The following is a 72,089-nucleotide window of genomic DNA, read 5'->3' as shown; positions in this document are numbered from 1 at the left end:
GAAGGACCTTTAACTATGTAAATTCAAGGATGATCTTGAAAAAGCATCAAAAACACTTGCTAAATTCAACTCAAGCGCATCAAAACTTGACACAATGCTGACTATGGGAAAGGACAGCAGATCTGGTCTTGGTTATGTGGAAAGTATGTATGAACATGGTGAGCCGTCTAACTCCAGTTCAAGGACCACAGTATTTGTGAAGGGTGTTGAAGACTATACTGACCCCTTAACAGAAAATCCACCTATGAAGACTATGCAAAGCTCAAGGCTGGTCTCTGAACAAAAGCTGAAAAACATCCAGTTCATCTTCCCCACCCTCAAGCTCATTCTTCAACAAATGTGTCACAAGTCAAGAAACCTGCTTCAACATCAAACTCCAAGCCAAGAAAGCGTCATTTCATGTGTCACTATTGCCATAACATTGGGCACATCAAACCCTTCTGCTACAAACTCAGAAATGACTACCTCAGGTGGCTTTCAAATCGAGAGTTGCATAAGGTGTTGTCCAACAGCACGTCCAACACCGTAGTCAAAAGATCTTCCACTAAGAGAATTTGGGTACCAAAAACTATTACACAATGCAATGTCATTTATACCTCGCTAAAACCTAACATTGCAGTTGCATGGTACTTTGAAAGTGGGTGTTCTCGTCACATGACTGATTCTGAAGAACACCTCATTGGTTATCTTGAAGTAAAAAGTGGACATGTAACCTATTGAGGTGGTGCCAAAGGGAGAATTATAGGCAAAGGAACCTTGAATGTTGACGAGCTTCCCATACTTCACAATGTCCTACATGTTGAAGGACTTAATCTGAGCTTAATAAGCATAAATCAACTTTGTGATGATGATTTACATGTTAGGTTCAACAAAAATAATTGTGAAGTCTTTAATGATGCAAATGTTTGTGTTATGTCAAGAACTCGGACTGCTGACAATTGCTATCTTGTGGGAGAAGGTGATGATTGGCGAAGTGCCAAGTTAAGCAATTTGGATCTTTGGCATCAAAAACTGGGTCATGTGAGCTTCAAGACCCTGAAGAATCTGTGTAAGTTTGAAGCTGTGAGAGTTATGCCTAATTTGTGTTCAGATAATGCATATGTCTGTGGACATTGTCAGAAAGGAAAACAAACCCTTGTTACGCACCCGGTGTTGCAACACTTTGAGACAACAAGGTGTCTTGAACTCTTGCACATGGATCTAATAGGTCCAATGGAAGTTGAGAGTTTGGGTGGTAAGAAATACTCATTTGTTTGTGTTGATGATTTTTCTCGTTTCACTTGGGTAAGTTTCCTTAGAGAAAAATATGATACTTTTGATGTCTCTAAAAAGTTTCATGCCAGGATAACTAATTTGTGTGATATGAGGGTGGTTAAAATAAGAACTGTACATGGAAAGGAGTTTCAGAATTCATATTTCACGTCCCTATGCGAAAAAAAAAAAGAATCACTCATGAATTTTCAGCCCCTAAAACTCCCCAACAAAATAGAATAACAGAAATGAAGAATCGAACCCTTCGAGAAATGGCTCGGGTCATGCTAAGTTCTAAAAAAGTGACAAGATGTTTTCGGGCCGAAACTTTGAATACTGCATGTCACATTTCCAACCGTGTATTTTTAAGGAGTGGATCTACCATGACATCCTATGAAATCATGATGGAAAGAAAACCAAACCTTAAATACTTTCATATCTTTAGTTGTGTTTGTTATGCCCTAAATGATCGTGATCATCTTGCCAAATTTGACTCCAAAAGTGATAAATGTCTATTTCTCGAATATTTAGTGAATATTAGGGCTTACAACGTTTTTAATTTGAGAACTAGAACAACTATTGAGTCAATTAATGTGGTGTTTGATGATTGTGCATATCTGACAGGGAAATATAAAGAGGATGATACTGAAGGACTACTGGATACAAGTGAGCCATTGACCAATAACGGTGTTGAGACTGGTGTTGAGTCCAATGAGGCAACACCAGGCACAACACCACCTCTGAACAAAACAAAAGCCATGGAAATGAAGATGTCGATGATGATGATGTGATCATTAATAGCGGGAAAGATATTCCCAGCAAAATTCAGAAGAATCACCCATCATCACAAATTATTGGTGAAATACATGAAGATATGCAAACGAGAAAAAAGGAGAATGTTGACTACCGAAAGATTATCGGATTATTATGCATGAGCTCCACATTTTCCCAGGTAAGTCACTCATGCTTTGTGTCTCTAATTGGACCCAAAAATATTGATGATGCACTAAAAAATGAATTTTGGGTCAATGAGATGCATGAAGAAAATAATAGGTTTTCAAAAATAAAACATACGAATCTGGTAACATTATTCGAAATGAAGCTCGGTTGGTAGCTCAAGGTTACACGCAGGTTGAGGGGTGGATTTTGATGAAACCTTTGCTCCTGTAACCTGAATTGAGTCTGCCCGACTATTGCTTGCCATAGCATGTTACATGCACATGAAGTTGTATCAAATGGACGTAAAAAGTGCTTTTCTAAATGGAATTTTAAAGAGGAAGCATATGTGAGTCAACCAAAATGATTTGAAGATCTACATCACATAGACCACGTTTACAAATTGAAGAAGACTCTATATGGACTGAAATATGCTCCACGAGCATAGTATGGTAGGTTGACAGAATACTTGATCAATTTAGGCTTTAAACGAGATGAGGTTGATAAAATCATTTTTATTCAAAAGCTGAAACATGATATTTTGATTTGCCAACTTCATCACAAAAGCTGGTTGATAATTTTGTTAAATACATGTCATCATAATTTGAAATGAGAATGGTAGGAGAGTTGAATTTCTTCCTTGGATTGCAAGTTAAACAATTGCATGATGGTATATTTCTGTGTCAATCCCAGAATGAATCTGATCAAAAAGTTCTCAAATGATAATTCTAAGCATATGAAAACTCTCATAGGGTCAAGTGAAAAACTGTCTAAAGACGATGTTGCCGACGATGCTGACAACACAATGTACCGCAGCATCATTGGTTGTCTTTTGTACTTAACTTGAAACGTATGCTTATTCGTTTTCTTAGAAAGTACTTGAATTTTTTTTAAAAAAAACTCTAAAATTTCGGCCATTACATGTACATATACATAAAAATACTTTTGCACCATTTTAAACATCCAAATAGTATTTGAAAATCTAAAGGAAATAGTAAAAACATGAAAACATCAAATGTTTTGCCAAACCTGAAAAGCAATAAGTATGAAAAGTATCATCCTCTCAAAAATCTCTCAAAAGCACAAGTAAATAGTCGTAAAATCTTTAACATAAAATCATAAACTTAAGTGCGGAAAATAGAAGTGTTGGTCCTCAGGTTATGTGCACCGACAGCCTAGCAAAGTCACCCATTAAGACCTCCAACATCATAATTATTAATATCATCTGCATCATACAGACCTAGTGAGTCTAAAGAATCAACACATCATATTCTTGATAACAGATAATACGTATAAAACCACAAGCAACAGTAAAAAATATTCGTACTTAAAATAAAAATTTTATGATCATGCATAAACTTTAAACATAAACATTTTCTTGAACATTTTCATATCAACATATTCATATTCGTATTCGTATCAACATATTCATATTCATATTCATGGTCATGTTTTGTTGAATTCAGATGGTGATTGTGACTCGTATTCTTGATCGTATTGGGCGATGGATCCATCTACATAAAACCACAGTACTGGGCGGTGGAGACATCAACAACAATCTCACCGGTCAAATGAGTCCATAGCCAACGTATTCGTATTCGTATCACGTATTCGTACTCGTATTCGTATCAATGGAAACACGATCGTCGGGATCCCACTGGACCATAACCCTCACGATATTTCCCACATGTCATCGTATTAGTCATAATCCCTTCACGTCCTTCAACATGTCGTATTCCCATCACTTAATAAAAACAAGCATAATGTCATTTTATTTTGAAACCAACCCTACAACATGTCTTTTAAATGTTCACGTTATATCATAAAATCCATAAATATTTTAGAATGAACATATCCATGAACATTTAAAATAATCATACTAACACATAAAACAGCATTTAAGGCTCTGTCGTGCCGTTTTCTAATTTTAGGTGTAAAAAGACTGTTTTACCTCTCGGCGTAAATTCTCACGTTTTTTACTTTTTCTTGATTTCATTGACTCTAACATGTCCCAAATAATTATTTAAACCTAAATTAAATTTCCCAAAATTGTATTTATCTTGAATACTAGACTTTTTAAACAATTCGTAATTAGACGTTTTGACGGCGTTTTAATCCCGAAAAATCACAAACTTTAATATAAAATTCCTAAATTTAAAACTTAGTCTTTTTATATTATTTTATCCCTTGTGAACCACAACTCGACCCACGCGAACCGTATTTCGATTTATTTTAATTCTAAAAACCCTAACTTGACCCTTGAAAGTTCACACCGAGCCATCTTTCGATTTTCTCGGGCCACCCTCAAACAATGTCAAACCAAACCCTGACCAGCCCCTTAGGACACCCTCTTGAACCCTTGGAACCCACGTACCAAGCCCTAGACTCGAACCGAAGCTCCCCAACCACACACCTAAGCTGGCTGAGAACTCTAAGTGCATGATCCTTACATTTTTGGTGCCTAGGACCCTAGCCGACCGAGCCAACCCTTAACCATAATGTTTTGCACTCACCTAGGACCCTAAGGTCACACCCTAGACCAGCCCAAAGTCCCCGGACCGAGCCACTTAACCCTGCGCAAGATCTGAACCCTATGCACAATACTTCTCATCTCTCGTGTAAGAGTCCTAGAAAGCTAAGACTCCTTCCCCAGCCCATGACTCGAGTCCTAGCACGACTAGGGCTCTACCCCTGACCCTTCAAGAACCCTAGCTAAGCCCTGACCCAAGCCAAGACCCAACCAAGCCCCTATGCCTCAACACCAAAACATATTATCGTTTTTTGCCCAAGGTTGGTTCAAGCTTATGTTCGATTATTTCCAGTGTGTTGTGTGCGGGTTTTAGGACTCCAAACTCACGTGAAAATAAGCTTGATCTATTCCTATATCATGGCAGCCCTTAATCAATTTAAAAAAACATGATTTTGGTAATCAAATCTATGCTTGAAGTTTCATGATATGTGCAAAAACGAAAATACTCAAAAGTGTCACTTGTTTTTCATATTTTTCATGCACAAAAATATACTATGGTGTGATGATGTTTTGAAGGAAATATTATGTGTTCCTTTGTGTATTTAACGCACGAATTCTCGTTGACGACTGCGAAGAACTGCGGCAAGACCTTGGCTTGAACTTTTTTCCCTTGAGCTTGTTCAAATTTCTCCCTCAACTTGGCGTGTGTGTGTGTGTCGTGAATATGGTGTGAATTCTCAGAAAAGTGGGCGTGTGTTATGGTGTAGGGTTTGGGGTAATTTACATATTTTATACTAATTAATTCCTTGATTAAGCTTAAGCCCATTAAGCCCCCAAATTAGGCCCACTAGTGCTTGATTAAGAATTAATTAAAATATTATATTAATTTTTTAAAAAATAAGTTTGTGAATTTATTAGCCGGTTTGAAAAAACGTTTGTATTTTTTGTTGAAAAACCAACACCGATAAAATTTACGTCCCGACGTATAAAATCACCTCAAAATTCCTTATTTTCAAAACTATGAAAAAACCATCAATCATATTTTAATCAATTAAAAATAATTATTTAATAAAAAAATTTGACATTTTTCAGCCATCGGTCTTCGTTCCTCGATCGCAACTTGAATATCCCTTAAAAATACAATTTTTATGCATAATGACGATTAAGTCCTATTTAACATATAATCATGCATGTCACATAATCAATTAAGCATTTAAATCAGTTAATTACTCATTTTTCATATTCCCTAGATTTGCATGTAGTTGGATTATGTCGTCTTAATTTTGGACCTTACAATTCCTCTCCCTTAAATAAAATTTTGTCCTCGAAATTAGAACTTACCGAATAATTCTGGATAGCAATTCTTCAAGTCCCTCTAGGTTTCCCAAGTAGCTTCTTTTTCCAAGTGATTCAACCACTTGACCTTGACCATCGAAATTACTTTGTTTCGCAGTCTCCTTTCTTGTCTTGCTAAGCTTTGGACGGGTCTTTCTTCATATGTCATATTTGGAGTCAATTGTAGAGGTTCATAATTTAGCACATGTGATGGGTTCGACATGTACTTCCGCAGCGTCGAAATATGGAACACATTGTGACTGCATATAGCATTGGTGGCAATGCCACTCTATAAGCTAGTGTCCCAATCATCTCCAAAATTTCAAACAGACCAATAAATCTTGGACTAAGCTTTTCTTTCTTGTCAAAGCGCATAACACCCTTCATAAGTGCTATTTTCACAAATACATGGTTTCCTACTGCAAACTCTAAGTCACTTTGTCTCTTGTCATCGTAACTCTTTTGTCGGCTTTGTGCAGTCTTCATTATATCATGAATTTTGACTACAAGCTCGGCAGTCTCTTCAATCACATCTGGACCAATCTCTCTGCTTTCACCAATCTCGTTCCAATGAATAGGAGATCTACATTTTCTTCCATAAAGTGCCTCAAAAAGAGCCATCCCGATTGATGATTGATAGCTATTATTGTAAGTGAACTCCACTAGAGGTAATTTTGGTTCCCAACTGCCTTGGAAATCAATAACACAAGCTCGCAGTAGATCTTCCAAAATTTGTATACTCTTTCAGACTGACCATCGGTTTGAGGATAGAACGCGGTACTGAACAATAACTTGGTCCCCGTCGCTACATGCAGACTCTTCCAAAAAGATGACGTAAATCTCGGATCTATATCAGAAAAAATAGACATAGAATCCCATGCAGACGAAGTATCTCTCGAATTTATAACTCTGCATACTGAATCATGGTGAAGGTCGTCTTAATAGGTAGAAAATGCGATGATTTCGTAATACGATCAACTAGCGCCCACATAACATTAATGACACGACCTCGATTTTTTTTTATTTATTTATAATCTTAAATCATAAACTCTAAATTACTGAATAAAATAATTTAACATAATCATGAATCATAATAATTTATCAATTTAAATCTCAAGAGCATGAATTAAAATCCTAACTCATCGGCTAACCAAAATTCCTAAATCGACATTCGAATAGATCGGCTAAAAATAAAAATAAAGCATAAAAATATCTCTAATAAAAATCATTATCAAAATCTTTATATCATAAATCTATCTAGCTAGTGCGGAAACATAAAGGCCCTCGGGTGTGTACTGCTGCACTCGATCGACTCAATCATCACCGCCTCCAAAATCATCAAATCCTGTATCATACAAACCTAGTGAGTCTAAAGACTCAACACGTTCTAAACATGGATAACAAATAATACATATACATACACATACCTTTAAAAATCATATTTTTATTTAAAATAATCTTTTAAACATAAATAAACCATTAAAAATAATTTAAGCATATTTAAATCATAAATAGTAAAAATCATTTTAAAATAACTTTAAGCATAAATAAATCACTTTAAAAATAGCTTTAATCATCATCATAAATCATATATCATAAAAATCATTTTTATCATAAGCTTTCAATCATCTATCATTTGGTGAAGTTTGATCTTTGAAAGTGACTAGCTTTTATCCTTTGGTCGACTGCAGTCTTAGCTCCACATGGCCCATGGGGGTGTGCACTAGGCTCCACCATGGAAATACGATCGTTGAGGCTCCCTCGGGGGCCTTCTCCCATAGACGGGCTCCCTCTGGGGCCTTTTCCCATAAATGGGCTCCCTCTGGGGCCTTCTCCCGTAAATGGGCTCCCTCTGGGGCTTTTTCCTCTCACGACATTCCCACAAAATTGTAAGTTCACCGTCCTCAACATAAACGGATCCCCCACAAATCATATATCATATATCATATCTTTTGTCACAGTCAATTCACATCCCTCAAAATATTTTTCTTTTTCTTTAAACAGCATAAAATACGACAGCTTTCCAAAAATAGCATTTTAGACAGTATAAATTGCACAACTTTACCATAAATCGTAAAAATACATATTATCATCAAAATCATCGTAATAAATCATAAAATATCATTTTACATGCATTATAATCCTTCGGGACGCTGCCAAGCGTTTTATTATTTTCCTAAGTGTAAAAAGACTGTTTTGCCCCTAGACGTAAAAATTATCAAATTTATCTTTTTCTCACTTTTAATGACATGGGATTATCCTAAATAATTATTTAAGCTTACATGAATTTTATCATATTTTTATTTGGCTTAAATCGATGACTTTTAATTGAATCTTTAAATAAGACTTATTAACGCGTTTTAATCCCGAATTAAACCAAACCTTAATATAAAATTCTCAAATTGAAAACTTAGGCTTTTAATAATTATTTAAGCTTAAATATAATTTTTCATAATTTTATAAAGCCTTAAACTAGGCGTTTCAAATAATTCGTTAATTAACGTTTCGTGCGGCGATTAAATTCCGAATAAATCCAAAACTCGTTATTTTGATCCCAAATTTTAAACATAGCATTTTTAATATTTATTCTACCCTTCCAAGTCATGAGCCACACCCATGGACCCTTAGATTCAATTTTTGTTCTTTAATTTTCGAAATTGACCCCTTACCGAACCACCCGAGCCATCTCCCAATTTACTCGAGCCACTCCCAAGCCGCCTCGAGCCAAACCCGAGCCAACCCACCTAGGAACCCTACTGACCAAGCCCAGCCCCTAGAACATGACCCTAAGTCGCTTAAACACTGCTGCAAACTGAAGCACAAACATGCGCACATGCTGCCTCTCGCCCAAGGACACCTATTGGCACTAGGGCTCTTCCAGCCGAGCCACAACCGAACCCACACGACCCTCACCATCCCTAGATCATTCCCAGACCCAGCCCATACCCTGGAAACCCAAGCACGAAGCACATGAATCAGAGAACACCAGCTGCGCGTCACCTTGGAGCTTCCCTCGCGTTCTCTCGTTTGGCTCGAGCCACAGCGCACCCAGCCGCTCCAGACCCTTGCCCGACCCCTGCCCATCACCCTATGACCCTGATGAACCACCTAGCTTGCCCCCAGACCGAGCCGAAAGCCTCTCTTCTTCCCTGAACTGCTTTTGGGCGTGAATATGGGAGGAGTCCCACTTCGGGTGGACTCCTTTCCCCAAGCCTTAAACTTGAACCCTAGCCACCCTAGGACCCTACCTAGACTTCGAACCTGACCCTGGACAAGCCTCCAACCAGCCCTGGCCAGCCCCCAAGCCCCATGCAAAATGGACGAGACACTTGAACCACACAAGCACATAAAACACAAAAACTCACGGCCCCTTTATTGGTAAAATCCTACGGTTCTTTTTGTTATTAATTCACGTGGTTCCAACTTGATATTCCCTTCAATTTTATCATGTTTTGATCATGTTCCAATCATATATCATCCTACCTTGGCAGCGCATCGTTGGATTAAAAATCTTTTTTCATAAAAACGTATAAACGTCGTATAAACGTTCTATCGTAAAAATTATCGAATACCTATTTTTTTCATGCATAAACAATTAAATCAAGCATATTATGATTTGTATGATGTTAAAAGAAGTTTAGAGAACGTGCCTTTGCGTTTATAACGCTCGAATATACGATCTTCGGCGAGGGTGCGACGTTAGAAGACCGGACGACAAGAACTCCTAGCCTTTTTCTCCCCAAAAATTCGAAATTCTTGGTGTGTGCTTGTGGGCGATTCACGGCTGATTGTGCAAGGAATTGTGGTGTTTTCAAAACCTAAATCACTTATTTATAATTAATTAACAAGTTAAAGGTTTGGGCTTGTATGATTAAGGGTAATTGGGCCTTCTTTAAATCATTAAATTGAGCCCAATAACACTTAATTAATTAAAACATAAAAGTTTATAAAATTACTTTCTCAAAAATAATATTTTTGATATTTTAAAACTCCTTATTTTCCCAAAACCGGCTTCCCGGGAAAAATCGAGCTCGATTCGTAAAATAATTCGAACTCCAATATTTTTAAGAAAATTAAATCATTTTTAAATCATATTAGGAAGCCTTGCCACTATTTAAATAAAAATACATATTCTTGTCTTGGTCGTCCTCGGTCTCCTTTTCCCTGCCTATTATCGAATATTCGGGTAAAATCCTTAATTTCATGAAAACATGTCACATAATCATTTAATCATGCAATCTCATATTTAATCATATAATAAATACCATCCTAGTATCTAAAACCAATTAAATAAAATAATTAAGCAATTAAAATAATTTTGCATGCATGTGGTTTACGTGGACTGATTTTTCGGGCGTTACAATTAATCCCTTAACAGTCTTTGACAATCCCACCACAAAGTCCATTGTGATATTTTCCCATTTCCACTCGGGAATAGGAAGTGACTTAAGCTTTCTCCCTGGACTTTGATGTTCTGCTTTAACTTGTTGACATGTCAAACACTCGGATACAAATCTCAGAATATCTCTCTTCATGCCTGGCCACCAATATAACAACTACAAGTCTTTGTACATTTTCGTGCTTCCCGGATGAATGGAATAAGGTGTGTCATGAGCTTCCTTAATAATAAGATCTCTCAAATAGTCGTAACTAGGAACCCATAACCAATCTAGATAACGAACTATATCATCCACCTCTGAATATAATTTTCGGCCCTTGGCTTCATCTCTTGGTCTCCACTTTTGTAATTGCTCATCAGTAGACTGCCCATCACGAATCCTATCCCTCAAAGTCGACTGTAATGATAATGTGGCAAAATTAGGGGCCTCACCTCTAGCATAAACTGTAAGCTCAAACCGCTGAATCTCGGACTGCAACGGTCTTTGGAGTGATAGATGAGTGATAAATGCTGCTTTTCTACTCAATGCGTCTGCCACAACATTAGCTTTTCCCGGATGGTAGCTAATATCACAATCATAGTCCGTTACTAATTCAAGCCATCTACGCTGTCTCATTTTCAATTCCTTTTGGGTGAAGAAGTATTTCAGACTTTTATGGTCGGTGAATATTTTGCACTTCTCCCCATAAAGGTAATATCTCCAAAATAATCAATGCAAAAACTATTGCCGCAAGCTCAAGATCATGAGTAGGGTAGTTTTTCTCGTGAATTTTCAACTGTTTAGACGCATAGGCTATGACTCGATCATTTTCATCAGAACTGCGCCCAAACCAAGTTTAGAAGCGTCGGTATATAAAACATACTCCCCTTGCCCCGACGGCATAGATAACACCGGTGCTTAAATCAATGCTTGATTTAGCTTATCAAAACTGTCTTGACACTCGGGTCCCCAAATGAACTTTGCATTCTTCTTAGTCAAGGTACTGCAATAGATGAGAATCCCTTGATGAACTTGCGATAATAGCCAGCTAGTCCCAAGAAACTACGAATCTCGGTAACACTCTTCGGTATTGGCCACTGTTTCACTGCCTCAACCTTACTTGGATTGACTTCCACGCCATTACTGGAAATGATGTGGCCTAAGAAAGTCACTCTATCAAGCCAAATCTCACACTTGTTGATTTTGCATATAGCTTTCTGTCTTGCAGTGCTGTCTTCAAATGACGACTATGCTCCTCTTTATTCTTTAAATAGATCAATATATCATCAATGAAGACTATAATAAACTGATCTAGATACGGCTAAAATACGCGATTCATGAGATCCATGAAGATCGCTGGTGCATTGGTTAACCGAAATGGCATGACCATAAACTCGTAGTGCCCATATATCTTACGAAATGTTGTCTTGTGAACATCCGACTCTTTAACTTTCAACTGATGGTATCCAGAACGAAGATCGATCTTAGAAAATATCGATGCTTCTTGCAACTGATCAAATAAATCTTCAAATCTTTGCAATGGATATTTATTCTTGATAGTGACCCTATTAGGTTCTTCATAATCAATGCAAAGACGCATACTACCATTTTTCTTCTTCATAAATAATACCGATGTGCCCCATGGAGATCTAGTGCGAATAAACCCCTTTTCTAGCAATTCTTGGATTTGATCTTTTAGTTCTTTCATTTTGGTAGGTGCTAGACGATAAGGTGCCTTAGATATAGGAACAGTGCCCGACATAAGATCAATAGAGAATTCCACTTCACGATCGGGTGGAATACCAGAAACGTCCTAGGGAAAGACGCTAGGAAAATCTCTGACAATATCAACATCCTCCAATTTCTGACTGATAGGAGCATGTGCGGTAGTGACACATGATAGAAAAGCTTGGCATCCATGCTTAATAAGTTTCCTCGCACATAAACAAGAGATAATATGCGTCATTTGCTTGTTTCTTACCGCCTCAAAGACAAAGGATTTACCACTAGGCGGTCGAATAGATTCCGATCTCTGGTGAAAATCGATCGAAGCTCCATTTGCTGATAACCAATCCATCTCTGGTGAAAATCGATCGAAGCTCCATTTGCTGATCTCTGGTTCGGGCAAATCTTATTGTGCTTCCTATGCCTGAACCACATCTTTGAATAAACGAAGCTCCAGATTGTTGAAAATTTTAGACGTGAACATTTGATCACTGGAAGGAATAGAAACTTTGAAACCCAAACCCATATCTTCAGGAATAGTATTCAGTCTCTTGATGAAGTTTTTAGATATGAAAGAATATGTTGCTCTTGAATCTAGCAAAGCATAGGTAGCTACTTCTTGAATGATAATCTTCCGTGCGACGAAAATGTCTTTTAATTCTTTTTTTTTTTTGTTGAAGCTTAAGGAATTTATATCTTTAATTTCCCAAAGTTATGTGAATATTGCACGTTGAAGTTAAGCATTTCTTGAAAAATTTCATTTTAGCCATTCAATTTTCTCAAAATTTGCATTTTAGTCCCCATATTTTTCGATATTTGCAATTTTACCCTTAAATTTTCGAAATTTCTTATTTTATTCCCTTGAGTTTCGAAAATTTCATTGGTGGTCATTTAGGAATTCGTTATTGCATTTTGGTCCCTTGATTATTGAAAATTGCACCTTAGTAAATTTCGAAATCCTCAAATTATGATTTTTATTTAATTCTGGCCCCAAAAATTTTTATTTGGAAATAATTCCTCATTTGCATGAAATAAGGCTCAAAATAAATACCATTTCTATGGTTCTAGAATCATATCTTAATTTCCAACTAAGGTAGAGCATGCAACCCAAGTTCCACTAGGTTAATCTTGATCCCAATTCAATTGTAATACCCAATTTAACATTTCATGCAATAATAAGCAATATAAAAATGTTAAATGACTAGGTTACCTGTGATAAGAGTCGTGTCTAGGCTCCCCTTCATCTTCCTCTACATTCATAAGATAGGCTCGCCCAACAGTAGGTGCATCCTTCTTTGTTCAATCAGCAGATTTTTTTTCCTCTTCCTTGCATATAAAGCACTTAGTAGTACCCCACATGCACTGTCCATAATGTATTCGGTTGCACTTCTTGCATGGTGGTGCCTCTGCAGGTTTTGGTGCTGCAGGTGGTGGCGGCTTACGCTGTCCTTGTTTCTTGGCTTGACCTTGGGGCTTTTGAGGCCCTTGAGGTCTAGGAGGACCCGTGTATGGCTTCTTGTTTGGATGACTATTATTCTGATGGTGCTGCCTCTTGCGCTGTATATCAAATCAATGTCCCTCAAGGAAAGCTCAAACTGGAAAGCATAAGTGGTGGCAGTAGCATAATCCAATGGACGCATCATCATGACGTTATTGCGTATGGTAGGCCGTAAACCATCCATCAAATGTCGAAGCTTCACTGCAAGATCCCTTACAATAAGGGGTACAAAATGACAACCCCTATCAAACTTCTCCACAAACCCAGCAACGGTAGAGTCTCTCTGACAGAGGCTCATAAACTCCCTCATCAGTCGCCCTCTAACATCAGCAATAAAGTATTTCTCATAGAATATTTCCTTAAAACGAGTCCAAGTAAGTGTAGCAATGTCAATACCGTGCTCAGCTCCTTCCCACCATAAAGAAGCATCATCTCTAAACATGTATGTGGCACACCTCACACGGTCAGCATCCCCTAAGTTCAGATAACGAAAGTGTACCTCTAGTGAACGAATCCAACTTTCAGCAGCGAAAGGATCGGTGGTGCTAGAAAATTCCTTCAGCCCTAGCCTCCGGAACTGATCATATGCATCATGTGGTGGCCTAGGTGTCTGCTGCAACTGCTGCTGCTGTAACTGCTTCTCAAAGAAATTAGACATCCATTCTAAAGCACGTGTAGCAGCATCCCCTGGAGGAGGTGGTGGTGGGGGCTGCATTTCCTTAATGATTTACATTGTTCTCGGCTTGATTTTCTTTAACGGGGGTACGTCTAGGAGGCATTTTATCTGATTGTTTTCCAAATTTTAACGTAACCAACACGCATTTAAATCTAATTTTTCTAACTATATGACATATCCTTATTCATTTTAGCAATTTAAGCATGCAAAGCATATATACTCAAAATGCTAGTAAACATGTAGTGTAAACATATTATTCATGTCATCATGCAGGTAACATCATATCAATTCATATAAAGCATGTAAAACTTACAGATTGAGGCTTGATGACTAATCTTTCTGGCGCTGATGGTTGCACAACCCTTTACAGGATCTTTGCTCTGATACCAACTGAAACGATTTATTCGTTTTCTTAAAAAGCACTAGAAATTTTTATTTTTTTTAAACTCTCAAATTTCGGCATGTACATATATATAAAATACTTTTGTACCATTTTAAAATAAAATATCCAACTAGTATTTGAAAATCCAAAAGAAATAGTCAAAACATGAAAACGTCAAATGTTTTATAAAACAGTAAAAAGCAATAAGTATGAAAAGTATCATCCTCTCAAAAATCTCTCAAAAGCACAAGTAAATAGTCGTAAAATTTTTAATATAAAACCATAAACTTAAGTGCGGGAAATAGAAGCGCTGGTCCTCGGGTTATGTGCACCGACAGTCTAACAAAGTCACCCATCAAGACCTCCAACAGCATAATTATTAATATCATCTGCATCATACACACCTAGTGAGTGTAAAGAATCGACACATCATATTCTTGATAACAAATAATACGTTTAAAACCACAAGCAACAGTGAAAAATATTTGTACTTAAAATAACATTTTTATGATCATGCAAAAACTTTAAACATAAATATTTTCTTGAACATTTTCATACCAACATATTCATATTCGTATTCGTATCAACATATTCATATTCATGTTCGTGTTTTGTTGAATTCAGATCCTGATTGTGACTCGTATTCTTGATCATATTGGGCGATGGATCCATCTACATAAAACCGCAGTACTGGGCGGCGGAGATATCAGCAACACTCTCACCGGTCAACTGAGTCCATGGCCAACGTATTAACATATCAACGTTTTCGTATTCGTATCACGTATTCATATTGGTATCTGTATTAATGAAAACACGATCGTCGGGCTCCCACTGGGACCATAACCCTCATGATATTTCCCACATGTCATCGTATTAGTCACAATCCCTTCACGTCCTTCAATAGTTGTACTCCCATCACTTAATAAAAACATTCATAATGTCTTTTGTTTTGAAACCAAGTATGCAACATATCTACTAAATGTTCACGTTATATCATAAAAATCCATAAACATTTTCGAATGACATTTTAACATATACATATTCATGAACATTTAAAATAATCATACTAACACATAAAACAACATTTAAGGCTCTGCCATGACGTTTTCTAATTTTTAGGTGTAAAAAGACCTGTTTTACTCCTAGGCGTAAATTCTCACGTTTTTTACTTTTTCTTAATTTCATTGACTCTAATATGTCCCAAATAATTATTTAAGCCTAAATTAAATTTTCCAAAATTGTATTTAGCTTAAATACTAGACTTTTTAATTAATTCGTAATTAGACGTTTTGACGGCGTTTTAATCCCGAAAAATCCCAAACTTTAATATAAAATTTCTAAATTTAAAACTTAGTCTTTTATATTATTTTATCCCTTGTGCACAACAACTCGACCCCCGCGAGCCGTGTTTCGATTTATTTTAATTATAAAAACCCTAACTTGACCCTTGAAAGTTCACCCCGAGCCATCTTTCGATTTTCTAGGGCCACCTTAGAACCATGTCGACCCAAACCTGACCATCCCCTTAGGAAACCCTCTTGAACCCTTGGAATCCACGGACCAGGCCCCTAGACTCGAATTGAAGCTCCCCAACCACACACCTAAGCTGGCCGAGAACTCTAAATGCATGATCCTTACGTTTTTGGTGCCTAGGACCCTAGGAGACTTAGCCACCCCTGAAACATCATGTTGTGCACTCCCATAGGACCCTAAGGTCACACCCTAGCCCAGCCCAAAGTCCCCAGACCGAGCCACTTAACCCTGCGCAAGCTCTGAACCCTGTGCACAATATTTCTCATCTCTCGAGTGGGAGTCCTAGAAAGCCAGGACTCTTTCCACAGCCTATGACTCGAGTCCTAGCATGGCTAGGGCTCTACCCCTGACCCTTCACAGACCATAGCTAAGCCCTGACCCAAGTCAAGACCCAACCGAGCCCCTATGCCTCAACACCAAAACATATAATTGTTTTCTGCCCAAGGTTGGTTCCAGCTTATGTTCGATTATTTGCAGCGTGTTGTGTGCGGGTTTTAGGACTCCAAACTAACGTGAAAACAAGCTTGATCTATTCCTATATCATGGCAGCCCTTAATCAATTCAAAAAAACATGATTTTTGTAATCAAAACTATGCTTGAAGTTTCATGATATGTGCAAAAACGAAAATACTCAAAAGTGTCACTTGTTTTTCATATTTTTCATGCACAAAAATATACTATGGTGTGATGATGTTTTGAAGGAGAGAGTTGTTCCTTTGCGTATTCAACGCACGAATTCTCGTTGACGATTGCGAAGAACGGGGCAAGACCTTGGCTTGAACTTTTTTCCCTTGAGCTTTTTCAAATTTCTCCCTCAACTTGGTGTGTGTGTGCCGTGAATATGGTGTGAATTTTCAGAAAAGTGGGCGTGTGTTATGGTGTAGGGTTTGGGGTGATTTACATTTTTTATAATAATTGATTCATTGATTAAGCTTAAGCCCATTAAGCCCCCAAACTAGACACACTAGTGCTTGATTAGGAATTAATTAAAATATTATAATAGTTTTGTTTAAAAATAAGTTTGTGAATTTATTATCCGGGTTGACAAAACGTTTGTATTTTTGTTGGAAAAACCAACACCGATAAAATTTACGTCTCGGCTTATAAAATCACCTCAAAATTCATTATTTTCAAAAATATGAAAAAACAATCAATCATATTTTAAACAATTAAAACTAATTATTTAATAAAACATTTTACGTTTTTCAAACATTGGTCTCCGTTCCTCGATCGCAACTTGAATATCCCTTAAAAATACAATTTTATGCATAATGACGATTAAGTCCTATTTAACATATAATCATGCATGTCACATAATAAATTAAGCAACTAAATCAATTAATTACTCATATTTCATATTCTCTAGATTTGCATGCAGTTGGATTACGTCGTCTTAATTTTGAACCTTACATAACTTCTACTCGCCTCGATATCATGTTCAGTGTGTGTTTATGTTCTAGGTACTAAGCTAATCCAAAAATATCACACCTGAAAGCTGTGAAACGAATTCTTAGATACATTGCAGGTACACTAGAATTAGGATTGTGGTACACACAAGAGACGAATACAAACTTAGTAGGTTTTTTTGATGCTGACTGGGCCGGAGACCTAGATGATAGAAAAATCACATCGGGTGGGTGTTTTTACCTAGGAAATAACCTTGTGTCCTGGTACAGCAAGAAACAAAATTGTGTGTCCCTTTCCACAGCCGAGTTTGAGTATGTGGCAGTTGCGAGTTGCTAATCACAACTTGTGTGGATGAATCAAATGATAGAGGATCCATAGTGATGTAATGACTGTTTACTGTGACAATTCGAGTGCTATAGACATTTCCAAGAATCCTGTTCAACACTCTCGAACAAAACACATAGATATAAGACATCATTTCATTCGAGATTTGGTTGAAAAAAGAATAATTCGACTGGAATTTGTTAGGACTGAGAATCAACTGGCTGATATATTCACGAAACCTTTGAACTTTGAGAGATTTTCCAATCTTCAGAAGTTTCTCAGCATGTACGTACAATAATCCCACACACATGTCGTCACTGTTGTTGCCAACACCGGTGACAACACCATTTTTGCATGACTATTTTTAGGATGCTAGGCATACTGCATAATCATAAACATCCTATTTATTTGTGTACAGTCTGAACAGTGAAGGCAATTTCTGAAAGGTGCCTCTGAGTGTTCATACTTCCAATCAAAATATTGAAGAGTGAATTATGCTCAATCCAAGGCATCGAGTTTTGAGGATATTCATGGAAATCGTGATCCTATCTAATGTGAAAAGTGACTTGGAGAATGTGAGCATAAGGGGGAAAAACCGAAAGAGGTAAATAAAAAAATTAAAAGAAAATGGAAAAAGCTACTTAGGAATCCATTGAAGATTGTTCTTCTACTGTACGAGCTACCACTTCTAAGTAAAAATAGTAATGGAAAAAGCTGCCTAGGGGAGTCCATTGAAGACTGTTCTTATAGTGTGGGAGCTACCATTTCTGAATCAAAATAAAATTTTATGGAAGTTTGCCCAAAACTCAGTGGTGTTGCCAGGAGGTGTTGCCAACACTAAGTTCAGACACAACACAAATTTTGATAATTCATCATATTAGAGGCATATTTAGGACTTGCATATTGGTTTTTTTTTTTTTTTGTTTCGTGAATTCATCATATACAATGATATCATTGTTGACCTATGACGGTTGATAAAAACCTTAATTACCCAGATTTTGAATTTATGTGACTTCTTGTGTCAGTGGGTTATAATCGACGTGGGTTTTCATTGGATAATCTTCTGAAATGTTCTTAACACTGAATAGAATCAAATTACCGTTTGAGGAAGGGCAGAATAGAAATTATGTAATTTGGTAAATTCAGAAATGATACTGTTGGGCCTAGAGGAGACTGTTACGTTTTTTTTAACATTACTGTGCAATGCTTCCGAATAAAAATCTTACCATTGCTGCAAGGGTTTTTATACTCAATCAAATGCATTTTATGCGAGTTACCTTTCCTTCTTTTCTCTGATTTTCCGAAGTCGATCTTGAACTCTTTTACTGTGAAGTTTTTCGATCTATATTATAACACTCTTCGTCTTGAAAATGGCAGATAACCAATTTGATCTACTGGATATACGGAGTGAAATGGCCGCAAGTCGGGGTGTTTCCCACCCAGAGGCAACACTGCCAACAACATCTTTTCCTGAGACTCTTGTTGAGAATCCTTTACAGATAGTGCTTGTTGCTCCAGAGCCTATTCCACTGGAATAAATTGCTCCAGGAGAACCTGGAAATCCTTGGGATCCTGACAATCCCCCTGATTTCGAAGCTTATCAGCGGGCCTTTTCCCCACGACCTCCAAATTTTCGATGGCGATCAAAACGGCAGGCAGGGTATAGCCCTGATTTTTCTAAACCAAAGAAACCGCGTATGGACACATACTTTACACTCGATCCAAACTTCTCATCGGGATATGACTCTGATGATGACAAATATTATTTGGTTGCTCGAAGGCGGCCTACCCTCTCTAAGAAGACCTCTGTTCCTTCATCTTCCTCTGCTGCTCCACCAGAGGAATCTCCACAACACCCCCAAGAGGTATGCTTCTCCTCTGAGGACGAACAGTCCTTAGCTGATTTTCTTAACAGCCTACGGGAAGCAAAAGCAAAACAGGATTCGGTGCCTGAAAAGGATGAAGCCCAATCAGATTCATCTGAACCGATTTTATCTGAATCTAAATCAGTGTCTGAAAACAAAGAGTCCGAGGAAGCTCCTGACGATGTTGAGGTCGGTGTTGAGCCAAGTGTTGGCAACACTGACTCTGAGGATTACAATCTAGCAAACTCCTTTTCTACTAAATTTTACTCTGAATCTGTCGACGGTCAATGGTTTCTCTATGCACATCGAGAATTCAAAGAGGAACGCAATATTGACTTTGAGGCGTACGGGAAATACAACTTGACCACCTTTATATAGACTCGAAGACTAAGTGCAATTGTAAATTATGTATTGCCTTATGCACGAGCACCGGTCCTTGATTTTTATTGTAATTTGGTCTCTGGAGTTGGTCATGGGAAATCTGCAAAGTTCGGACGTGTGTTCGTTTGGGACACTATCTATGATTTCTCTCCCTACATGATCAATGAGTTCTACAACTCTCCTGCTGCTGATGATGTGGATGACCTCTCGCATATTGACTACATTACTTCTGTTCTAACGGATGGCCTTATCACTCAATTTCCACATCGTCCCCAGCGACTTGCAGCAGCAAATCTGACATCCTTTTACTCTGTTCCCCACAAAACAACAATTCGCAACTGGACTCCATCGTCAAACACGACGGTGGTTACCGACCACAGGCTGTCACCCTCTTTACTATCGGCACGGGCCGCAACTTTAATTTTGGACAGTTAGTGTTTACCATGTGTAATGCCCGAGAATTTAATTACCGTAATCTGGAATGATTTGGATATGATTACTTTAAATGGAGATTAATCTGAAATGATTTATAGAATTAATCGAGATGATTATAGACGGAACGGATCGGACTAGAACACATGAGAAAGGTGTAAATGTGTGTGCCAAGAAAGAGCCTCGCGCACATGCGCTGTATGGATTGGCGCACATGCGCGGAGCTGGCCGAAGCTTGCGCGCACATGCGCGAGATAATGCGCGCACATGCGCAGCAAGGCCAGAACCAGTGGCGCATATGCGCGAAGATGCTGGCGCATATGCGCGGGAGGTCCAGTAGGTTGGGCGCATATGCGCGGAGGTGTGTCGCGCATATGCGCTAGCCAACGAATGCCGAGCAGAAAGTCTCGCGCACATGCGCGACTTCATTGCGCGCACATGCGCGGGACATCCAGGGGCTTTGGCGCATATGCGCGGGCGAGTGGGCGCATATGCGCGAGAGGCAGTAGCAACCGGGCAGAACTGCCGGCGCATATGTGCGGCTTTATGCGCGCATATGCGCGCGGCATGCAATTGGTCGAATTGCCACTTGTCTCTTGGAATGCGTGAGATGTATATATATATATATATATATATATATATATCAGCATGCGTAATCTTCAGAAAAAGGGGGAAAGAAATCGAGGGTTTAGGGAAAAGCTTTGTTCTTTTCTTTAGAAATTGATTTACGAGTAAACCGTCTACCTGAATTGAAATCCGACTTCGGTACTGTGGTACTATCAACGCAGGCTACGCACGGACGTAAGTTTTATTACGTTTAGACAAGATTTGATTTTATGATGTTGTCAGAATTGAATATGATTTGGATATGGTGTTTCTACTAAGGGTGTGCAATCGATCAGAACCGAACCGACCGAACCGAACTTTTCGAAAACCGAACCGACCGATTTTTGTTTTGGAAAACCGAACCGACCGAATTTTGAAAAGAAAACCGAGAAAACCGAACCGATAAAATTTCGGTTATTTCGGTTGTCGACCGAAATAACCGATTTTTTTATTAAATAAACTTTTTAAACATATTTACACAAAACTACAACTGAATTTAATACATGATTCAAATATACAGAGATAATCAATTCACCAATGGCCAAAAAAGAAGCAGAACAAATATTACATCCCTGCATTACAATATTACATACCATGACCCAATTTTACCATTAGATTCAAAATGGTCCATGTACTAGAAACAAGCAACAATCAACAATCTGCTGGTAGGAACCAGCTAGGAAACATTTTGAATCAAAATACAATTCACAAAACAGAAAGAGATAAAATAACCACATCATCTCAAGATCAAATGAGATGAGCTGAAGGAGATTTAGCAGAACCAGAAGCTTTTAGAATCTCCATTGTTACAGCCAACAGATGGAGCAATCCTCGTTCCTCTCCAAAAAAGAACCAACCAATCTGCTAGAATGAAGCTAAACAAGTAAGTAAGTACACTTCCAAGTTAGATAAAACATTCACAACATATCATTGATATTTAATGTAATTTACCATCCCTTTATGTGGTCGCGGACGACGAATCCAATGTAATTTTCAACAATTCTGGAGAAAAAAATGAGATACAAGTTAAATAAGTCACTAAATACACATTTTAGAATGAGAAAGAAAAAAATAATATGTTATTTTAAAAGAAATAACTAACCGATATCAAGTTTTTCTACATCTTCTAAAATTTCTTCAACATTGATTGGGTTTGGACGTAAACGAAGCCAATCTTCAGTACAAATAAGGCTTTCTACTACCTTAGGAGTCAATGAACTCCTAAAACAATCAAGTATCCGACCACCGGTGCTAAAAGCGGATTCTGAAGCAACTGTTGATATTGGGATGGCTAACACATCACGTGCAATTTGAGCAAGTATAGGAAATCTATGATGGTTTTGCTTCCACCATGCCAAAATGTCAAAAGTTTCACAATATTCCTCAACCATTTCATTAAGATACTTGTCTAGTTCCGACATGCTGCCATCACCATGAAGTTGAGCTTTTTGCCTCTTGTATTTTGCAAGGATTGATTGTCTTCTCAAATCCATTTGACTCACATTTTTTGGCTCCATGTCACCTGATTCTTGAGTAGATGACTCTTTCAAGATACCACCTTTAGGCTCCATCTTCTCCTTGTAATTTTTGAACAAAGCAAGTAACATGTCCTTTACCATCTTTGCTACTCTTGCACCCTTTTCATTTCCATACAATTCAGCCAACATAAATTCAACGAAATCCAATTTATGCCTTGGATCAAGCACCACCGCAATATAAAGCAACTTATTCACCTTCTCAGGTTCTCCCCAATACTTGTCAAATTTCTTCCTCATTCTCATCCCCATTGCATATACATCTAAATCATCACTTTCTTGCCACTCCTTCAATATAGTATGAATAGAACTAATCTCGTGTGCAAAAGTATTAGAAGTGACATACAAAGAACCTGAAACTTTTAATGTTAGATCATAAAAAACTTGCAATAAAGATGCAAAAATCCTAACATTGTTCCAATCTACACTTGTTGGCCTTCCATCACAAATTTTAATCTCTTTTTTTGGTTTGCCATCTGGCCCAAGTATCACACCTCCATCATCATCAACAATGTCACTCCACTCTTTATATTGAAGATCTAACTTGAAGCATACATCTTGTTCATCAAGTCTATCAAAAGCTCTTTCAAATTTTTGAGCTACATTCAACATCAAGAAAGTTGAATTCCATCTAGTAGATACATCCAAACACAAAGAATTCTTGCTTTCAATTTTTTCAATCTCTACACATTCTTTGAACTTGATTAATCTGGAGGGGGATTGTCTAACATATTTAACTGCATTCCTGACCCTCGACACAGATTCATTTATCTCTTTTAATCCATCAACAACAATCAAATTGATTATATGAGCTACACACCTCATATGAATGTATTCTCCCTTCAAAATAGTAGAATCCCAATTAGCCATCTTCTTTTTGAAATTATTTACAGCCACATCATTTGAACTTGCATTATCAACTGTAATTGTGAAAACTCTGTCAATTCCCCAACCCCTCAAGCAATTCTCAATTGCTAAACTAATTGCCTCACCTTTATGACTTGTAATTGGACAAAAATTGATAATTCTTTTGTGTAACTTCCAATCTTTATCAATAAAGTGGGCTGTTAGACACATATAGTTGATGTTTTGAATTGAGGTCCATGAATCAGTGGTCAAACAAACTCTCTGTGACAAAGTATTCAACAAACTTTTCAAATTTTCTCTTTCAATTCCATATAATTCAACACAGTCACGTGCAACACTCCATCTTGAAGGAATTCGAAACTTTGGACATGTAGTGGCCATAAATAATTTAAAACCATCTCTCTCTACAAATTTGAAAGGCAATTCATCCATTATAATCATTTTAGTCAAAGCTTTTCTACATGCATCCTGATCAAATTTCCAAGAACTCAAGCTAACCTCACCCTCTATTGCACCTGCCTGTAAACACAGTTGTGCTTGATTCATTTCAATGGCATGAGGATGTTTCTTACATGCATTCAAATGAGATTTCAAGCTTGTAGTTCCATTCTTGTACGGGTCAGAAAAAAATTCCTTCTCACAATAATTGCATTTGGCTTTCTTTTCATCATCTTCATTAGTAAATTTTGTGAAATGATTCCATACCTCACTTCTTGATTGGACAGGTTTTCGCTTGGTTGCCTTTACTTTTGAATCAGCACATGTTTTTGTTCCCACTGAAGGTTGTCGTACTGAACAACTACCATCAACGTCCATATTTGAAATATTTTCTTGCATTGATACCTACTGGCCAAAAATTAATTCAAAACCAAAAATTAATTCAAAACCCAAAATAAACGTCAAGGAAAGCTTATAAATCTGCAGTAATAAAATTCTACAAACGTTATATCATTATTTAAGTGGATTCCCAATATCTCCAAAATAAATGTACACCAAACAAAATAAACTAAGTTACCAAACTAAGTTCTCATCTACACAGCCAGACCCTCTGGCCAAATATATCTTAGTAATAGGCATGATATTTTTCTAGGGGTTTGCATATAATATGGCACTTCCAACTTTTACTTTTCACCTTCACTCGTTTAAATTCACAAATCTCATTTCTAAGATTGAAATGGCCAAATATTTCTCAAGTTTACAAGACTAATACAAGGTAGGAAGTGTCTGAATTCGAAAGTTGGATAAACCCAGCTCGGTTTTCAAGTTCAATTCGCCACATGAATGTTGAGTATGTTAAAGGAAACTCACTGTTGGAAATCATGATTAGTAATTTAGTATTCAGTATAACTACTCTGGTTTTGATAGAAATTTGTTGTCAAAAATAACTTTACAACTACAAGGTAGGAAGCAACAGAAAAAAGAACAAGTTCAAATTATCATCATTATTCAAATTTTCTTTTAATCGATTCATCTCTTCCATGCGTTAAATATTTTTTAAACATCTTATTTTCCTTCTAAAAACTTTAATTTCATCATTTTTTTCCTAATTTCACATTACATACATATATATGTAAAAACTTGGTAAAACTTGGAAAGTATGCACCCGAAAAAACGAATAAAATAGATTAAGGGCAAGAACTAAATCATCACAGCTCCAAAAAATTTCACCCAGAAATCGATCATTACTAAATCTGAGACCAGGGAAAAAAATAAAATTGATTAAATAACTTACTGTCTCTTGAAGGGTAGAGAAGTATAATAGCGGTTGGGAGAGGGTCTGGCTTACAAACAAACAGAATAATCTCCCAGGCAGCGGCTGAACTTATTCGATGGAAGTTTTCATGAGAGGTTGAGCGTTGAGGTCTTGAGGATGATGGCTGAGAGGCTGAGAATGATGAGCTTGTACGTTTGAGTTAGGGCAACCAACAGAAATAAAAAGCCCAATAGAATTTGATTTATTTCAATAGGCCCAACATATATATATATATATATATATATATATATATATATATATATAAATTCGGTTTTATCGGTCTAACCGATATTTCTCCAAAAAAACCGAACCGAACCTTCTAAACCGATGAAACCGAATTAATAAACCGAACAACCCGATTACGCCGATTAAACCGAACCGAATTTCTAAATTTTTTCGGTTTTTTCGGTTTTCTCGGTTTGACCGATATTTTGCTCACCCCTAGTTTCTACTACCGTAGATATTGTAGAATCGAAGTCAGATTTAGAAACAGATTGTTTTTGGAATTGTTATGAATTTTAGAGTTGATTTGATTGAGATTGCTATCAGAATTATGCTGTTATTCATTTTAAAGTGTACAGATACTTAAGTTATAGATTGTACTGAGATTTATTAGGAATTCTGGTAGTGTAATTGTGATGTTAAGACTGACGGGGTTACAAGACTGTAGTGTTATGCCGTCTAAACATCAGTTGGTACAGATTGATCAGATTCAGTATTGGTTTCTGTTACTCGTGATATTGTTGATGTGATCAGATTTTGTACTGAATTGGGTATTGATCAGAACAGATTGTGTTTTGAGCTACACATTGATACAGTGTATTGGTTATTGTCATTTCAGATCAGATATGGACAAGTTCGACTTCGAGACGTCGTCTTCATCAGATCAGGAAGACAAAGGTATAATTCATGTGATATTCGGGAAGAAACAACTCAATCGAGACCATCCTTGAGTTGCCCAATAAATCACATACTATATTCTTGTTTATGTTTTGATTTTAGCATGGTATTCAAATGTATGTGATTATTGTCATATTCAGCTATGAATATGATTATGCTTTGTTACAGATTGTTATTCATTGCATTTAAGATAGGAAAGTCTTGACAGTCATTGTCAGACTTCTAGACGTTCGGTGTATCTCAACTTTGGAGCAAGTATTACTCCTATTGCATCCGTTGATACAGCTCGAACCGAAGTCTAGGAATAAGACGTACGGTTACCACGATCGGTTGAGTAGGTAACAGGCATTGACGTCTTATTCATCACGGGATCCCTAGAGTTCTAGTCGAGTCAAGTCTAGACATGATTTGATTAGGACTGCATGCTTATATGGATGTGGTTCCTAGATCATGGGGCCCATCGTTATTGCTTTCAGGCATGATAGCATGTTTGTATGATTTAGATTGTTTTATGCATGTTTACCTGATTTGAGTTGCATGCTTATTTGATTAGATTTCGTAGATTATGAAATATATGGTTTTCATACATGATGGCATATTTTATGAATTAGTTTGTTTATATACATGCGTACCATGTCTTATACTGGGATTTATTCTCACCGGAGTTATCCGGCTGTTGTCTTGTTTTGTATGTGTGCATGACAACAGGTGGGGAAGGATCGGGGTCAAGAAGATGATAAGAGAAGACGAGTTTAGCGTGGTGATTCCGGACTTACAGTAGACTTGGTTTTATTACTTGACTTTAGTAGTTGAACCTTAGATTAGATTATTGTACATTTAATACTGAAATGTATTTTATACAGATATGTATAGTATTTAGATTCCATTACCTTCCGCAATTGTATATTAAAAAGAAAAATTTTTAGACCCTGTTTTATCTTAATTGATAATTAAATCCCAATGATGATTAAGAAAATGATTAGCGTCCGGGTCCCCACAACAGGTGGTATCAGAGCTAAGATCCTTTAGAGATAGATCTTTAGATTGAGATAGTCAGAACTGATAGATATTTTTTTTAGATTGACTTAGATTGAGATAGAAGAGAATGAGCGGGGTAGATGAATTTTCTTTCCTTGCATGTGTGTGCTAGCATGAGATTAATTTTCATATTGATTGACATTGTGATGCTAGCATGACACTATATGTTACTGCTTTAAGATACAAGCTTACCTGATTATATGATTTGAATTGGTATTATGTATTCTTGAATATGAATCAGATCGGATTCATGATCAGCAGTAAGATGATCATGATCAGAAAAGATTGGCACAGATTTGTATTATTGGGTTACTAATGTTGTGGTAATCAGATGTACCTCCCCGAAGGATTGTGGAAACAGGCAGTACTTCGTATGAGCAGCCATATATACCAGAACCGCAGATAGATGTGTCAGCGACTCCGATGGAAACTAAGTTGGCAGAGATTCAGATGGAAACACAGTTTCAGAGGTTTCAGTCGTTTCAGCCGCCAGTTCTGAAGGGAAATGAGACGCCAGCAGATTGTGAGAAGTGGCTTGAAGAAATAGAAATGTTTTTGAATTCCTAAATTTCACAGATGAGTGTAGAATTAGGCTTATTGAGAACCAATTGCATGAGACTGCCAGAAGATGGTGGTTACTCACCAAAGGAGCTTTAGAGCAGAGTCGTTCAGTGATTACGTGGAAGATTTTCAAGTTTGAGTTTTATCAAAGATTTTTCCCCGTGTCATATAGAGAGGACAGAAGTGCAGAATTTGCAAACCTGAGACAAGGCCAGATGAGTATTGAAGAGTACTTGGCACATTTCTTCACACTTCTACGTTTTGCTCCTCTTGTGGCTAGAAATGATGATGCTATTTCTAGTCAGTTCATTCAGGGATTGAATCCAGAAATACGTACATTGGTGAATGTGAAGCAATCAAGTAGTTTTGCTGATACTTTGAATAGAGCTAAAAAAAGTGGAAACGGTTCTGACAGGACAACATGAAGTTTCGTATGATCTTCCAACTCCGAATCCACAGCAACTGCCTTCTAGAGTCGAGATTGGCAGCAGCAGTGATAAAAAGAAAGAACCATTGAAAGCTCAAAAGAAACCGTTCAAGAAAGTAGGAAATGGTTCCTCTAGTTCCAGTGGTTCCAGCCCGAGCTATACAGGAGTATATTGTAGGACTTGCGGAGGGAGACATTCCTCAGAGCAATGCCAAGGAGTGCTTGGGAAGTACAATATCTGTAAGCAGACGGGACACTTTGCTAAAGTTTGTCCTCAGAAACATTTTCGAAGATCTTAAAGAGCACAGTCATTGGTGGTAATGACAGAAGAACAGACCCAGAATTTACAACAGGTACCATTATTTATGATTATATGGCATACGTATTGACATATACTAATGCATTCTTTATGAGTATCTGTGAATGAGTAGTATGGAGATATGCTGTATCTGTTGGGTCTGGGTATACGGTAGTAGTAATTCCTTGGTTGTTGAGGAATGTGTTGATATCAAAGATCTCTGTGACATGTTATATACTACAATGAGGTGAACCCGGGATTGGGCTAGATTATGAGGTACTTGTGTTATATGATTTCGATTTCATTATTGACATGTAATGCTAAACAAGTACAGAAATATCGTAGGATGTGTTTCAAAAATAGTAAGATTAAGACCAGAGTTAGTTGAGAAATGAGGATTCTAGATCCAGATTCCTTAGATCATTGTACTGTTATGACTCGATTAGCACAGAAAGGAACAGATGGTATCCTTATGTGTTTGGTAGATATACTGAAATCGAGTCTAACGGTGACAGATTTGCCCGTAATGTAATAGTTAACTGGTGTTTGCTTAGGTAAGATGTCAGATGGGTTCTCTATCAGAAAGAATTGAAAGAATTGACAGATTAAAGTATGGGCGAAGGAATCCAGTTGATTGTGTATTTCTCTTGAAGACATTTTAGTTCTGTTTCTAGATTGACAGATTATCTCTTAAGGGGTATTTTGAAGAATTATGCTTGTTATATCTATGATGTCGGGATATATCCACAGCATCTGAGTGTATAGTGAATATTTGAAGACTGGGTTAAATATTACGAGAACTGTGATTATTGTATACAGCAATGGGTCAGGTATGGATCCGAATGCAGTTATTGATACAGGTTTATATGCAGACTATGCGGTATCAGGAATGTCAGAATTAGCAGAATGTCAGATATGTCAGAACTTTCTTATCTGATTTGGACAGATTATCTTATTTTGATTATCTTCTTCTTGTGTTGATTTACATCTGCTGAGTATTGTTATGATTCTAAATCAGTATTTGAGACATCTTATATTGTTTGGGAGTATATTCTAATTGCAGATGAGATAAAGCAGTTGATCTGGGCAGTATGAAGATTGGTCAGCCAGCCAGAATCTATTATGTTATGAGTTTCTTAAACTCACTAGATCAGCATAGGACATTTCTATTCTGAGTTTGATTTGATGTTATTGTAATTATTATTCAGTGTGTGATACTATGCAGTTCCAATTGTATCAGAGTTGTTTGTGGAAAATTTAGTAGTCCCGAACGGTGATCAGAATTTTCAGACCTGTATTTTGTTGATCAGATCAATATAACATCTGTATGATTTTGCGTTTTCTATGGGTTTGGTTATTGTGTGATATCAGAATGTTTCAGAATTGTTTCCAGCTTTTGATATGGATAGCCAGAGCCGAATACCAGGTAGGTAATTCTTATTTATTTTATGTTATTAACTGATTTTGTACAGCATAGTTCGAATCTGAAATCTCAGGTATGTCAGAAATGCACAGTAAGGGATTCAGTTTCATTCAGATGGTTCAGAATGTATGAGATTCGAACAGATAGTGTTGGTATAGACAGATGAGATCAGTTTAGGACAGCAATTTATGTTGTAAGGTTGGTAGAAATGGTACTGATATGTCTGAATCGCTAACAAAAGAAGCCAGAAAGCTAGGAATCAGAAGATGATTTCCGACTTAGTATATTCCTGAATAGAAATGGGAGTACATTTCTACGACTTTTGTGATAAAATTTCCGCTATCTTTCTTCAGCTAGAGATATGAGATGATTGTGATTGACAGATTGTTCAATCTATATCTAGTAGGTTGTATAAGAAGATGTACCAACAAAACTAGAAGACAGAGATCACTGTCAAAGAAATAATCAGATTGATGTGATTGGGATGAAGTTTGCACTTATGGTAGGTTATATCATCAGCTGTTTCTCTCAGACTTGTTACAGACTGACAGGTAGTCAGCATGTAGTAGTCAGACATTGAAAGATAGTGATAGAACTCTAATACTGGATGTTAGCACTAGTTATCTGAAGGAATAGATATAAGAAACCAATGTCAGATGATGACGATTGGTATTTGGAGCCGAAGATGGAATATGTCCTTAACTGGAATAAACAGATGGAATAGCAACTACAGGTGGTATTGCTTTGTTATGGATTGCAATTGGCGTATACGGGTGTTGTATAGCCAGTAATATGGGATTGATTCAGCTAGTGAAATGAGTTTGGATGTTAAACTCTGTTATACAGTTCTTCTGATAGATTTGGGTTGATGATTGGTGAGTTCGGGGACGAACTCAGATCTAAGAGGGGGAGAAATGTAATGCCCGAGAATTTAATTACCGTAATCTGGAATGATTTGGATATGATTACTTTAAATGGAGATTAATCTGAAATGATTTATAGAATTAATCGAGATGATTATAGACGGAACGGATCGGACTAGAACACATGAGAAAGGTGTAAATGTGTGTGCCAAGAAAGAGCCTCGCGCACATGCGCTGTATGGATTGGCGCACATGCGCGGAGCTGGCCGAAGCTTGCGCGCACATGCGCGAGATAATGCGCGCACATGCGCAGCAAGGCCAGAACCAGTGGCGCATATGCGCGAAGATGCTGGCGCATATGCGCGGGAGGTCCAGTAGGTTGGGCACATATGCGCGGAGGTGTGTCGCGCATATGCGCTAGCCAACGAATGCCGAGCAAAAAGTCTCGCGCACATGCGCGACTTCATTGCGCGCACATGCGCGGGACATCCAGGGGCTTTGGCGCATATGCGCGGGCAAGTGGGCGCATATGCGCGAGAGGCAGTAGCAGCCGGGCAGAACTGCCGGCGCATATGCGCGCGGCATGCAATTGGTCGAATTGCCACTTGTCTCTTGGAATGCGTGAGATGTATATATATATATATATATATATATATATATATATATATATATATAAATATATATATATATATATCAGCATGCGTAATCTTCAGAAAAAGGGGGAAAGAAATCGAGGGTTTAGGGAAAAGCTTTGTTCTTTTCTTTAGAAATTGATTTACGAGTAAACCGTCTACCTGAATTGAAATCCGACTTCGGTACTGTGGTACTATCAACGCAGGCTACGCACGGACTTAAGTTTTATTACGTTTAGACAAGATTTGATTTTATGATGTTGTCAGAATTGAATATGATTTGGATATGGTGTTTCTACTACCGTAGATATTGTAGAATCGAAGTCAGATTTAGAAACAGATTGTTTTTGGAATTGTTATGAATTTTAGAGTTGATTTGATTGAGATTGCTATCAGAATTATGCTGTTATTCATTTTAAAGTGTACAGATACTTAAGTTATAGATTGTACTGAGATTTATTAGGAATTCTGGTAGTGTAATTGTGATGTTAAGACTGACGGGGTTACAAGACTGTAGTGTTATGCCGTCTAAACATCAGTTGGTACAGATTGATCAGATTCAGTATTGGTTTCTGTTACTCGTGATATTGTTGATGTGATCAGATTTTGTACTGAATTGGGTATTGATCAGAACAGATTGTGTTTTGAGCTACACATTGATACAGTGTATTGGTTATTGTCATTTCAGATCAGATATGGACAAGTTCGACTTCGAGACGTCGTCTTCATCAGATCAGGAAGACAAAGGTATAATTCATGTGATATTCGGGAAGAAACAACTCAATCGAGACCATCCTTGAGTTGCCCAATAAATCACATACTATATTCTTGTTTATGTTTTGATTTTAGCATGGTATTCAAATGTATGTGATTATTGTCATATTCAGCTATGAATATGATTATGCTTTGTTACAGATTGTTATTCATTGCATTTAAGATAGGAAAGTCTTGACAGTCATTGTCAGACTTCTAGACGTTCGGTGTATCTCAACTTAGGAGCAGGTATTACTCCTATTGCAGCCGTTGATACAGCTCGAACCGAAGTCTAGGAATAAGACGTACGGTTACCACGATCGGTTGAGTAGGTAACAGGCATTGACGTCTTATTCATCACGGGATCCCTAGAGTTCTAGTCGAGTCAAGTCTAGACATGATTTGATTAGGACTGCATGCTTATATGGATGTGGTTCCTAGATCATGGGGCCCATCGTTATTGCTTTCAGGCATGATAGCATGTTTGTATGATTTAGATTGTTTTATGCATGTTTACCTGATTTGAGTTGCATGCTTATTTGATTAGATTTCGTAGATTATGAAATATATGGTTTTCATACATGATGGCATATTTTATGAATTAGTTTGTTTATATACATGCGTACCATGTCTTATACTGGGATTTATTCTCACCGGAGTTATCCGGCTGTTGTCTTGTTTTGTATGTGTGCATGACAACAGGTGGGGAAGGATCGGGGTCAAGAAGATGATAAGAGAAGACGAGTTTAGCGTGGTGATTCCGGACTTACAGTAGACTTGGTTTTATTACTTGACTTTAGTAGTTGAACCTTAGATTAGATTATTGTACATTTAATACTGAAATGTATTTTATACAGATATGTATAGTATTTAGATTCCATTACCTTCCGCAATTGTATATTAAAAAGAAAAATTTTTAGACCCTGTTTTATCTTAATTGATAATTAAATCCCAATGATGATTAAGAAAATGATTAGCGTCCGGGTCCCCACACCATGTCTTGCAGTTTGCTGAAGGAAGGATGAAATCAGTGAAACTCCCATTTCCATCCCTGATATTTGGTATACCGGAAGCCCATGGATTTGTGAAAGAGGAGGATGAACAGTTGCTAGACATTGGCGAAACTTTGAAAATTGCACCTGCTTATTTCAAAGGGAACCGGATCTTGAATCTTCCCTGATCCAACACCGATGAAGCACACAATGTTGGGGCCTCTGTCCCCTCATCTGAGCCTGGTGTAGCCCCGGATATAGACCTCGCTGATGGTGTTGCCTCGATTGCTGGCAACACCGTCCCCTCTTCCTCCACGACTTAAGGGTTTATCTTTGATCGAGCAAAACTTGCACAGTGAAATCCCCAATAAAATATTATTTTGTATGCTCAAAAATTAATCGCAAGTGCACGATGTCAAGTTATAATATAGTGTACGTGAGTACGAGTATCGTTCCACTGAAGACTGTGTTTAACAATTATTATTCTAGTTATTAAAACTTTAGCAACGAAATTTGAGTGATTATTTTATAACTAATAAAACTTAATAAAACTAAATAAACAAGTTCAAGAATTTAATGATAAAATATGAATGTTCGATCAATTGATTAAATTTCAATAATAAATGAATTTGTTGGGAATTCTGGTTCACCTACCCCTTATTAATTAATTAATTCGTTCGATCGTGTTCTACGCTTCCGACAGGATTTCCTATTCAATTGAACACACTCTCTCGAGTTATGCCAAACTAATTCTACTCAGTAGAGTAATTAAATGTCTTTAATTATTTACCAAGAGTGAATCGCATTTCGATTTATGAAACCCCCTAGTTTTCGACCCTAAGGACTATAACTATCGGCACGTATCCAATTTCATATGTCTATGCAAATTGTAGATCCGCGGATTATACTACTCGATCCTATCACTAGTTATTCTCTCGAACTCACTCGTGATATAAAAATGTCGTTAAAGTTAGCTACGCTCGAACGACACAATGAAAATCGTAGTACAATCAAGAACAAAGCACAAATCAAAATATAAATTAACTAAATAACAGTTTGGGGTAGGATCCCCTTAAATCCCAACGAATATTAAAGGAGATAAAGAGAAAACGCTGTTGAGTTCTTGTTCCGGTTCCGTTGAGCTATCGCCTGCTACAGTGCTCTTCTCCTCCAAATCGCGGCGCCTCCTCTTCATCTATTTTCTGTCTCCCCTTCGTATTTTATTCGTGCACGACCTTCAGATTTCTTTCGTACGGCCCAATTCAATTGCAAGTTAAGTGGGCCCCCTCAATTGCAATTCTCTTTCTTCAATTCATAGCTTTTCACGTGAGCCCAAAATCTCAAAGTCAAAGTCGGCTCTTTTCCAGTCAAAATCGGTGGGCTCCACTCTTTCCATGGATTTTCTTTCCCGATAGCCTAATTGATATTTCTTGCGCGCGTCTCGCGCTCGAGCAGTCGAAAATGGCCGCTCGAGTGCGGACCATTCTGTCCAGATTTTTATTTTTTCAGCTGTGTTTGATTCCATCTTTTTGTTTTTGCAATTTTTCTGTAAAATAATCAACATAATTAAGGAGTGACTCAAAAATATAAATTATAAACTAAATGGATAAAATACAGACACAACAAAATAAAATTATGCAATTACGGACTCAAAATAACGAAATAAAAACACTTAAAAATCACATATATCAATCTTGCTCACCATTTCTGAAATAAATGCACAAATTACCTTCGGGCTTCAACGGATTCAACAGGCCCGTGATACTATTACCTTTGCCGGTCAGCTGATCACTCAAGCCAAAGCCACAATCGCTTATCATGAAAATCAGATCGCTGACTATCGGCTTCTTCTTGATATTGGCGTTCATTCTGGAAAAAAAGGGGAGCTACTGAGCCAAAAAGTGATGATGCTTGTGCTGATGATGCAAACTGACTTCATGCTATCGTTGTTTTTTTCTCTTTTTTGATTAATTTGTGTCTACCCAGTTTCCTTACTTTCATGTTCTCTAATGCTTGTGATGAATGAAGTATCTTGTGTCTCCCTTTTGTCTAACTGACTTATTATCCGGTGTTGTGAGTCAGTGTTGCCAACACTGCCTATAACACTGTTGAACTAACATGTCAAATTCAGGGGGAGTTGACTCAGGGGGAGCTACGAACTGGTCAATCATCATTTTTGGAAGTTTTTGTCCAGAAATGCAAAAAAAGGGGAGATTGAAAAGAATCGATTATTCCAAATTCAATTAACATTTTATTTTTGCATTTCTAGACTAATTTGTTTATTTGTTTCTTTAGATATAGATAATTTTATTTATGGGATATATATATATATTTATATATATATAAATATGAGGATTGAACATTGAGAAGGAAGCGAAGAAAAGACGGAAGAAGAAGGGCTTGCAGATTCTGGTGCTTTGCTAGACTTAATCAAATTCAGTATTGGAGATTTACGCATGGTGTTCATGTGATCGACTCATCGCGTGTTGTTGTTTGATGTCAACAACACTCGAAGACAAAGTGTTGATTGTTCGAGTGGTTTTGTTTGGTTTTTGAGCAATTCTTGTTTTGGTTTATGCATCCTTGTTTTAGCTGGTAATTTATTTTGATGCTATTTAAATCATTGGCGTGTCAAGGAATCGGATTCTTATATTTTCACTAGTATTTTTTGGTGTAAACAGATTACATATTTTCTAGTGAATTTTTGCCATGAGTCATTGCACAAGTATTCGTACTTGTGCATGATTCAATTCTGGTCTATTCTTATTTATTGCAATTATACATGTTTATTAACAATTAATTTCCGCTGCAGTGTTGTGTACTGGTGTTGACAACACATTAGCATAACACCAAATTCTGATATATATATTACTGAATATTTTCTTTGAGTTTATGAGTTACAACACTTGTAGACATGTTTGCCAAGGAGAGTCGAAGATCTCGATTTTCAATTCTATTAAACTCAGAACCCGTTTATACCAACGCTAATGATAACCTAAAAATAGAAAACTAAAATTTAATCTAATCAAGAGTTTGAACTATCTTAGAAAACCAAACAGCCAAATCACAAATCAATAATAAATAAATTAATGATAGATATAGCAGCAAAGTCAGTCACGGTTTCATTTATAGAGTCGCACCCAAGTCAAGTACAATTCTCAATTCTCACGTAAATCTTTGAATGAACATCAATATGCCCTGAAGTGATACAATTCGTAACTCATGTTCTTCACTATGTCGGAATTCTGCTTTGGTAGAGGATATAGCAGCCAAACACAATAACATCCACCCATAAAACAATATGAAGATTTGATCTTTCTTTCAAACCAATTGCTACAACGATTTCATGTGAAAAGAATCGGAAAACCCATTTCAAGAATCATAACAAATCACATATAAGTAGTCCACCGCCATGGTAAATTAATGCAGAAATGGTTATCAAGCATTGTAGAAGAACACTTTTAAGTTATCATTCAAATATGTTGCTTTTCATCAAAAGAAACACGCAAACTCAAGACTTTACAAAAGAATGTAACAACAAAAAATAAGTGCATGTAAAAGTTGGTTAGAAACAGAGTATATCGAAAATTTCGGTGTTTTTTTCATCTCTATACAAAACACACAACGATTAAGAAACATAGAGTAAACATTCAACCGTCCTCATTTCACAATGAATCTTTCAAAGATTAACTCAAAAATAAAATTCGAAAAATCATTTGAAATTATAGAATCTCAACTTCACGTAAACTATTCCAAAAGCGAGATATCTAACTTTAAGTTAAAATCATAATCCCAATTCAGTATTGATGGTCTTGAGTATGAAGATTTGAAAGACAATTTGGAAAAGCAAGGATCCGTTCACAATACGATTCGATCTATTTTTTGTTTGACTTGCGTTTTTTTATTCTAAAAATATTAAATAATATTTTCAGTTATTCTTTTAAAATTATTCGTAGAGAAAATTATAATTTTTTAAACAAAAATTATAATTTTTTTGAAAATATTGTCCAAACACAATATATTTTAATTTTTTTATTTATAAAGTACTAAAAACGTTTATAAAATATTTGTCTGTTTGATGGTTATGATGAATAGAATAGATAATCTCATAAAAGTAATTTTAAAAAATTATTGAATAAATAATTTAAAAAAAATAACGATGAGAAACTGTAGAATAAGGAGTTTGGTTTAGGGTTTAAAGATATGGGATGTTATGCTAAAACCCTAGTTCGCCAGTAATAATCCAATCATGGCGTCGGCGGTGACTCTGAAGAAGAACTACCGTTGCGTTAACTCGCTTCAGCAATTCTATACCGGAGGACCTTACTGTTGTATCATCCGACGGCTCGTTCTTCGTCTGCGCCTGTGACGATGCTTTGAAGATTATTGATTCTTCCAATGCTTCCATCAAATCAACCATTGATGGTGATTCAGAGCCTGTTACGGCTCTCGTACTGAGCCCTAATGATAATTTTCTTTTCTCCACCAGCCACAGCCGTCAAATTCGAGTCTGGGACCTTGTTTCTCTCAAATGCATCCGCTCCTGGAAGGTACTTTTATTAAAAAAATAGTTTATATCACATTCGTCTCAATGTGTCTGGTGTTGTGCAATTGAAGCATCAAATTTGGAATCAGCTTTGCCGTTTAGATTGTGTGCTCACGCGTGACCTAATTCTTTCACGTTGATTTTAGTTGAGTTTTTTAAAAAAAATTATGATCCTACGGCTACAAGTTTGATTCTTTAGAGCTGAACATGCGATCCACATGGTTTCCAACCTATCAAATTCTTTACTTTGGTGCGTTGGAAATAGGGGCACGAAGGGCCTGTGATGGGAATGGCTTGCCATGCCTCTGGGGGATTGCTGGCTACAGCAGGGGCTGATAAGAAAGTGCAGGTGTGGGACGTGGATGGAGGCTTCTGCACCCATTATTTCAAGGGGCATAAAGGCGTGGTAACCAGTATTAAGTTCCACCCTGACCCAAGCCGCTTACTTGTGAGTTCCTTTTGATTAAAATTTGTTACTACTCTTGTTGGTGTCTAATGACCGCTCATGGGTATTTGGGGAAAACTATGCATTATGCTTGGTTTTATGGACAGCTTTTCTCAGGTGGTGATGATGCTACTGTAAGAGTGTGGGATCTTACTAGCAAAAAGTGCGTAGCAACTCTAGAAAAACATCAGTCAGTGGTTACTTCGATTGCAATATCTGAAGATGGATGGGCCTTGCTTACTGCTGGAAGAGACAAGGCACGTTTAGTGTTTTTATGCGTACTTAATTACTGCAGTCAGGTTCTGAATGGAAAGAAAAAACTACTGCTAGCTGAAAATGATTAGCCAGAACTGGAAATATTGTACTTGAATAATCTAGCTGAAGATTCTTGAATACTATATGAACATACTTTACTTGTGCTCTGCATTGAACAGTTTAGCCTTGTCCTATGGCTGCCACTTCTTTTCTGGCTCATATGTTACACACTCTAATGATTTCAGGTTGTGAACGTGTGGAACCTACACAATTATACCTGTGCAACTACTGTACCGACATACGAGGCGATAGAAGCAGTGTGCGCAATAGATTCTGCATCCCCTTTTGCCTCATGTTTGTCGTCATCAATAAAGAAACATGGGAAGAAGAAGATAGGTTTATCACCTATTCCATTTATAACTGTTGGTGAGCGTGGGATTGTGAAGATATGGAATTCAGATGGGTAGGACATCTAATACCAAGAAAATTTCAGATATTGACATTCTATGTGATATTTACATAGAGTAGAGAGTGTGTTTCGTTGGATCTCCTATAGGATACCTGTTGTTCATGTATAATTTCATTTGCTGTAGCATGGTCCTCGATTCAACTTTTTTGATACTTTGGTCATCGATTGTTCACTTAAAATTCCACGTGACTGCTCAAAAGATATTTCCTGGTCACTGTAATTCTATCTTGATTAAAGAGTTCATCCTATCATTCTTGTAAATGAATATTGAACTTCTATAATTCTGTACAGGGCAGTACTCCTTTTTGAGCAGAAATCTTCTGACGTTACTATTATTATGGACAAAGAGGACGTTAAGAGGGGTTTTACATCAGCTTTGATGCTACCACTAGGTCAGGGATTGCTCTGTGTTACAGCTGACCAGCAGTTTCTTGTCTATGTTTTGGAAGAACATTCTGAAGTTGGTCTGAATTTAACCCTGAGCAAAAGGTTTATTGGATATAATGAAGAGATTTCTGATATGAAGTTTTTGGGTGAAGAAGAACAATTCCTTGCAGTTGCTACCAGTGTAGAGCAGGTAATTTTTTTTTCCAAATTCTCTCTTGGTGGCATCATTCTATCAATATTAATGCGTGATTCTGTGATGAGTGCTTTTGCCATAAGGATGAAATCCTTGTCCCAGGCTTCCATTTTAAAGGATTACTGAACAGATGGATTTGATATTGTGGTTTCATTACTCTTTCTTGGTCTTTGCATGCATTAAGTTATCAATGTGCAGGTACGAGTATATGATCTGGCATCGATGTCATGTTCCTATGTATTGTCTGGCCATACTGATGTAGTTCTATGCCTTGATACCTGTGCCCAAAGTCCTGGAAGAACACTTATAGTTACTGGAAGCAAGGATAACAATGTGAGTTTTAGGTTGAAGCATTATTAAAATCATTTCTGTCACCTGAGTAGACATCCTGCTTTTATACTTTTATGCCAGTCTAGACTTACAACTCCTTTTTGTATTTGAGAATACATGTTTAGATGCTGATTCTGCTATCATCATAGGTTAGGCTGTGGGATTCCCAAAGCAGATGCTGCATTGGAGTTGGCATGGGTCACATGGGAGCTGTTGGTGCTGTTGCTTTTTCAAAGAAAAACCGGAACTTTTTTGTTAGCGGCAGTAGGTAAATAGTTCAGATTTTCTGATCGAAGGTGCCTTGTTTTATGACTGGTCTTACATGATGTGTGTATGGATTTGATTTATAAAGAGTTTCTGTCTATTGTATTGTATGTAAAATAGGAGGCAGATTGTTGACATCTAGTATTTTCTGGCTACTTTTTAATGATAATACCTATTTAATACCTCCTGGAATTGGGTAATAAGAGCAACAGTATTTCCAGATTGCTGCTTGCTATACACACACAGCTCCAACGAGTGCCTTTGCTTGAAAGCAGAATTTGGTAGCATTTTGACTCAGTGTTAAACTGAAAGTATGCCTGTGGGGTTAGTTTATTAACTCGACGTGGGATGTATTATTAGACCTAGTTTTGGGAAAAAAATTAGCTTATCGTGTTTTGGCCATATAATGGAATACCTGTAGTTCTACCTTTTTGTTACAATACTTTTCGCATTTGTTTTTGAAATGGGATTGCATAGTTTGCTTATTTTTAATTGAGCATTTAACTTTTTTGTTTCAAATATGCTACATTTTTGTTTTCTTTCTAGAATTCAGCAATTTCTGGGATTAGTTCAATATTTTTAACTCTTCTGATGCGGCATGACAATTTGCAGTTCCCTTTGATTTGATTTACTGTCCCGAGATCTAAATACTGTAGAGAAGCCTGTTAAATGAGTTTAGTTGCGTTGTTTATTTTTAAATCCATTAATCTAGTTTGTATGCTATAGTTATTTCTGGCATTCCTGGCCCCTGTTCTCTTAACTGTGTGTTTTTTCTGGCATTACCTTTGGTTTAGTGATCGTACACTTAAAGTGTGGAGCTTAGATGGAGTTTCTGATGATGTAAAAGATGTTTCCAACTTGAAAGTGAAAGCAGTTGTAGCGGCCCATGACAAAGATATAAACTCGTTAGCAGTTGCACCCAATGACAGTCTCATTTGTAGTGGCTCCCAGGTTAATAAGAGAAATTTCATTTAAACTACCTTAGTTTTGAAATTACTACAAGGACATTTCTCAATGGATCAAGAAACAACAGAAGGAATCTTATTGTTTTCAAACCACCCAACGCCCCCCTCCCCCCCCAAATCATATTCAGGACCGTACAGCTTGTGTTTGGAGGCTTCCAGAACTGGTTTCTGTGGTTGTACTTAAAGGACATAAAAGGGGAATTTGGTCTGTGGAGTTTTCTCCAGTTGACCAATGTGTCATAACAGCTTCTGGTGATAAGACGATAAGAATATGGTCAATCTCTGATGGTTCGTGTTTAAAAACATTTGAAGGACACACATCAAGTGTGATTAGGGCATCATTTGTGACATGTGGAACCCAATTTGTTTCTTGCGGTAATCTAACCTGTCGATTCTGTTCTTAATTTTCTGCGCATAATCCAATACTTTGTTTTGATTTTGATCTGTGAACAAATTTTTCTCCTATCAGGTGCGGACGGCTTGGTGAAGCTATGGACTGTTAAAACAAACGAATGTGTGGCTACTTATGATAAACATGAGGACAAGGTACTGAGTTGAACTATAATCAAATTAACTTTAAATCTCAGATGACCTCTTTGTTGTTTCCATTTCTTGATTTTATCAAATAACACTAGATTTGAAGTGATGGTATCTAGATGTGTGGATAATGTGAAATCACATTATACTCCTGTCTTGGTTTGGCTGCTATTTCAAGCAGCACAATTTCAAAGTCTGGTCCTCTTAAAAGACGCCAATGCTATGACAAAGTCATGTCTTCTATTGATCGTCAATGAGTCTTTAACAGGACCACCTGTCTGAAAAATTGTCTATCATTGAAGTTCGAATGATAATTGTCAGAATAATCTGCCAAAACAGAAACGAAGGGTGAATTAGATGTCTGATAAAGAAAGGGATTATTTTTGCGGATTGATCTCAACTTGTTGGATAGTGAAGAATATGTGATATTTCATGTTATGTTTCTCAACTGTATGTGTCTTGTTATTTTGATCCAATTTTTTAGCAATGGAGGTGAATTGTATTTATCATTGTTTTTCCAGTGTCATTTTTTGTCTAGTCTCATTGTGTTTTTCTCTTTCGCACCTCATCACACTTGTGTGCAGATTTGGGCATTGGACTGTAGGTAAGAAGACAGAAATGATTGCAACCGGGGGTGGTGACGCAGTTATTAATTTGTGGCATGACTCTACGGCTGCAGATAAAGAGGAAGCCTTTCGCAAAGAAGTGAGCCGGTTCATTCTCAAATTAAAGTTTCTTGATTCATGAGACTATAATGTATACTTAATGCGAATGGCTATTTGTGGGAATAAATTATCTCATATTTTACTGCCTTTTCGGTGGAGTTTTTGAGTGTTCAAGGTTACATATCGCATAAAAAAGAACTTGCACAAAATGTGGCTGTGCCTTGCGAAGGTTTCCTCTGGCTAGAGCTGGACTGAGCAGAATCTCGTAAAACCATTTTAAATTTTAAACAAGTTGGTGTAGTGCATCCTATTTATGAAACGCAGCGATTCTAAATATACTTCTCGCGTTAAACAAATCTTCCATGTGAGTGGGTTGGATTTATAATCATGGGGATCTGAGTGGAGGATTATCATATTGCGGTTGCAGGAGGAAGGTGTCTTGAGGGGGCAAGAACTAGAGAATGCTGTTTTTGATGCCGACTACATCAAAGCCATCCAGCTTGCATTTGAACTTCGGAGACCTCACAAACTCTTCGAGTTATTTAGTGAGCTCTGCAGGTGAAATGTTGATTTTTATTGCTACAATATTCCTGCTCGGCAATGCATGTATCTAGATTGTTTACAGGACCTTGCCTGTTCTTAACAGGAAGACCGATGGCAAATCTCAGATTGAAAAAGCTCTGGGTCCTCTTAGCAAGGAAGAGTTGCACAAACTTCTGGAGTATATAAGAGATTGGAATACGAAGCCAAAACTATGTCACGTAGCGCACTCTGTGTTGTCTCGTTTATTCAGCGCCATCCCGCCTACGGAAATTATTGAGGTAGTTATTTTCTGGTACTTGAATGAAAGCCTCGCTGTCAGATCTTTAACTACTAATGTGGTTTCAGATAAAGGGCGTCGGGGAACTGCTTGAAGGTCTTATTCCTTATTCTCAGAGGCATTTCAGTAGAGTAGACAAGTTGGAAAGCAACACTTTCCTCTTTGACTATACACTAGCTGAAATGTCAGTTCTCGAACCTGAAGGAATGGATACAGAGTCAAGAGATGAAGATATGAATCACTCTGACATTACGGAAGAAGAGCCTATACCAGCTGCAGTTTCATCAAGAAAGAAGCGTAAATCGCAGAAATCTCAAGACGAGCAACAGAAAAAATCGAAGGTGGCTTACAAAAGTGTTGCTGCCACTGCCATATAGTGATTTCACGTGGACGCAAGTGCTTCACTCATGTATTTTAGGAACCCATCTAAGGACAGATGGTGCTTATTAAAGAAAAACCTCATATAGGCATTCCACCTTCTGCTTTATGTATATCAAAGAGTTCTGGCAATTTGTCAAGTGAGGCTGTGGGAGGCACACTGCAGACATCTTAGGAGGACGATTCTGCCTGACGTTGTATTAGAGGGATGACCTACTTTGAATTTAATTTTTGAATTTGTTATTAAATCAGCTTATTTCTCTCCATATTGTGTATAATGGGATGATTGTGGTATCCACATTCCACATTTTTGTGCCCTATAAACTTCTTTAAAATCTTTTATTACTAATTTCAGAACAAAGGCATGTCGTCCCCAAGACCGGGGACACAACGTGACAATAAAGACATTAAAGGGCTTGTAATAAGAGTCAACATAAATAGAAGGTATGAGCGGAATATGAGGACGATCAGCCAAGCCACTCTCAGCTGGGAGGGACGATTGCTTATATAATGCTACGGCTATGTTCAGCCAGTTGTTTTTAACCTAAACCTTGTTAAGAGTATCATCAGAAGAAATAATACATTGTTTTCCCAATAATAACAATATCCCGCACATTGCTTTCCCAGAAACGGATATCGGCCGATAAATCAATTAGCCTTAAAAGTTGCAACAATAAAATTGAAAATGGTGTACAAGAGAAGAAACATGACAATGTGGCGGAAGTATTGCATACATGCCCACCATTCTGAATGTCAAACCTTGTGCAAGCTTTGACATTCAGAATGTAATGACAAGTTGAGACTTTTTATTCGCAACTCCAAAGACTATGAAAACAATCATATGCATCGAAATAAAAACAAAACAAAACTTTGAAGATTCAATACATCCATCGTACCATCCAAATACCTGTTTCTACATGAATTTGTTAGATGTCAACTCAGGAAGTTCAAAAATAAATGTCAGTATTTTTAATCATCACTACTTTTGGCCCGCAACGTCACAAAACTTCCAAGATGACTTGACAAAACTAGGACGATTCGCAGCTATCACTTACCTTTGGTTCCAAAAGGTCAAGAAAAAAATCAGTCAAAATTTTCTCATAATCTGGCATCTTTGCGTATCCCGGAAAGTAATTCACATCGATTACGAGATAACGGTCATCAGTCCTACTGTCCCTTATCATATCAAAGTTAAAAAGATTCAATCTCAGAGCTTGCCTCAAACCAGTAGCCACTTCATTCAGAAAACTAGATGGAGGCATTTCAGTTGCTTCAATTAGCCTTGTCACACTTTCATCACTTGGAGCATGAGCTGTCAAATTCGATATTTGTGAAAATGGCAATAAATTTTCCGACTTACACACTTTATTTATCTCAATATCCGGCAAGGAACCTCGTTTCACACAAGTCACGTGCTTGCCAGCCACATAAACTTTGAAAATCACCCCTCCATGGTTCACAAACTCCTGTAACACAAATGAGGTGTTTAACTTCAACTCCTTCAAACCCGTTTCTCGAAAAACTAGCCACATTTGATGCGAGGCAGCGCTTCCATCTGCCACAAAAGGCTTTGCTATCACTGGGAAGTTCATGCCTTCTGATTTAACACAATCAAATACCGATTCATGACTTTCCACAAACACCTGCTTGGGAATCCCCAGTGAGATTTTATGACTTATACTCAGCTCTTGTACGACTTGAAGCATGGAAATCCGACTGTGGACCCGCTCGATCGCATCAGGAGAATCAATGATGATGACATTGGGGGTTTTGCGAATGAAATTCTAGGAGTTGACGGGTCCATTCGGGGCCAGATAACTTGTGGATGAGACAATCAAATGGGCCCTGGTCAATCAAAGATTTATCGAGGTGGATGTGAACTAGGTCAATTCCTACTTGCTCAGCAGTGTGAACAAGGGAGGGTTGAATGAAGCTCTGCACTTTCTTGGGTGCGAGGGCATATCCTACGCGGTATCTTTTAACATCTTTTTCGGAAGACATGGTAACTCAAACTATCTGAAGCAGAAGAATAACAAAACGAACACAAACGGAATCCTGAATAAGGATCAATCCATGTAAACAATATCAGAATTTTTGACGAACAAGAAAATAAAAAACCAAATTGAGAATTCCCACAATCTAATCATTCCGTAAAGATCTTGAGACAGAAAAAAGCACATTTGTTAATCGAATACAGATACCCAGTAGAATTTCATCAAGAAAAATCAAAAGAATGAAAAATTAAAATAAAAAGGACACAGAATCCCGCACCTCTGATCAATCTCCGTCGCAGAGATCAACGGAACACGGTAGTAGTGATACAAAAGTTTTGCGATTCAGGAGGAGGAGACGGCGGAGATAACAATGGACATGCAGCATCAGACGTAAGCTCGCAGCAAGATGCCCGAAGAAGAAGAATGCACTGGGAATGATGCGGTGTAATTATTGTATTTTAGAATATTAGTGCAGATTATTTATTTGTTTTATTTTCCCAAAATTTCGCAAGACCAACTTCTTATATTAAAAAATATTATTATTATCTCTATAAAAAAAAATTTGATCAAATATAGTGAGATTTGATATATTTTATATATATATTTTTTATGAGTAAGATCGAGACGAAAATCCATCTTATAAATATCATTTATATCTAAACATTTTAAAATAAAAATATATTGATTACGTTCAAATCATACGTAATATTAGTGTATATAATACACACAATGTGTGTTTCATTCGACTTTTTTTGCCAAGAACCGCACCAAACCGCACCGCCTAAACCGCTTGCCATAATATTTGACCTAGAATTATAATAATTTGTAAACAACATATTCAAATAAAGAAATCATCATTCATTATATCCTAACTCTCTTTAAAATTATTATTCTTACAAATAAAACTTATCTTTTTCTTAATTATTCTTCATATTAGACTTTTATTAAAGTATTTTTTTTTTGCTACAATATTTTGTTTGTAGTCTGAAAGTAAAAACATGATAAATAGTGTAAATGTCATTTTTGTTGTGAATATGTTGTGTTGTTAAATTATTAACTTAGTTTTGAATCTTGATTGTTGTTTAATCTATTTTGATCTTTATATACTTTGAACTATATTTTATATTTGAAAACAATATATTGTTGTTGTTTTCAAATAAATTAGAATAAATGTTCTAATATTTTTCATTAAAAAAACCGTAAAATCGACCGCAACCGCTTGAAACCGCTTAAAACCGCAATGCTGATAATATATCGGATAAAATATTTGAAAAATATCTCCATACAAATTTTTTTGACGAAGAATACATTATAGGGTCAGTTTGATTCATTGAAAAGAGATGGATTGATAATCAATCAGCCTTCATCGTGTGTTTGGTTCGAATATTGTGTCCTATGAGTCATCTAATTCACCTTGTATTTTTTAAAGTTTTGTTCCAAAGAATAGTAGTATTATTAATATGAATAAATAATAATAATAATAATAATAATAATAATAAATATTAATAATTTTTAGTAACAAAATAATAACAAGTTACAAAATAATTTAATAATATTTATGATAAGTGTCAAGATCGAAAAATAGTTTAGAGTGGTGAATAAACTCTTTAAAGATATTGTTTTTAAAATTAATTTTCAATCGTTTTTAGGCGGTTGAAAGTTTTTCTTAAACGGCTAGAAATATGAACCATTTGAAAAATGTGGAAAACGGTTCACAATTTCTAATGATAACTTCAAGTGGTTGGCTGGCTTGTTAACAAGAGACAGTTCGAAATGAAAGTGCTCGCAAAAAGTAAAGACACAAGATTTTTATGAATGTTCGGAGATAAAACTCATATGTCACTCATTCTTCCTCTTTAGGAAGAATTCCTATAAAAGATTTTGGCATGTCTGTTTTGGTACTCTTAGTGGTCACTTTACACTTCTGGATTTTAAGAATATTTGATTCATCAGACAAAACAAGCAATCAAACGACCAAAAAGTTACTGATAAAAGAAAACTATATGTTTTGAATAGCACGAAATTGATCCTTGAATGATCAGATATCTTTTTGCTGAGTGTCTACTTGATGAGCGATGAAATATATAAACTTTAAGTGCGCTTAGATCTTTGAGTATGGAAGTTTCAGTAGTGTGTCAATTGCGTGGTTGAAAAGCTTAAAATGATCGAATTGTTTTCTGCATTTTTCAACTCTTCTTTTATAATGGTCGGAAAAGATGAATAATGTAAACATGTATCGCTGGAATGATGTGTCCATATCAGCTACAACTACATTAAATGTTCTTCAGCAACCATTTAATATCTCTTTGCTTGTGTAACTTTGAATCCCGTTCTTTTGAAGAGTTGTCGTCGAGCATCCTTTTGTAGTAATTGTTAGTTCCCCCAGAGCTTGTAAGATGTTTAAGCAATCTTTTATTTTGAGATAGTTATATAAATGCATATCTTTATCGGGACTAATGCAGGAAATGGTTGACTTAGCGGTTGCAAAACCATGAATGTCTTGAGCTGAATCTCTTTTTGGGCCAAATAATACTTAATAAGGTTTAAGACTTAACTTATACTTAAGTCGGAATTCAACATCTCATTCTCGAAGTTACCATCACGACCGTCTCTCTCACTTTGCGAACAAAAGCCGGAGAATTAAATTTGTTATTGATATTGCATTATGTCTTGAGCCGGTTAAAGAATGTCTTTCATTAAGTGAGCAATGAATGATTCTTAAATGAAGCGGTTTGAAGACTTCGAACAGTCGGTTGAAAGTCTTCTAACGGTTGAATCTTCTTCAAGCTGTAGGCGGACATCCAGATGAGAGTTCAAGCGATCGAAGTCTAGACAGTTGAAATGGTTCTTGTTTTATAAGAAAGATTGCAACTGTTTCATTAAATTGTTAGGTACAATTTTGATTTTGTTAATCGCCAAAACTTTAGAGTAACAATAATTTCTTAACAATAGAATAAACACATTTATAGTAAATAATAATGAATTAATTTATTATAATTAATAACAAGAAAAAAAAATAAGAATAATACTTAATAATATGAAATGATTAATAATAAAATAGTAAGAAAATAATACTGACAAAATAATAAGACTAATAACAATAATCATAATAAATATATAAATAATGATAATTATAATTGTATAAAGATAAAAAAAATTATAATACTAATAAGGAATTTTTTACAATAATATTAGTCTTAGGAATTTTTTATAATAATAATAATATTAGTCTTATTGCTTATTATATTAAATTATTATCACTATTATTCTTACTTATAGTTTACTTCTTATTATAAATAAATTTATGATTCTTATTACATTAATTTAATTATCATTATCACTATTTTCCCAATTTCTGAAGTTTTTTTTCTTTCAGAAAATGGAAATAAAAACCAGTATCTGCCACAAAATTGCTGCAATATGTAAAAAAAAAAAACTTGAAAAATATATCTCAATTAATCCATCCCTTGATTTTCTGATGCCAAAGAAAACCACTTTATTCCAATTGGAGCCTCATTGCTTCACTAAAAAAAGGACACTGGTAAGAAACAAAATCGTAGCCAGAAATTTTGATGGCTGATAACTAAATTTGATCATTTCAAAGCTAGGATTTCTTCAAAATAAATTTGTGTTTTCCAAAAAAAAAAAAGAAAGAATAAAGTTGCCTTTTCTTGATTTTAATTGATTTCTAATCTTTGCGAGAAATACTAGAAGTAAAAGATTTTAAGTTTGGTCGAGACATATCAGATGTGATAAGGCAATATTTAAGATAAGAAATGATAAAAAAGAGATAGGAGGGCTTCACGAAAATGTTCTACATAATCGTGAAGTATCTCTAAAACTAAAATGTAAGTTATTCAAAACGACAGTTAAACCTACTATGCTACCATAAATGGGATTCTTATGCTTGCAGACAAGGTTCTTAATTTAAATCTTTGGATTAGATTCAACGTTTTCCGACTGAGACATGTTTAAGGTTTTAAAGGTCATTTATCAATAATTGGACCACATACAAGTTACACAACATATGGAACCTACAAAGCATTAATATATAATCCTCAACTTCTTGAAATTTCGACAAACCAAGAGAGAAAGATCGGGATTCACAGAGAAGCAGTGCAAGAAGACTTAACAAAGTCAATTCACATACATGAGATTACTTGACATGGCTAATCACATAGTCAAACAGCTGGAAAAAAAAATTAATAATAATAATTGCAATGCCTTTTCCATATTCAGCCCTGTACGGGGAAACAAGAAGAAGCAAAACCCATGCAGCAAGCAAACATATTCAAGAATGGTATAAAATGGAGCATCTATCCAAGGGAAGGCAATAACGGGAATCGATATTTTGAGGTATTACTTCTGTTTGGCAGTACCCTTTTTCTTCAGCAGGCTTCCGAACTTGCTAACCAAACCTTTCTTCTTCTTGCTAAGCTGCTGCTTCGATGGCGAGCTTTCACCACTGTCAAGATTCTCTGCCGAGGACAACCCATTCATCTGTTCATCGCCATCACCACTCTCAGTTCTCGACTCCAGCTCGTCCTCGAAAGATTCCTGGTCAGCCTCTTCTTCTGGAGGCAAGTCTTTCGCCTCGATCTTGCAGCTTTCCCACATCTTGTGATCAACTTCGGCAGGCTCATTGTTTGCCTTTTCTTTGATGTTGGAATTTTTCAATTTCCCATTCGAGGTGTCAAATTCAAAATCTCTTTTAACAGGTTCATTGTCCCTAAAGTCAGTAACTTCACGTAGCTTCTCCTTCACGGGTTGCTCATTTTGTTGAGATTTGATCTCCACCTTAGGCTTCATTTCTCCTGAGCCATTTAGTTCAGAACACTCCACAACTTTAGGAAGCATGTCGTAATCTTTTTCAGTATCAGTCAGCTTACAGTGTTCCTCTTCTTGCTTCTTAGCCAAAGCTTCTTCAAGCAACTTGGATAATTCCTCCATCTTTTTCAGAGAAGCGGCTTCTCTATCCTGCAGCTCCTCATTCTTGTGGCAAATATCCTGCAACTCGTTTTCCCGGTCGGTCAAACTCGTTTTCAATCCCATGCTCTCAGCTTCTGCTTTGCTTATGACTTCCTTTAAAGAAATCAACTCTGATTCAGCTTCCTTGTAAGATTTTTTCCATCGATCCCCTTCGTCCTTCACATCACAAGCTTCTTCTTCAGCAATTTTTAACAAATTAAACAGCCTGCTTATTTCATTTTTCAAAGAAGAGCACTCTTCGTCAGATTTCTTCACACTGTTTATCAAATTAAGTTCCTTTTGCTCCCACTCGACCATCAAATTATGGAGATCATGCTTTGACTGTTTGATTGCATTTTCATGACCATCAATCTCTTGTTTGGCATCACTAAGCATGCTTGCATGCCTCTGATTTGTTTCTTTCAGAACCAAATTCAGATCTTGTATTTGAATTTCATAGTCGTCATTCACAGATTGTATAGACAATAGCTTTTCTTTGGCAGCTCTTGCTTCTAAAGAAACTTCATGTAAGGCGGACGTTAAACTTTCCAAGGCCTTCTTGCTTTTCTCTTCTTCATTTTTAGAATTTTCCAACGCATTTATTAGATCATTTTTTTCTTCCAATAAAGTTTGTATACTGGAAGCAGAGACCTGCTCATTGTTTAATGCCTGAATTTTCTCTTCTTTCGCTGACTCAAGCTCAGAGATAAGAGATTCGACCCTTTTCACCATTTCAGAAGCTTCTTCTTTTGCTAGTTCAACGAGGTGTCTCGATTCTTCAAGATCCCCCTTCTGACGTACAATCGAGGTTTCTAGCAACACCACCTTCTCCTTGAGCGATGAGATCTCAGACTCTGCATTGTGCAGTGAGTTGTTACTTCCTTCTAATTGTTTAATGACAGATTCCAGGGATTCTGATGCAGATCTCTCCAGTCTCTTTGCTTGATCAGCTTGAGTAACTAGTTCCCCGACCCTCTCATGCAACTCCTGCAGTAAACTATGTGTATAATTTTCAGCCATTTTCGCAGCTTCCAGATCAACATTGAGTTGCTCTAAGTTAGCTTCTTTTTCTGCTAACTCCACCTCAAAAATTTTCGCCCTCTCAAGTTCTTGTCTCAGAGAGTCTATCTCTAATTTCAATTCCGACACATATTTATTTTTCTCATTAGCCTCCTCTTCGGCTCTCAAAGCATGCGTATTTCTCAAATGGGCTATTTCGGCAGATAGAGCTTCAACTTTTTCAGCATGCAACTCTGCTAATTTTGTCGCCTCTTCAGCATGGCTAAGCGCCAAATTCTTTGCATCTCCCGTTTTACCAAGTTCTTCTTTCACTTTATGGAGTTCTTCAGTGACGGATTGAAGGGCAGTGGCCTCCATGGCATGTAAGTTTCTAACTTCTTCGAGATCTCTGAGGAATTCTTCTTCCTTTTTCTGAGCCGCTTCAATTCCTGCTTGCTCCATCTCAATTGTTCGAAACTTTTCGATCTCGGAATTTTCTTCTGCCAGCTTTTGAGCCGCCAAAGCCTCACTGAGCTTCTCATTTGCTTCCTCGGCCAACTTCAGAGCTTCTTTCAATTCATCAAGAGCTTTTGCCTTTTCACTCTCAACAATTAACAACTTCTCTTTAGTCTTCTGCAGATCTTCTTTAGCTAAGTCATACTCCACCTGAACTTCTGATGGTTTCGAAACCTGGATCGCCTTATTCTGAGAAGTAGAAAAAGAAAAGAACATTAACAAATCATAGCTCATTATTCTTCAGATAAAAGTCCAAATTTTGCTGCAAGCTGTCTCTTTTAATCAATGCAATTTTCACCCACAATTCACTATTTCTCACCAAAATGCAGATTGTTCCTAAGCTTAATAGTAAATATGCTGGAACTCACATCAGAACTGGTACTGAGTTTAGGAGACCGCCGACCCAGTGTAGTCTTTGATGCAACAGACGCCGGAGACCGATCAACCGAAAGGCGCCGAGTAGCCGAGTCAGTGCCCGACTTAGCCACTCCTGCGCTCGATTTGTTGAGACGAGAGGCTACAGGTGTTGCTTTAGTATTGGGAGTTTCGGATGCAGCAGATCTATGAGAGCAGAAACCATAATTCTTTTAGTCAGTTCGAGATCCCATTTCATGATAAAAAGCAAAACAACGCAAGCACCAAAATTCAAAAAAATTAAAAAATTTAAACCCGTCTTTTGAGGGAAGACAGAAAGTTGAGTGAAACAAACAACAAATAATCAACCACAACAAGTTCAGAAAACCAACATTCGAGCAAAAAACCAAACTTAAACTCAAACTCAAACTCAAGAAAATCAAGGAAATCCCACATCAGATCCACACATAAAGACCACTTACTTGGACTTGGTAGACATGTTGGAAGGCAAGGCAGATGTTCTTGCAGCAAAGATCTATGATTTCCAGAACAGGGGGTGGGTTCCTTTAAACAAAAATGGTGGCAGCTGTCCGATGTGAGAGAGTTCAGGAAACTCTTACTCTGCGTTTTAATTAGTCATTTTCAGTGTTGTGTGACATATGCAAACCCAACAACTCTCTATGTTACATTACAGTGATCAGTAGACAGTATGAGTGATGTAGGAAAGAATTTACAGAAGAAAACTCCATTTTACAGCAGAAACGATGCTGCCAAGTGCCACCCCCCCTCGCTGTGTACCAATGGAATTATATTAAATCGGGATTAATAAATTTGAAATTTTGATATTTTTAAATTTACACTCACTTATAACATATGTATATGTTTGTAGTATTGCAACATTTGCAATGTCTATGATATAATATATAAATATTATGGGAAAAATATTTTACTTTGCAAATAAGGACAAACTATTAACAACTCCACATTTTTAAATATAAATAATTTCTCTTCGCTCTTTGTTCTCCAAATATTTGTTTGGCCTCCCTAATTTTTGTATCTATCAACCATATTCTCAAAGACATATAGTTTAAAGACATGCAACTACACAAGATTTACAACATATATACCATGTTTCATGTGATTGATTTTTTTTTTTTAAAAAAATGACTCATTATTCTTCCATATAATAAATTGAACAGTTTACCTCTTTGATCGGAGTGTCACTGGGTTGTATCCATCGAGCTTTATACAATGCTTCTCACAGTTCAACCACACAATCGCAACATGTTCCTGACGTATATATATATTCAACAGCACCTAGCACAACCCTATTTCGTTTCCTAACTATAATGTAATGTAAAGTAGGTCGATTTAAAAATAATATATGAGAGGGGCCGTAAGCCTTGATCTTTTTATTCAAACATATAATTTATTAATACAGAGTAATCTCACGTGGAGGAGGATGACTTGATTAGTTACCTATAGTAGCTGGAATTACAACACATATGTAATAAAAAAAAAACTATTACAAATTATTTTGAAAGAAAAATGAAGATTTTGAATGATGCATTCATCTTCCTTCTGCTTTGGTATTTATAGAAGTCCTCGTAGATTTGAAATTTGGATTTCAAATCTTGTGAATTCTTCCATCAATTGTGGCCGACAACATCTTGTGAGTGGTAGTCGTTTCAACCACTAATTACTGACTTTTCTTTATGAGTGGTTAAGTGGTCCATCTTCCACTAGTTAGTGGAATGGTCTTTTAGTGGTGTTATATCTTCCCCTAATAGAATGGTTGGATCACTTTTCTGCTTTATCTTTGTCGGGTAATCTTCTACTTTTGTATGATCTCACTTGGACTTGTTTCTACATTATGTTTCAGTCAAATCCTGGGCGAAAATATTTCTCGAATTATGGCTCCTTATGGTTTGGGCATTTTGGAAGGATGCTTTCTGACCATCTTTCCACATAGAATTTCCGGAGAGAATCTTTGCTCTCGGGCAGCTTGCTATTCCACTTCTGCAAAACTTTATCGTTTTCCTGTCATAATATTTAATAGAAAAGATCCATTTACATAATTCTGATAAAACTTAAATGGAAAGTTGACTTTGTCCATCTCGGTTAAACAGACCCATAGACCTAGGTCAGATACAAATATTCAAAAATTTATCAAAGATCCTCCAACCGAAGAAACACCCCTTGTTGCTTCATTAACTGACCTCTTTAGCTTGATAAAAGAAAATGCTTCATGTAAGAATTTTCCTACTGGTTTTGGTGTTGTACTGAAAAAAATATATCTCCAAAATGTCTCATCTGGACAAATAGTCATTGTTTGTCCATGTCTCGTGTGCTGCTTCCTGAATCCACTTAAGTAATCTTGAAATTTCTCGAAAGATGGGTGATGTAGTATAAACTGAGGCAGGAGCCCCGAATTCATACCATGCATTGACCTCATTTGGACATGAATTTGGTTTCATATATATCTTGAGATATTTTCCTGCTACATCAACCCAGATTATGGTTGGGTTAATGTCTATTATTGTTTTCAATTTCTCTCAATTCTTTTGATATACCTGAAATGGAGAAATCACATATTTATTAGTATCGACCTTAGATTTACCTTTATCTATATGAGGTCCGAGGTTGATCTATCCCTCTTCAATCCCCGAGGTATAAAATTGATTTGAAAACTCGCGATAAGTATCTAGAGTTTCAAATTTTGTTTTGGCCGAGTCATCTGGAGGTGATCTCGACTTAACACTTGTGCTATGTGTACTTGAATCACCTGCTACAAGTATAGAGTCTTGTACTCGAAAACTCTTCATTTGGGAAACCAATGGCTTCTCATTGCCTTGGAGGTATGTCTTTGCATTACATAACATAGCTGTGTATAAACATGTAAAAATTACGTAATTCGATCAGAGACAATTTTTTGATCATCTTGTTGTAGTCTACCCACATCTTCTGCATTTAGGGCAAGCTTGTTAAACTCGTTTGGAAGCATTTAAGGTTACTCTCAAATGCTTTTAGTATTTTTATAGTTGCATCGATGTCATCGATGTTCATCTCTTGTTAAGAAGTCTGTAAGATTATTTCATGAGATTTAATAATCACAATATTAAAAATATAATTTTGACATAAAGCTTGTCACCTTAATAATTTAGTCTTCTCACATTTAAATATATTCTATGTTTCAAGAAAGCTTTTACATATGTGTTATTAACATTTAAAGTAAATTTCTTTGTCAGTAAAAATAATGTCCATTTTTCAAAAGCACTTTTTACTCCATAAAATTCCTTTTCGTTGATATGTCATCGTATGACTTCCGCTTCTAAGGATACACCAATACAATACTTGCATGGTTGTCTCATTCTGGTGTGAGCTTTGTTAAAATCGGTTCCCACCAGTGATTATTGTCATCTGTGTTTAATATCATATCATATTCATCTTGAAGAATAACTATTTTTGGAAGTTTTTACATTTATTTATTTGGCTAAGCCTTTTTGTGTGTCTTTTTTTTTTCGGTACAAATTTTGCATATTTTTGTAATAATGGACTAAACACTTTTTTATGTTTTGCTAGAGTCTTAATAAACATCCTAGCAAATTAATAGCTTTTAAAAAGTTTTGACGTTGTTTTTTTTCTTTTAGTATGTTTCGAAAATTTTGCACATTTTTTACTATATGTTCTTACAAAATTATTCCTGACTCTTTTATTTCTATTCCGAAGAATTCAATCTTTCTTATAAAAATGACTTCTTTCTTTTTAGATAAAATCAGTCATTTTTTCTTACAAACTTTAGAGAAATTCTCTAAGTATTTGATATGTTCTTCCATGGGGAAATTCTCTAAGTAGTTTGATATGTATTTCTATACTTTTAGATGTCATTAAAACATCATCAATATAGACAAACATGAATTTGAAATAATATTTAAATAAATTATCTATTTTTCTTTGAAATGTCTGTGGTGAATTAGCCAATTTCATTGGTAAGACTTCCAAATATAGTGACCTTGCGGTGTTGAGAATAAAGTGAATTTCTTACTTTCTTCTTCCATATGTAATTGGTAAAATCCAGACTTACAATCAAATTTATATAATATTTTGACTTTGTGTAAACAACTAATCAAATGTTCTCTACTAGTATAAAATATCCATCAAACTCCAAGATTTTTATTAATTTCTTGATAATTAATAATCAATTTGGGTTTGTTTCTTTGGACCTTACATATGATTTCTTATCAAAAACCTGGACTGATATATGGTGATATTCTTGATTTGACTAGTTCAAGGTCCAAATGTTCTTTGATATTAATTTACATATCCTTGTTGATAGAGATAATTTAATTGTGGTGATGAGAGTCAAAACCAGTAGGTCGTGATAGTAAAAACAGAAGACAACATAATAGCACAAGCACTCAGTATCGTTAAAACAGAAGTAGTACTTATCGAGTAACGAACGACTTGGAAAACCAGAAGCAGAACTTAGCTTAGGTAGAAAGCATAACTTAACGTCTTTCGTTTGATAGTTGCAAGTTTTAAATGTTACCGTTACTTTACATAGTACTAGTATTAATTACACCATTTAATGTTATACGAAGTCATTTAAAGCGCCTTACTAGTTTTGGTATAAAACTAAGACTGATTATTCTGAAGCTTTTTGCAGGACCCTTTTTCAGTGATATAACTGATTTACTCAGAAGTCAAAGAAACTGTTTGTTTATAGACGTTGGATTCAAGGTTTCTATATATTAAAGGATCAATCCAATATAAACTAGACTTATTATCATTATCAAGGAACAGATTCTTTATCCAATGTTGTTTTGAGCAATCAAGAACTTATCTTTATCTTCAATCTCAAATATACAGAAAAGCAGCATACTCTTTATAGCAGATATCTGATCTTCTATGATCATTCTTGTACTGCTGTTTCGTTATCTCTTCACAAGCTATTCATTTTATATATCTTATTGAGAAGAGGCTGTAATCTGGAAAAGAGTCTTTTCCAGAACCTTGTTATGTTCATTATTTTGTGTTGTGAAACTAAGAGTTTCAGTAGGCGAAGGATAAGTCCTACTGAAGTGGGTGGGTACAAGAGTTATACTGTAAAAACCAAAGTCTTTTAGTGATACCTTCTAGAAATAGAAGAAGGAGAGACGTATAAGATTTCATCTTCTAACTTCCAGAAACAACCACTGTCTACTACCTACTGTTTTATTATTTTCACCTCAAACCATCATATCAGTTTCTGCACCAGTTATTGTGATATACTAGAAATATATATTCGAACAAGATTAGCTATAATCTCTAACAGGATTCTAGCACCTTTGCAAAAACGTCCGACAAAAGAACGAGTTTATTCACCCCTCCTCTAAACTCTATTTCGATCCCCAACAAGTGGTATTAGAGCGGGTTATTCTTGTCTGAAAGTCTACAACAGAAATGACACATTTCAGCAAAGTCCCTATGTTCTCAAAAGAAGATTTTGATTATTGGAAGATCAGGATGCAAGCTCATCTTGCAGCCCAAGACGATGATATGTGGTTTGTCATCACAAATGGTCCCTTGAAATTCTAAAGCCTAATACAGCTATTGTTGTTACTGAAGGTGCACCACAAATACTTTAAAAGTAAAGAAGTGAATGGACAAGCGAGGACAAGAAGAAAACAAATCTAGACAATGTTGCGAAGGATATTCTCTACAAAACACTTGACAAGAATACCTTCAGCAATAATCAAAATGTGTCCTACAGCAAAAGAGATTTGGGAGAAACTCATCCAAATCTGTGAAGAAAATGAACAGACAAAGGAAACAAAGTGTCTGTGGCAGTACAAAAGTTTGAAAATCTTAAGATGAAAACTGGAGAAACTCTAAGCGAGTTTGATGAGCGATTCAGCAGCATAGTAAATGAACTAGTAGCTTTGGGAAAGGAACTTGGTAATAGAGAAGTGGAACTCAAGGTGATAAGAGCTTTATCCAGGTAATAAGATGTCAAGACAGTGGCTATGAGAGTTTCAAAAGATCTGAACAAGTTGGAGCTACATGACTTATTTGCAGATTTAAAAGCCTATGAGTTTGAATTGGAAGTTAGAAGTTGAGAAGAGCCCTTGTTGAATCCACCTACCAAGGCTCTTGCAGCTACTGCTACTGCTACGGCTACGGCTACAGTTGTTCCAAGTGTATCACCTGCTGCTGCTATTGAAAGCACATCTGACAAGACTGCTGAACAAATCAGAAATGAAGCAATGTCCCTATATGTGAAGAAAATTTCAAGATTCATAAAGAAGAATCGCCGAGCATACCATTATCCAAACCAAAACGTTAAGAAGGATTCACCACCTAGGTGATATGGCATGCTTAAACTATGAAAAAATTGGACATTTTATTTCTTATTGCCCAAAACCGAAGAAGGATGACCAAACGAAGAAGGAGTACAAGAGAAATTATAAGAAATCTAGAAGGGACCGCAAAGCAATGATTGCTGAAGAAAGTAAATCTAAATGGGTGGATTCTAGCTCTGAGTCTTCTGACCCAGATGGCCATTCCAGCGAAACTGATGAAGAAGAAATCAAGTGTCTCATGGCAAACACTGAATCAGCCTCGACATCTGGAGAGGTATTTGATTTTGACTCTGATGAATTTACACGAAATGATTTAGTTAAAGCATTGCATGATATGGTAGAAGAGTACTCAAGATTTTCTCATTCATTTGAGGAAGTTAAAATTGAAAATCAAAACTTGAAAGATCAAATTAGTAAGTTCACTTGCTTGCTAGAACACAGCTGTAGTGATCTGAAAGTTGAAATAAGTAAATTGAGAACTGAGAATGACAGAGTAAATGCATATTACTAGACGATGATGTCTGAAAATCAGAAGCTATCGGTACTGGTGAATGCATGGAATAAGTTTTTTGTTTCATTAGAGAAGATGCAAGAATTACATAAGCAATCTGGAGACAGGAGTGGTCTCAGATTCAGTAATAATAAAAGCACTTCTGAAACAAGCACAAAGCTAAAACTGGATATAATCAAATGGAAATACATTCGATTTGTTAAATCCAGTACTGGTACATGAACCAGAAGTACCAACTGTTCAAATCGAAAGGTTTGTAGACCAGACGAACAGAAGTAAACATTATGGTCTAGGTTATGTTGAACCTAAGAGTAGAGTCCATCAGAGTGCCGAATCCAGTAGAGGATTCAACTCAGGAGGACAACCCTCTGTGAAGGTTAGAAACTACCAGTACTATAATTGTAGACCAGTTCAGAAGAGATATAGACCAGACAATAAAAACAGAAGGGAATAACAACATCCTAAAATGCATTTTGTTAGAAATAACATTATTATACCTTTTGTTGCACGCACCTCTGAGGATACCCAAAGTACAAGAACACCTAAGATTGTACAAATGTGGGTTCCTAAAGGATTGATAAGGCTTGGATCCAAATAAATTGGGTACCAGTTACTAAAACTTGTATTTGCAGGAACATGAGAGGAAAGCCAAGATAATCAGCTTTGCATGGTATCTAGATAGTGGATGTTCCAGACATATGACTGGACAAAAGAGTTTACTTTCAGAAATAATGAGTTGTAATGGACCAAAGATAACTTTGGGGACAAATCAAAAGGTAAAACAGTGGGTAAGAGTAAGATTATTCATGGTAATATCACTATAAATAATGTGTTCTTGGTTGAAAATCGCTGCTACAATTTAATTAGTATCAGTCAATTGTGCGATAATGGTTACTGAGTAGCTTTTCAGAAGCACACATGCACAGTTAAAGATGCTAATGAGTCTATAGTCTTAACCTGGAAAGAGAGAATGCAACACTTACAAAGTATCTTGGAACAAAGATCATGTTAATGTTCCTACATGTTAGTTGGCTCCCTTGGTGATAAACATTGGTTATGGCAAAAGAGATTGAATCACCTTAACTTCAAGTCCATCAATAATCTCAAGAAGCAGAATATAGTTGATGGTTTACCTGATATTAGCTTCGTTAAGTATCATGTATGTTCTGCATGTCAACTTGGCAAACAAGTAAGATCTAGCTTTAAGAATAAAGGTAGTAAATAAACATCAAGATGTTTGGAATTATTGCATATGGATTTGTTTGGTCCAATCCTTATCATGAGCTTAGGGGGAATGAAATACACTCTTGTTATTGTTGATGACTTTTCTAGATTTACTTGGGTAATCTTTCTTGCTGGAAAAGATCAAATCAGTGGCCTTCAGATCAAACTTCTGAAAAAGATTCAAAATGAAAAATCAGTTTTTGTCATTAAAATCAGAAGTGATCGGGGAACTAAATTAACTAACAAAATTCTTGAGTTATATTTGGATGAACAAGGTATTCATCAGTGAATATTCAGCTGCCCTGAACGCCTCGAAAAAATGGAGTAGCTGAGAGGAGAAACGAACTCTTAAAGAAGCTGCTAGAACAATGCTAGAAGATGCATACATCTCTCAGAGCTTTTGGGCAAAAGCAATCAACACAGCGTGTTATACACAAAAAAGAATCATGATCAACAAGAAGCATAATCAGACTCCATATGAGATATGGAAAGGGAGTAAGACTGATGTATAATATTTTCATGTGTTTGGTTGCTGATGTTTTGTGCATAATAATGGTAAAAATTATTTATCAGCATTTGATTCAAAATCAGATGTTGGACTTTTCCTTGGATATTTAGCAGTAAGCAAAGCATAGTAGAATTTTCAATAATAGAACTCTTAATATTGGAGAATCTATTCATATTGTCTTCGATGAAGATAGTGGTGCTCCTGAAATTTTTAACATGTCAAATCTAAGTAACAGATTAGACAGAATTCATCTGGAATTGGATAGTGAAGATGATGCAGAACCAAGTGTCAAAGATGCTCAAAATCCAGAAGCAGACATTCATATGATAGAACCAGTTGTACAGAAACAGGATGTACCAGAACCAGCAGCTGACATTCCAAAACCTACTACTCTTTTACCTGAGCATGATCCAAATCCATTAAATCAGGAAGAAATCCCTCTGAACCATTTTGTTTTGAGAAAATCACACCCCCCTATATTTGGTTATTGGAAATCCAGCAGCTCTGTTAAGAACCAGAAGGCAAATGATAAATGAATGTATGCATGCTGCTTTTATTTCACAGGATGAACCAAAGAAGATTGAAGAAGCTCTTCTGGATCCCAGTTGGATTGAAGCTATGCAAGAAGAACTGAATCAAAAAATAAATGAAGTGTGGTTTCTTGTACCTAGACCATCTCATCAAGCAGTTATTGGAACTTCGGTGGGTATTTAGAAACAAACTAAATGAAGAAGGTACTGTTGTTAGAAATAAAGAAAGACTAGTGGCTCAAGGTTTCAGACAAGAAGAAGGAATAAATTATGATGAGACCTATGCACCATTAGCAAGGCTTGAAGCAATCGGGATATTCTTAGCCTTTACTACTTTCAAGAACTTCAAAGTTTATCAGATAGATGTAAAAAGTGTCCTTCCTAAATAGGTCTACCTGCTAGAGGAAGTTTACGTGGAACAACCTCCAGGTTTTATTGATCATTTCTTACCGCATCATATCTTTAAATTTCACAATGTCTTGTATGGCTTGAAGCAGGTACCTAGGGCTTGGTATGACACTCTTTCATAATTTCTTGTCAATCATCATTTCACTATCGGCACCGTGGTCAAGCCTTTATTCACATTAGTTAAAAATAAGCACATTTTATTAGTACATATTTATGTTGATGATATTATCTTTGGGTCAACTAACCCCAAATTGTGTGAAAAGTTTTCTAAGATAATGTAGGAACAATTCGAAATGAGCACTGATGGGAGAGTTGACATTCTTCCTAGGACTGCAGATTAAGCAACTCGATACATGAATCTTCATAAATCAGGCCTAAGTACATAAAAGAACTACTGAAAAAGTTTGGCATGTAGACATGCTCTGCTACTTCCACTCCAATGAGTTCGTCTACTAAACTTGATAAAGATGAAAAAGGAATTTCAGTAGAGGTAACTCAGTATCGTGGTCTTATTGGCTCATTGTTATATCTTACTGTGAGTAGACCTGATATTATGTTTGATTTTTGTATTTGGGAGAGATTTCAGTATAACCCTATGCAATCGTATTTTATTGCTGCTAAACGAATTCTGAAATATTTAAAGGGTACTCAAAATGTCCGGCCTATGGTATCCCAAGGATTCATCTTTCAATCTTATTGGATATTCAGATGATGACTATGCAGGATGCAAACTGGATAGAAAAAGCACAAGTGGTTTTTGACAATTTCTTGGTGATAGGTGGATCTCCTGGTTCAGTAAAAGCAGACTTCGATAGACACGTCTACTGCAGAAGCAGAATATATTTCTACTGGAAGTGGCTGCTCTCAATTACTTTGGATGCAACAACTTAAGGACTATGGAGTTCAAGCCTCTGAATCACCTATATTCTGTGACAATACCAGTGCTATAGCAATTACACACAATCTAATACTTCATTCCAGAATGAAGCGCATTGACATCAGACATCATTTTATTAGACATCATGTGCAGAAGAAGGGAATTCGTCTGGAATATGTCCCTACTGATCAACAAGCAGCGTATATCTTTACAAAACCTCTTCCTGATGCTAAGTTGTCTTATTTTCGAAATGTTCTTGGTTTAATTGATTTGTCGTAACTACTGATTTCTATCTTCTAATTTTTATGCATTAAGTAGAAACAACAAATAACAAGAAGTTTAACAAAATGTACTATTTTATTCATAAAATCGAATGCATTACTGAAAGGATCGGTTAGTAGGTGATAAGTGTTTAGAAGGGGGGGTTGAATAACACTCACTGATTATGTATTCTTTCGAATAATGGGTTCAGTTTAGTGATAAAATGACACTCGGTATCTCGTCAGTCGATAACAAACAGTTTAACTGAAAAACAGTTGTGGAAGTAAACTGATGAAAGATAGAATAACTGAAAGTAACTGAAATGAAAAACACGCGAAATGTTTCTGGATGTTCGGAGAATAGAATAACTCCTACCTCACCCCTTCTATCACGAAGATAGGATTTTCACTAAAATACTTTGATCAAATACACACGTTGTACTGACCTACTTCAGTTTGGACTTAACACTGCCAAACTGAAAATCTTAGTTCACAAAAGCTTTTACAGTGCGACTGAATATAACACAACTTGAGTATAAATCTAACTAAGATTTCAAGGTGCTAATAAGCTCGTAAAGGTAGCCTTGATTGCTACTGATAAATCTGATAAGAGTGAGCTTTGATATCTGAATGCAATTTGTGATTTTAGCAGAGTAACAGCAAGCATGAATAGAATAGTAGTTCGTGTGTTGTTTTCTCAGCTGAACTCTTCACCTATTTATAGGCTTCCCTCTCAACGGTAATATTAAATATCATTTGAAACTTTATACACGTTGATTGCCACGTCGATATTCTCTGTCATTCGTACACTGCAAACTCTGAAATGTGGCGTTCCACTACTAGTTGCAGTCTGTTGTACTATTTGTGTCGTTCTCAACTGATGACAGTATACAGCTGAGGGATCAGCTAAAAGATACTTTGCTGGAAAACTCATAACTGATTGTTTCAATTGATTAGTTCCCAACGGATCAGTCAGTTATATTTCTGCTTCAACTGATGACGTGGATAATATTTAGCTGGTACGCATTCAGTTATGTAGTTCAGTTTTCTCGTATTCAGTTATTTGCATAATCAGTTGGTTCGCAATATGTCAAACGCCGAAACTTAGTTTTCAACAATTACAATTGTTGATATTATCAGAACTGAGATTTACAGTAGAAATCTTAACTAGAACCTACTGGATTCACCCCCTCTATTCGCATGATCGTGGTTTGTGAAAGGGATGATTCTGCAGCTTAAATCTAATATATAGAATAATCTAACTGATTATTCATTCTACAGATCCAGAATCTTGTTCCAAGTCTTCATCATATTAAGAACAATGTCTTCAAACATCTTACGAGACGACGCAAGTTGTCTTTGGAACTCCCTTGCCTTATCCGACTCCGAAGCAGACTCTGGTGAACTACTTACATTATCCATTTGTCAAATGTTTAAAATGATTTAGTTTGTGTCTTTGCAGGTATTTATAACTATCATCGGGCTAGTTGAAGAGTCACTTAACTTTTCACTTCCTGTGTTCCTATTGGAAGAATATCAACCGTCATCTTTTACTTCCTCTAATCTTTAATCTTCATATTAATATTTATTTATTTGCATTAATTTAGGGGGAACATTGTTTATTTGTGACTGTTATTTCTGTTTCAAGTCATAAACAGAAGGATATTTGTCTTTTGGATAAAACAAAGTGTCTACTGGACTTTATCAAAGTGATGGATATATTTCAATACTTTATCACTTCCAGTATATATTATCATAAAACGACAAATTTTCTTCTGAATTTTTAGTAACCACTTTGGACAGCCCGCCTTTTATTGACTTTTAAATTTTTAAAAACATTGTCTTACGTGACACTCATCTTTTAACTTTTCAAAATCTCACCGTAAACATATTGACATGTGTCCCTATGTTTTCACTGACGGCTGTACATTTTAATATTTAACCGCATTTTCTCTCTTTCATTTCTCTTTTACGATTACAAATTATTGCATACTTGCATTTCTTCTTACTACACAATCTACCTCGAATCATTTTCACTTGCAGAAAATGGCTGGAGCTTATACACTGAACGTTATCTAGTCAACTTCGCTTCAGTACTTACCATCAAGGATGAAAACCTTGTTAAAATGTTTAAGGCCATAGATAAATCGGGTCTTCAAAATTTCTGGAAGCACCCGCAATCATTTACAAGACGACCCTCCTGGATTCCTATGCAAAGGCAACCATTGAGGATGGAAAGATCATATAATCTCAGGGAGATGCATCCATAACCATCGATGCTGCTCTTATAGGATCAACATTCTTTCTTCCATTCTCAGGTAATTTTGAATGTTCAGTTATTACTAAGGAGGAGATGTCTACTGCTCTTACCATATTCTCAGCTTCTGGAGAGTAACTTTCTCCCTCATGTTTCAAGAAGCTTCTGAAAATGGAGTACCAAGTACTCGCTGTTATCGTTGCCAAGGCAATTTTTGATAGATTGACCAAGGAAAAGGTCCAAGTGATGATGGTCATCACTTCTGAAGCTAAAGTTGATTGGAGTCGTTTCTTGTTCAAAATCATGAAGGATATGATTTTAAGGAAATGTACTGGTTTTACTGTTAAAATCAACAATATGTTGAAGGATGCTTGTTTTCCGCTTACGTCGGAACAGGATGGAACATATGTCACCATGGCCGATGTTGATAACGTACTCGCTTTAAGGCCAAAACCAACTATGGCATAATTTGTTTTCCTTAAAAAGAGATCTGTGATGTTCAAACTGAGGCTCAAGAACCTCAGAATAAAGTCAAGAGGAAAAGAATTGTTGCCTTGACTGATTCAGAACCATATCTGAAAAATATGTTGCCCCCACCAAAGCCTCACTCCCAGCCACTCCGACCAAAAAGAAACCAAGAACCACCATCTGTATCAAGAAGACATCAGCCATTGCTGATCTTGATACTGTTCTGCCGAGACAAGTTTTTCCCACAGTCACCTCGTTCAAACTAGTAGTTATCCCCTCCTCAAAACCAGCAGCCATCCCTACTGCAACCACTTCCACTTCTTTTCAAACCATCAGACCCTTATCCGGAGTGGTCATTAGAGAACCTCTTGCATGGTCTTCTGCTTTTAGACCCGTGCAATGTGCCTCCTCATTAGACAAAGGCAAAGGAATACTCATTGAGGAACCAAAAGATCTTGGTGCCAAGTCATCGGTTCAGACCGCCTTTGATCTTAACCTGAATGAAATTGAAAAATAGGCTAGTGAGGATATAATTTTCTTTCATGATTGGCTCAAGGTTAGAGTTTTACACCCAATCACATATTTAAGAACTTCTGGTTCTTACGGAAAAATGGGTGAAAATGAGAAGCATGTCTTTGCTTCTGCTAAGACAAAAAATTTGATTGAAGGTATTAATAGAAGAAGATTTATTCTTGATCAGCTTAAACGTCAGAAACTTGATGCAGTTTTGAAGACTCTCAAGTCAAATTTTTATTCCGTGAATCCTACTGCTGCTCAAGATATAAATGTGATTCAACTTTTGACTGACCGATTGAGAGTGCTGAATGAGCAACTTCTTGCTCAAGAACAGACTTTTGCTCAGCCTTTGCTGTAAGGACCGTGTATCGTATTATCGTAAATCTCATATGATTATCGATAATTAATGAACTTGTCATGTGATTATACATTTGATGTATATTATGACAATGAAATTGGAAAATGAATATTAAATATGAATTGATGTTGTACGAATTGATTTGAGAGGCCGGACGCCAATTTAGTACAAACATTTAAAATTTGTACAGTACGAGTGGCGCCCGGGCGGTAGAAAATGACCGCCCGAGCGCCAAGGTGAGAATTGCGAGCATTCGGGCAGAACATGCCGCGCCCGAGCGGTAGTTTTTGACCGCCCGAGCGCGGTGCATTTGAGACTCGGGGCAGAATGTCTCGCGCTCGGGCGCGAGAATTCTACCGCCCGAGCGCCGAGACGGTGGAGATAAGAATGAATTCTTTCATTCGATTTCTTCATTTTCATTTCAGAGAGTTCGAGAAGGAACGAGGGAAATCGATTTTCTTTCTTCCAAATCGACTTTGAAACGCCGTCTAAACGCGAAACAAATTATATATTTGTAATCTGCGCGTCGAGGGCTTCAGACTGAGGTAATTTTCTTCTAGTTCCAGCAGCTTGAAATATTAAAGTGCTGGAATAGCATGTATTTGAAGTTGAATTTCTGATATGTAGTAGAATATCCGACAATAAACTCGTATTCGAAGTCGGAATTGAATTATGATATGATTTGGATTTGATATGAATTTTTGAAGTTTCAAATGATATTTGAAACTCATGTTAATGATTTTGGAGTATGTTATTGATTGGAATGAATATGCTATTGATGTAGATAAAGTGTTATATCAATATCTTCAGGCTACATCAATTGGAACGAAGAATTGAGGTATGTTGCGACCGGGTAACATATGACAGGTATCTGTATTATATGATATATGTCGGTTTGATTGGATTGATTGGATTGGAATACGTGTCTATATGCCTATTTGATGATTTGATGTGGCATACATACATTGAGATTTGAGATATCGATGTATAAAATAAATGTTTTGTTAACACACATCATTTTATGCATACATCGATACATGACATGCACGTTGAGCTATGATCCTTGGATACCCTGATATGATTTGATTGGACTCCGGGGTTTGTGAACACAATCGCTATGCCGGTATTATATGACCCGTAAAGCATAGACAATTGTGGCCCCATATGATTGGATATGAGATGTGGGATTGACGACGCTTCGTCGACGTTGTCATATGTGTATTCCCATATCGGCCGGTGTGCCAGCTCGAGCATTGATTTGATTTGATAGCGATTCGATTGATTCTGGCATGTGCTCAGTGGATGGGCATTTGACCCGATACCTCCACGACATACATGCATTGCATACCATATATCATTGTTTAGATATATGTGGTATATATGATTGGTTGTTCCATACGGAGCTTTGCTCACCCCCAAGGGGGGCTGTTGTTGTCTTTGTGTGTGGACAATGGCAGGTACTCCAGGATATCAGGAGACCGGAGAGGGTACTTCTGGAGGGAGCCACTGTTGAGTTGAGGTTTTATATCTTGTTCCCAGTATATATGTATATGTATCTATATACCGGGGCATGTCCCGAGGATATGAGTTGTTTGTATGTGATTGGTTTTGATTACGTGTGGGCGTGTTTTATGATTTGAGATTAAATACTATTTTTAGTATTTAAATATTAAAAGAGATATTTTGGGCTCATTGTAAAGAAATTTTAAACTCGTTTTCCGCTGTGATTACTTAATCCTAATCAGATTGCATTGTAATAACGATTAGGAGCTAAGGGCCCCACACAGAGTGGTATCAGAGCATAGCTGGGAATGCTCTATTGAGTCTTGTGTACACTTGAATAGGCACAAATGAATTGTGCGTATGTGTTTGCCTTATTTGTATTACTTGCTCTTATGTGATTTGATTTGAGTAAGTATCTGATGAGATTGATGATATGAGATGATGAGATTATGAAATTGATATGAAATTGTGATGTTCATCTTTTGACTTGTAGATGGATCACACAAATGAAACTGCGAGTAGCAGTACTGAGAGGATTGTTGGGCAATTTGAAGGATTGTCCATGGATGTTGTGATGGCTCGATTCCAGGATCTGAAACCACCGAAGTTCTTTGGCACTGAGAGTGCTGAAAGAGCTGAGGCCTGGCTGAAGGATATCGAGCACTTGTTTAATATTGTTGAGTATTCCAAGGCTCGGAGACTGAAACTTGCTTTGTATCAGTTGAAGGACCGAGCTAAATCTTGGTGGGAAGCCGCTGAGATTGGACTGAAAGAGGCTGGGACTGAAGTCACATGGGATGTCTTTAAGGCCCAGTTTTTGGAGCAGTATTCCCCTCCTTCTTATTATACTGCTCAGGAGAATGAGTTTAATAATCTGCAGCAGGGAACGATGTCTGTTGCAGAGTATGCTTCAAAATTTTCTACTTTACTGAAGTATGCACCTCACGTAGCTGGAAATGCGAGGGCAAAATATAACAGGTTTGTAAATGGTTTACATCCTGTTTTATATACATATGTTGTGTCTGGATTGCCTACCAGCTACGCAGAGGCAGTTGAACGAGCTAAGGCAGCCGAGGCTGGACTTAGGCGGGGAGGTCCACAGTATACTCCTCCACCACCGGTGTCAGCTCAGCAGCCTACCTTGAGGCCGAGAGGTAAGAAGTTTAAGAAGACTGGCTCTGCTTCTTCGTCTTCTTCGAGTTCTAGTGGATCACAGAGAGGGAGTCCTGTGATTGCTCCCTACTGTAGTCATTGTGGAGGCAAACATACTATCGAGCAGTGTCGAGGTATGTTTGGTACTTGTTATCAATGTGGGCAGGAAGGTCATTTCTCTCGAGTATGTCCAAACAGGGGTACGACTTCTGCTCAACCCCAGCCAGGATTTAGAGGTGGCCCTAGTACTATGATGAGACATGCTGTTCCTGTTCCATCTTTTCAGCAGTCGAGTGTCCCACGATATAGAGGACCGGGTGGTCAGAGTGCCCAAGTTCCTCTTCAAGTGAGAGTGTATGCCATGACTGAGGATCAGGCGAGAGAAGCTCCTGGAGGTGTGATTGCAGGTATTTGCACGCTTTGCGATTATCCTGCACGTGTTTTATTTGATACAGGAGCATCTCATTCATTCATATCTAATGCATTTGTTGCATCTCACGATATTGAGTGTACCCCGTTGTATGATACTTTGTCGATAGCCACGCCAGCAGGGAAGATTATTTTGTCTGAGAAAGTTGTGCATAATTGTGTATTGATATGCGAGGATAATGTGGTATTTCTGAATTTGATTGTCCTCCCAATGCACGATTTTGATTGTATTGTTGGCATGGATATTTTGACGACGAATCGAGCTACTGTTGATTGTTGTCACGGAGTGGTTCGATTTCGACCGATTGATGGACCTAAGTGGAATTTTTATGGCAAGGGTTCCCAAGCCAAAATTCCATTGGTATCTTCCTTGGAGATGTCTCGATTGTTGAATAGCGGAGATGAGGGTTATCTTATCTACGCTATTGATATTTAGAAGAAGGAGTCTTCCTTATCTGAGATTCCTGTTGCGAAAGAATTTCCGGATGTATTTCCCGATGAGATTCCTGATTTTCCTCCTCATCGAGAAGTTGAGTTTAGTATTGATCTTGTGCCGGGGACTGCACCTATATCTAAAGCTCCCTATCGCATGGCACCATTGGAATTGAAAGAATTGAAAGAACAATTACAGGATCTTCTCGATAAGGGATATATTCGACCGAGTGTATCACCTTGGGGAGCTCCAGTTTTATTTGTTCGAAAGAAAGATGGTACGATGCGAATGTGTATCGACTATAGGCAACTGAATCGGGCTACTGTGAAAAACAAGTACCCACTTCCGCGTATTGATGATTTGTTTGATCAGCTTCAAGGTACTTCTGTATACTCGAAGATTGATCTTCGTTCTGGGTATCATCAAGTACGAGTTCGAGACGAAGATGTACCCAAGACTGCTTTTCGTACGAGGTATGGCCACTATGAATTCTTGGTTATGCCTTTTGGTCTTACGAATGCTCCTGCTATTTTTATGGATTTAATGAATCGGGTCTTTCGAGATTATCTAGACCGATTCGTTATTGTTTTTATTGATGATATTCTTGTGTATTCGAAATCGAAAAAGGAGCATGCTGAACATTTGAGACTGGTACTTCAAACTCTTCGTACTAGTCATTTGTATGCCAAATTGTCCAAATGTGAATTCTGGATGGACAAAGTGGTATTTCTGGGCCACTTCATTTCGAGACATGGCATATCTGTTGATCCTTCGAAGGTCGAAGCTGTATTGAATTGGCCGAGACCTACGAATGTTCCTGAGGTCCGTAGCTTCATGGGTTTAGCTGGATATTATCGTCGTTTTATTGAAGGATTTTCGAAGATAGCTAAACCTATTACTCAACTGACACAGAAGAATCAGAGATTCATTTGGTCAGATGAATGTGAAGCTAGTTTTCTTGAATTGAAGACGAGATTGACCACAGCACCTGTGCTTACTATTCCCTCAGGTACCGGAGGATTTGTGGTGTGTACAGATGCGTCTGGTAAAGGTTTGGGCTGTGTTCTGATGCAACATGGCAAAGTGGTTGCTTATGCTTCTCGTCAATTGAAATCTCATGAAACACGTTATCCTGTTCATGATCTCGAATTAGCTGCCATTGTGTTTGCTTTGAAGATTTGCGCCATTATTTGTACGGAGAAAAGTTTGTTATCTATTCGGACCATAAAAGTCTGAAATATCTCTTTTCTCAATCTGATTTGAATATGAGGCAACGCAGGTGGATGGATCTCCTGAAAGATTTTGATTGTGAGATTCAATATCACCCTGGATCGGTGAATGTTACTGCGGATGCCCTGAGTCGTAAAGTTCATGATTCTGTTCTAGCTTCTGTCAGTGTCGCCAAGGTACATGAGGATATATGTACTTCTGGTTGGACTTTTCACTCGAATTGGAATTCTGTCACTGTTTCAGCATTGCAAATTGAGCCAAATTTGATATCGAAGATTCGAAAGGCCCAACGAAGCGATGCTCAGATCCAAAAGTCGAAAGAACTGGTATCTGCTGGACATCAGTCTGGATTTTAGATTTCTTTTGATGGTTCTTTACGACTTAATGGTCGGCTGGTAGTTCCTCATGACTCTGATTTGAGATCTACCCTTCTTCGAGAAGCACATTGTAGCAAATATAGTATTCACCCTGGAGGTCGGAAGATGTATTTGACATTGAGACCTCAATTTTGGTGGAAACGTATGAAGAAGGACATTGCTGAATTTATTTCTAAATGTCTTGTCTGCCAGCAAGTGAAAGCCGAGAGAATGAAACCGGGAGGATTGCTCCATAGTCTTGAAATCCCAAAATGGAATTGGGAGCATATTGCTATGGATTTTGTGACTCATTTACCTCGTTCGCCCAAGGGCTGTGATGCTATTTGGGTGATTATTGATCGGCTTTCGAAATCTGCACATTTTATTCCGTATGAGCGGAC

At 36.8% G+C, this 72,089-nt stretch overlaps 5 protein-coding genes across 5 annotated transcripts; 1 reads left to right on the top strand and 4 right to left on the bottom strand.

Moving 5' to 3' along the window:
- Positions 1-6,032: 6,032 nt before the first annotated feature.
- LOC140816045 (uncharacterized) lies at positions 6,033-6,613 on the bottom strand. Its single transcript, XM_073175111.1, has 2 exons — positions 6,420-6,613; positions 6,033-6,252 (listed from the first exon to the last, which is right to left on the bottom strand). The coding sequence occupies exons 1-2, from the start codon at positions 6,611-6,613 to the stop codon at positions 6,033-6,035; spliced, it is 414 nt and encodes a 137-aa protein (XP_073031212.1).
- A 3,935-nt stretch (positions 6,614-10,548) lies between these two features.
- Positions 10,549-11,007, bottom strand: LOC140816044 (uncharacterized). Its single transcript, XM_073175110.1, has one exon. The coding sequence runs from the start codon at positions 11,005-11,007 to the stop codon at positions 10,549-10,551; it is 459 nt and encodes a 152-aa protein (XP_073031211.1).
- A 26,422-nt stretch (positions 11,008-37,429) lies between these two features.
- Positions 37,430-43,802, top strand: LOC140816339 (protein TORMOZ EMBRYO DEFECTIVE). The gene is given in 16 exon segments (XM_073175546.1): positions 37,430-37,569; positions 37,571-37,792; positions 38,054-38,236; positions 38,341-38,490; positions 38,734-38,951; positions 39,249-39,534; positions 39,736-39,870; positions 40,017-40,135; positions 40,926-41,082; positions 41,225-41,471; positions 41,566-41,642; positions 42,218-42,229; positions 42,231-42,338; positions 42,726-42,856; positions 42,945-43,119; positions 43,187-43,802. Coding segments are annotated over 16 exon segments (2,607 nt in total). The 5' UTR covers positions 37,430-37,491; the 3' UTR covers positions 43,496-43,802.
- Positions 43,803-44,148: 346 nt separating this feature from the next.
- LOC140817403 (inositol-tetrakisphosphate 1-kinase 1) lies at positions 44,149-45,936 on the bottom strand. Its single transcript, XM_073177071.1, is given in 3 exon segments — positions 44,149-45,271; positions 45,273-45,551; positions 45,768-45,936. Coding segments are annotated over 2 exon segments (972 nt in total). The 5' UTR covers positions 45,498-45,551; positions 45,768-45,936; the 3' UTR covers positions 44,149-44,524.
- Positions 45,937-49,573: 3,637 nt separating this feature from the next.
- Positions 49,574-53,127, bottom strand: LOC140816177 (WEB family protein At3g02930, chloroplastic-like). The gene is made up of 3 exons (XM_073175258.1): positions 52,810-53,127; positions 52,342-52,534; positions 49,574-52,162 (listed from the first exon to the last, which is right to left on the bottom strand). Exons 1-3 carry the CDS (start codon positions 52,824-52,826, stop codon positions 49,850-49,852), a joined length of 2,523 nt encoding a protein of 840 aa, XP_073031359.1. The 5' UTR covers positions 52,827-53,127; the 3' UTR covers positions 49,574-49,849.
- Between the last annotated feature and the right edge of the window lie 18,962 nt (positions 53,128-72,089).

The sequence above is a fragment of the Primulina eburnea genome, chromosome 16 (genome assembly GCF_022965805.1).
Source record: "Primulina eburnea isolate SZY01 chromosome 16, ASM2296580v1, whole genome shotgun sequence".
Classification (NCBI taxonomy): Eukaryota; Viridiplantae; Streptophyta; class Magnoliopsida; order Lamiales; family Gesneriaceae; genus Primulina; species Primulina eburnea.
Note: the sequence above shows the minus strand (reverse complement) of the source record. Positions and strands in the feature narration are given on the sequence as shown.

Coding starts and splice junctions, on each gene's coding strand:
- LOC140816045 (XM_073175111.1), bottom strand. CDS start 6,613: ATGGCTCTTTTTGAGGCACTTTATGGAAGAAAATGTAGATCTCCTATT. Junction 6,253..6,419: donor AAGAGACAAAGTGACTTAGA/GTTTGCAGTAGG, acceptor TGCTATATGCAG/TCACAATGTGTTCCATATTT.
- LOC140816044 (XM_073175110.1), bottom strand. CDS start 11,007: ATGAGACAGCGTAGATGGCTTGAATTAGTAACGGACTATGATTGTGAT.
- LOC140816177 (XM_073175258.1), bottom strand. Junction 52,163..52,341: donor AACTCAGTACCAGTTCTGAT/GTGAGTTCCAGC, acceptor TCTACTTCTCAG/AATAAGGCGATCCAGGTTTC.